The sequence below is a fragment of the Ostrea edulis genome, chromosome 8, assembly GCF_947568905.1.
Source record: "Ostrea edulis chromosome 8, xbOstEdul1.1, whole genome shotgun sequence".
NCBI classification, from domain to species: Eukaryota; Metazoa; Mollusca; class Bivalvia; order Ostreida; family Ostreidae; genus Ostrea; species Ostrea edulis.
In genome coordinates this window covers 26709784-26781872 of record NC_079171.1, presented here as the reverse complement: position 1 = coordinate 26781872, position 72089 = coordinate 26709784, and the positions used below count along the sequence as shown (strand labels likewise).

The window sequence follows — 72089 nt, the reverse complement described above, 5'->3', positions numbered from 1 at the left end:
ACCCCTCTCTTTGAGGGGGGGGGGATAAAAATCGCACACTCACAACGAATTCTTTATTTCCTTCAAGGGTGATATCATTTTATTGGACTTGGATAATATTTTCATATTTTATTGAATTTTATAGGTGTATATTATACAAACGGTTTGAATAGAATTTCTTTCATCTTATGGGGATCTTACCTTAAATACAATTCTCGGTATACTAATTAATGCAAGGTGAAGATAACGAATAGTGATCAATCTCATAACTCCTATAAGCAATACAAAATAGATAGTTGGGCAAACTCGGACACCTGGATACACCAGAGGTGGGATCAGGTGCCTAGGAGGAGTAAGCATCCCCTGTTGACCGGTCACACTCGCCGTGAGCCCTATATCCTGATCAGGTAAACGGAGATATCCGCAGTGAAAATCAGTGTGCCAAGAACGGCTTAACAATCGGAATAAAACACGTCAGAGACAGCATTTGACACAATGCGATGTTGTATTGACGAACTAGATCGTTATAAAGACCATAGAATTTGCGAAATGCTGACTTCAATCGAGATTGTTGAAATCCCTGTACCATCAACTTGTTTGTCAGTAGCTTACCTCGATTTAAAAACTGACTATACCCCGAACAAGCTCTTGCATATCGAATCAGTTGAGATATATAAACACCATATGCATATATACATAATTATGTCTTAGCTACATTAAATAATTGAATAAATATACCTGTAAACAAGATGTGTTTGTGAAACACAAATGCCCCTGATAATGGCCAATTCCGAAGATGGCCAAGGTCACAAGGACAAATATCTTGGTACCAGTAGAAAGATCTTGTCACAAGAAATGCTCATGTAAAATATTAAAGCTCTAATATTTACCATTTAGAAGTTATGACCAATGTAAACACAAATTAAAAATATGTCAAATGTCTAGGTCAACAGGTTTAGTACCAACGGAAAGATATTGTCACAAGGAATACTCATTTGAAATATCAAAGTTCTATCACTATTTAGCAAAGTTAAAGTTTTCAAAAAGTAGGTAAAACTTCAAGGTACAAAATGTTGGTACCCACGGCAAGGTCTTGTCACAAGGAATACTCATGTGAAATATCAAAGCTCTTATCTCTTACTGTTCAAAAGTTATTAGCAGGGTTAAAGTTTCAGACAGAACAAAAACAATATGTCCCCGATCTTCGATGTCGGGGGCATAAAAAAGGTTTGGTGTCTGTCAAGCAGAGGGTTTTCAAGATATTATGCCGACAATATATTTGTATGTCCAGTTTGACCTTTGATCATGTGACATCAAAATCAAGAGGGGTCATATTCTCCTATAGATGTACTAGTGTACCAAGTTTGATGTCTTTCAAGCAAAGGGTTCTCTATACATTGAGTGTTTAGTATATTCATAGTATGTCCAGTTTGACCCTTGACCATGTGACCTCAAAATCAATAGGGATCATCTACTCCTTCAGATGTACCGGAGTACTAAGTTTGATGTCTGTGAAGCAAATGGTTCTCATGATATTGATCGGACAGTTTCTTCCTATGTCCAGAGTAGATTAACCCTTGCTTTTTAACCTTTTGACCTGGAAAACAATAGGGATCGTCTTCTACTCATAACCGTGGCTTAAAATCACACGACTTCTCACCTTTGGTTGGCGCATGTTCGAATCCCACTCGCGCTGGCAAGTGAAACAAGAGGCCCAAGGGCCTAGAATCGCTCTTCTGATAAATTGTACAACCCCACCATTTCTATTCTTAGTATTCTAAATCTTTAGTTAAATCCTAAGAATTCAAAAAAAGTAGGTCAATGTGACCTACTTTTTGGTTTACACATTTTGAGAACCCAAGAAATATCAACTGACAAAGTTTGATGATTTTAAGCCAATTAGTATCTGAATATTGAAATATAGCAGTCAAATTCCAATCGTAGGTCATGGTGACCTACTTTTTGGTCAGCGAACTCCGAACATGCAAGACCCATCAACTGACAAAGTTTAATGACTATAGGTCAAATAGTATCTGAAATATATAAATATAGCCGTCAAATTCCAAAAGTAGGTCAAAGTGACCTACTTTTTCGTCAACACCCTTCAAACATGCAAGACCCAACAACTGACAAAGTTTGATGACTGTAGGTCAAATAGTATCTGAATTATATAAATATAGCCGTCCAATTCCAAAAGTAGGTCAAGGTGACCTACTTTTTGGTCGACACCCTTTGAACATGCAAGACGCATCAACTGACAAAGTTTGATGACTGTAAGTCAACTAGTATCTGAAATATATAAATATAGCCGTCCAATTCCAAAAGTAGGTCAAGTTGACCTACTTTTTGGTCGAAACCCTTCGAACATGCAAGACCCAACAACTGACAAAGTTTGATGACTGTAGGTCAAATAGTATCTGAAATATATAAATATAGCCGTCAAATTCCAAAAGTACGTCAAGGTGACCTACTTTTTGGTCGACACACTCCGTAGACTCAAGATGCATCAACTGTCAAAGTTTGATGATTGTAGGTCAATTAGTGACTGAAATATATAAATATAACTGTCAAATGCCAAAAGTAGGTCATAGTGACCTACTTTTTGGTCGATACATTCCGAAGACTCAAGATGCATCAACTGACAAAGTTTGATGATTGTAGGTCAAATAGTGTCTGAAATATAGTAATTTAGCTGTCAAATACTAAAAGTAGGTCACGGTGACCTACTTTTTGGTCGACACAAACCGAAGACTGAAGACGCATCAACTGACAAAGTTTGATGATCCTAGGTTTTACAGTGCCGAAAATATGTATCTAAAATTGAAAATGTGAAATTTGAATATCTGTAAAATTCAAAAAGTAGGTCACTGTGACCTACTTTTTTATAAATATGTTTCAAGGCCTCAAGATGCATCAACTTACATGATTTCATGATTCTAAACCTCTCGGTATTTGAAATAACAACTTAAAATATATCTATAAATGATAAGCCATAAAATTCAGAAAATAGGTCACGGTGACCTATTTTTCAGTTGACGCATTTCAAGGTCCCATGATCCACCAACTGACAAGTTTTGATGATCATAGGCTTCAAAGTGTCCAAGATATGCATCAAAATTAATTTTAAAACAAGAAATGTTTGTAAAACACATATGCCCCCCATGGTGCAAAATTGAAAAGGGTTATACACACACACATCATTTAATTGAGAGTAGTATCATCAATTCAAAATATTGAGCAGACAATATCTTCCTATATCAAGAGTGGATTGACCATGTGACCTAAAAATCAATAGGGGTCATCAACTCCTGAAGATGTACCAGTGTACCAAGTTTGATGTCTGTCAAGCAAAGGGTTCTCAAGATATTGAACGGACAGTATATTCCTATGTCCAATTTGACCCTTGACTTTTGACCATGTGACCTTAAAATAAATAGTAGTCATCTTCTCCTGAAGATGTACCAGTGTACCAAGTTTGATGTCTGTCAAGGAAAGGGTTCTCAAGATATTGAGCGGACAGTATATTCCTATGTACAGTTTAACTCTTGACCTTTGACCACGCGACCTCAAAATCAATAGGGGTCGTCTTCTCCTGAAGACGTACCAGTGTACCACGTTTGATGTCTGTCAAGCAAAGGGTTCTCAAGATATTGAACGGACAGTATATTCATATGTCCAGTTTGACCCTTGACCTTTAAACATGTGACCTCAAAATAAATAGGAGTAATTTTCTCCTGAAGATGTACCAAGTTTGATGTCTGTCAAGCGAAGGGTTCTCAAAATATTGAACGGACAGTATATTCCTGTCTAGTGTGACCCTTGACCTTTGACCATGTGACCTCAAAATCAATAGTGGCCGTCTTCTCCTGAAGTCGTATCAGTGTACCAAGTTTGATGTCTGTCAAGAAAAGGGTTCTCAAGATACTGAGCAGACAGTATATTCCCATGTCAAGTTTTACCCTTGACCTTTGACCATGTGACCTCAAAATCAATAGGGGTCATCTTCTCTTAAAGATGTACCAGTGTATCAAGTTTGATGTCTGTCAAGCAAAGGGTTCTCGAGATATATAACGGACATTATATTCCTATGTCCAGTTTGACCCTTGACCTTTGACCATGTGACCTCAAAATCAATGGGGGTCATCTTCTGAAGATGTACTGGCGTACCAAGTTTGATGTCTGTCAAGCAAAGGGTTCTCTAGACATTGAATAGTCAGTATATTCCTATGTCCAGTTTGACCTTTGACCATATGACCTCAAAATCAATAGGGGTCATCTACTCCTTAGGATGTACCAGTGTGCCAAGTTTGATGTCTTTCAAGCAAAGGGTTCTCAAGATATTGAGCGAACATTATATTCCTATGTCCAGAGTAGATTGACCCTTGACCTTTGACCTTAAAAACAATAAGGATCCTCTTCTATTCATAACTAACCCACATATGAAATATCATTATCATCAAGTGAATGGTTCTCAAGATATTGAGCGGACAACACATGGTCTACAGACCGACCGACCGACAGGTGCAAAACAATATGCCCCCTCTTTTTCAAAGGGGGGAATAGTAAATACCTGCAAAATTCAAAAAGTAGGTCACCCTGACCTACTTTTGAGACAATTTGACACAAGGTCCTAAGATGCATAAACTGTCAAAATTTGATGATCCTAGTCCTTATAATGACTAAAATATCAAAGATTTAAGGAAATATAAACTTAGGTCAACTTTGAAGTGACCTTGAGACCACGCCCTTTGCCCCAGGGTAATGCCTTGAACAATTTTTAATCTACAACATATCCTCATCCTTATGTGTAAGTTTGGTGATAATCTGCCCAGTGGTTCTTGAGAACAAGATTTTTTTAGCAACCACTACTTTTGTTTGTATTTTCCTGATTATCTCCCCTTGTTAAAGGGTCACATCCCTCTATTTAGTACGTAGGAAAGCCCTTGGGCCAATGATACCCTGTAACAAATTTGAAAAAAATTGGCCTAGGGGTTCTTGAGTTATAGCCGTTTTTCTAAAAAGTTTACGCACACCGCACAAATGGCCATAGCATTAGCTCTTTGAGCCTTCGGCTCAGAAGAGCTAAAAATTCCCCAGCTTACTTTCGGACGTTTGGTGGCTTCCAGCAATAAACACTGGGCGCTACTAGATTGTCACATTTAAAGTCCAAACTGCTTTCCGTTCGTCCATTACCAAATCTGTATTCAGGTAAATAGATAAATTGTATCCCCAACTTTCACCCATACGTTTAAATCAGGTTTGAAATTGCCGACTAAGCAAGGTCTATTTTTAAATTCTAGTATTCGAACTGGTTTGCGGTGTTTGCTTTGGTCAGTTTGGGCGTAGCAGGCACGCGTAACGGACGTCAAAAGTAAATCAAAGTTCTTAACATTGTAAGGTATTCAGTTTGTCATATTGCTTCAGACAGGTTCCACTATAGCACTTCTGAGGTAAGCTTATCTACTTCATTATTGATATTAATTTCATTTCAGTTTATTTATAAAACTTCCAAATTTCTTCACTTGCAGTTTATTGTTGACTTTGTTGTGTAAAGTTGGTTTCAAGTTTGCATATTGTTAATTTTGCAAGTACTGTGTATAGTTTTAAGTATAGAGTATGTGTAAAACTCTCAAGAGTACACACGTAAAGTGACGAGTATTAGTAACAATGTGAAAAAACATTGTCAATTATCATACCAGTATGTGTATTGTGTAGTCAGTAAAGTACATGCACAAGTATATGTATATATTGAGTATTGAGTAATAATATATGAAGCAATTAGTAGAGTAAAAGTACATATATACAATATATCGTGGTTGTAGTACAAAACATATACAGTGTAGTAGTGATGCGTACACATGCGCACTAGATTATGGTACATGTGCAATGTGAGATAACAATATGTATATTTGAAATGTGCAACTTGATTTTATAGATCCTTTAAATTAGCCACAAATTAAAAGAAATCAAGGAGAAGTAGGAAGTAAGAGTTGGAGCCAGAGGAAACGTATTAGAATTCCAAACGAAGCCACCATTCCAACTGGACCCAGTGTAGTTATTGAAACAACCGCAGTGCCATTACAGTGACAATCACAAGACTGAGTTTTTAATTATATTTCATTTATTTTTGTAATAATTAGTAACAAAATTGATGTAAAAATAATAAAGATGTAAAGTGTACCATTATCTGTTATATTTCCTGACAACAAAACGTGACACAGATAACTGAAAAATTGTTGGGTGTGGCGGAAAACAGCAAAACAATCAATCAATCTACTCATAACCAACCCACATATGAAATATCATTATCATCAAGTGGATAGTTCTTAAGATATTGAGTGGACTACCTGTGAACTACCGACGGGTGGCATATATGTAATTACCATCAAGTGAATGTTTCTCAAGATATCAAGCGGACAACATAATTATGCTCTACCGACCGACATCGATCGGCGCAAAGCATGCCTCTCTTCTTTGAAGGGACATAAAAGACAAACTGCTAATGGTAAAACTGTACTTGGCAAAGTGTCAATGGACTATGGAAAGCGTCAGGATGTATTACTTATTGCCAGAAGGTTTAAAGGGAAAGGACTCGAGGAAGCCTGGTTATGTCATGTAATTATGCTGTCACGTGATTCCAAGAGTTGACAGAGGTGTAAGTGAAGCTTGGGTAACGTGCCCTCTGGTGAGAGGAGTAAACTCATGATACCTCCATAAACATCAAAGGTTTTACAAAGTCTAAAACAGTTGAAATCGCAATTCGGGGTGGGGGAGGGGTGCGGCGTTGACCTGCGACTCATGACGTATTTGTAAAAAAAAAAACAAAAAACATTTTTAACCTAGGGTGTGTCATTAGCGTTAATACATAGACAATCCAAATCAAAATTCAAAACACCTGGTCCATCGGACCATCATGCCACTGAGATAAAGAAAAAATAACAATACAAATAATTACTTTGCATTTCCCGTCAAAAGTAATTATAACATTCAAGAATGATTTATTTAGGGGAAATTGACATAGTGTCCATCAACGGAATTAACACATAAGTGTACCCAACACTGTGTATGTGCAATTAACACATGTTTCACATATATTGAATTTTCTTCACTTTGCTAGTGCCCCACTCAGTAACAAAGATATTGTCTCTGGAGTCAACACATAAACCTAATGGACGATGCAAATGACAGTTATCAATGTAACTTAGGAACTGTCCGTCCTGATCTACGATATGAACACGATCATTGTAATAGTCTGCTATCAGGATATGACTTTCGCTGTCTGTAGCGATGCCGACTGGGTTAAATGATTTCTTGGTATTTGAGGGCAGGCCAGTGTATCGAAATCGGAGTGATCCTGACTGATTGACCACCACTACTGCTTCATCTTCACGGTCAGCCACACAGATATCCAAGTTCCTGTTCTCGCTTATGTAACCACCAGATGAATAAAGAGGTCGACCCTGATCATCAAACTGAATGGTTTGTGTTTCTGTTGAGCCAGAGTAGCGGACAACTTTGTATTGCTTTCTACCATCACTGACCATGATAACCAGGAGGTCATCAGCGGAAGTACTGCAAACATTGACAGGTATCCACCCTTTGAGTTTGATCACTTTCGGTAGGTGGTTTTTCTTCATTATGTTTATCGTTCTTGTAACAGTGTCAGTATAAACAATACATCCGTCTCGTGTCACTGCTAACCCTCGTGGCCAGTCCCCTGACTGAGTTTGGATCGATTTCAGTAGATTACCCTGGAGATTGTGGAGCTTCATGATTTTCTTGTCCCCACATGTCCAGATTTCTTTATCACTGAGACAAGTGACGCTGTATAGATCTTTATAACCGGTGTCTATGGTGGCGGCGAGTCGCGGTTCAGTAAGTAGTTGTCTGGCTGTTGTAATGGATAATGGTGACAGAGATCCAAACATTTCATTAAGTTTTTCTGTGTTTATTGTTGGAGGAGAGAAAGTTGGCAGTGTAGCTTTGATTTTCGGTGGAAAGTTTTTGAAGTCACCATTCCTAGATTTGTAAGCATATGTTAGGGCTACATCATTGGAATCCAAAAGCTGTTTCAGATCCAGAATGGCCTGTTTAATATCAGTAATTGTGCGTTTTAATTGATCTGTGCGGTTATCTAAAACAACCAGGTGTTCCGATTTCATCTCTTCAATATCCAATTTCCGTTGGTTGACAATATAGGTGATCTCTCGATGCCAGACTTCGCCTTGCTGGTCGGCAGCAGTGATCAATTTCCCGTAATTCATTTCTACCACGGCCTTCTCAATTTGGCCATCAGAGACCATTAATTCAAACTCGGGATACATTCTGGTCTCAAGCTCTTCTAGATATTTTCGTAAGCTTTCTTGTTTAGAGGTGAATTGTTCCAGAACATCATGGAATGTGTGACCTTTGTGTTTACCGGAGGAAACACAGGCAGTACAGATAGGAAGGTCACATTTATCGCAGTAAAGTTCGCAATGTTTGTCGGCGTGTTTTAGACATGCCGGATAGAGAGAAGTATACCTCCTCTCCGTGAATAATACGACTCGGTGTCGTTTCAAGGAATCGGAGAGGTGTTTGCCAACACAGTTAGCACAGAGATCTATATGACAAAGTTCACAGTGATTCTGTAGCGGGTCAACTTTGCAAAGATCACACCGTAGAACGTCCTGAGCACGCGGGTCCATTTCAGGGTACAGGGGGTCACACGAGTATTTTACTGTCAATAAAAAAGTGAACTTTAATACGTACTATCAATTTGAACTGGTTTAAATATTTTTGTTTTGGATTTTTTTTATTATAATAAATAGGTATTGCCTTTCTCGATAAAAGCACGTACTTTCAATTGCATTTACTACACAATATTAAAGGGACTGATTCACGATTTTCCCCAAAATTTTCTTTTTCATTATTAATGATCAAAATCTATTGTCTAATGTGTTTAAAAGAGTTAACAAAAAAGATTAAGGTTATACTTTATCAAAGAAGCTAATTTTAGAGAGTTTATTATTTGTTTTGTAAACAAAGATTGCAGTATGTTATTGTTTATGAAATTTTCGAAAGGAATGGATATCGATCTAAGTTTATTATATCTTCCACATTTCAAGGATTTTTGGGGTAAATGTGTCGTCTAAAAGTTAAAATTCATGACTATGCAAAATGAAGATGCTTTATAATTACAAAATTAACATTTCACTTGTTTGTTTGTATACATAAAAAGACTCGAGTTTTTGTTTATATAACACAAATTTAAGGCTAAAATATTGCTTTAATTCTTGCATTCAGAAGGTCAAAATTTTGGCTGTCAATATTAAACGAGTTATATTTTTAATTTTTACCATAAAAAATTAAAAATATTCTTATCAAAAATCGTGAACCAGTCCCTTTAATCAATGCCTAGGCGTCTTGTTTGCATCATACAGGAAATTGAATGGCTTCATTTCTACAGAAATTCCCATGGGGATCCTGGTTAGAATTGGTCCTCAGTTTCCCCTTGCTTGTCGTAAGAGGCGACTAAATGGGGGCGGTCCTTCGGATGAGACCACAAAAACCGAGGTCCCGTGTCGCAGTAAGTATGGCACGATAAAGATCCATCCATGCTCAATGGCCGTAAGCGCCGAGCATAGGCTTAAATTTGAAGCCCTTCACCGGTCTTGGTGACGTCTCCATATGAGTGAAAAATTCTCGAGCGAGACGTTAAGCAAGATACAATCAATCAATCTACAGAAATAGTGTTGACTACTTTATATTAAGATCCCCGCAGCACGCTCTATTACATGAGTCTGTATGATTGCATTAAAAACAAGTATCTTGGTTCTAATAACTTGACGCATTCAAACAATTATCTAGTACATTTCTAACAATTTAGAGACAGTTTATGTGTATTATTAAATAATGTTGTCTGACCTGTAAAGATTCATCATGTCCTTTTGACAGCCGCCTCCTCCCGCTATATCAGCCTGGTGATAACGAGTGAATCCCATGTACAGACCCAGCTACTCTATATACACTTCATGTAGCTTCCGTCCAGTCACGTGATTTAAAATTGGGAAGTGCGATGATTAACCCAAATTCAACTACTTATTTCCATATGCAATCACACTTTTCATACACAAATGAATAATATTAAGAATTGGTACGAACTGACAAACTAACGCACTCAGCTGCTATATGGTGATTTGAGGACATTATTGTGTATAGGATATTCAGTCAAACATCCACACCGAGCATTTGTAATTTACATATAGAAAATAATTTGAGTATAGGAAAACTTCCATCCGCCACTGCAGAAATACATTTGAATACGGAGTATTGGATTTTGATATTCGGTGTAACTTGGAGGACAGCAGGGCCGTAAATTACATGGAGGCGGAGGAGGCAGCTGCCTCCTCCAACTTTTGAGCCAAAAAAAAATTTAAATTTAAAGTTAATTAGAATTTATGTTGTTTCCAATAACTAAGAACATGATACCTCCCTTAAAAAGCATTCCAAATCTTTCTTTTAGAATGAGTTAGTCAAGTAACATCTTAGAAGGCCCTAGAATCAAGGATTTTGCACGAAACGTGCTCAGCGTCTGGGGGCCTGGGCGGCCCCCAGACCCCCGCCTAATTTCCTGCCTCCTCCAAATTGAAGGTTAATTTACGGCCCTGGGAGAGTGACAATCCTGTTGACATATGCATTTTTGTATAACTTCCTAAGATTTTATAAGCATTATTTGCCATAATTACGTGTTTAACTATATATAAGATTAACGTGTAATTTTTTCCTTAATAACCATAAGTAGTGATATCACGAAGAATTGTGACAATCCCACTTTACATTTTCAAACACCGACGTACATGTTGTACAATAAGGACATTTGATATGACTTTTGCCGTACTAAATATCCATTTTTAAAAACAATACTAACAATGCATATTATTGGGGTTTATAATAAAATTAGACAAATATAATTGCTTGTCTGAATTCCCCCATCATACATTTTTTTTTGTGGTTTGTACGAGATACTGCGTCGTTCATAAAAAAAAAACTTCCTTGATACCAGTCAACTAATAAAAGTGTTACGGATGTTGTCCTCTAGTTTTCACGAGATACGCCCTTTCACAGAAAACCGATTAGCATCAAGGAAATTTTTCTTTACGATCTCGTACAAAAGAAAGTCCTTGATACGAATCAGCTGATAGAAGACCAAACACATTCCTTGATACGAATCAGCTTATAGAAAACCAATCAGAAAGAAGGATTTTTCTCTCTCTAGATATTACGATTTTGTAGGGAAAAAAAAGATCTCGGTGCAATTTAGCTTTTTACGTATATACATCACTGTGACCTCAGAAACATTTTATTAGTAAATGGCTGGATTTTGGCATTCATGGTAAAACGCCAGGTATTCATCACGTTGTCACGCGTTAGCGGAGGGCGGTAAAGTTGTTTTCAGAAAATCAGTTTTTCTCCTTGTCTCTCACGCTACAGCGCCAGGTGTTCATCACGTCGTCATGTGAAAGAGAGTGCGCGAAAGTTATTTTCAGAAAATCAGTTTCTTACAAGCTACAACGCCAGGTGTTCATCACGTGGTCAATAAATTATGTTCAATTGTTGTTTAGTACATTAACATTGAAGGTATATCCTTACCAGAGATTAATATGGAAGAATACGATGAAAATACTTGGGAAAATTTAGTGGCAAGAAGACATCAGATGCGTAGAAAACGTAGATCTCGAAATTGGTGTTTCGAATATGTTTTAGATCGGTGGTCAGCAGAAAACGTTGCTTCAGATTTAGAGAAATTGTACCAGCGATTTACTAATATACAATTTATGACTTTCCAGTTCTACACGCTGCTTGATGGAACTCGCAAAGTATCGGGTTTAATTCGACTGAAAAAAAAAACACGTATCAGACGAAGTGTATGGTGTATGTTTTGGGTGGAGGCCATCAAATGTGGGAAGTATAACCGGATTACTTGTTTAAGACTTCTACCAACAAAGTCTTAACCTGAAGACTTATACTAACAAAGTCTTATTACCCAGACTTCTACCAACGAAGTCTTAATCATACTCAACTCGCGTTGTTTTCAGAGTTTACTTCTAACACAAACTCAGCAACATTCAAATACAATACCAGGTTCTATTCTCTTCTCCTTTTTGACAAAGGACTAAGACCATGTTTAGCTATATCGGCCCTGTGGTGTGTTAAAAAATACAGCAGAATGAATTGAAATAAAATTGTTTTCATTTGATAATATAATCTTTATACCATCGCGACGTGCCAAGATTTCCCCGCCAAAACGTCAGCTTGTGGAATTCTATACAAGACAAAACCGGTATCGGTCTGGTTTTCTGCAGAAATCTCCACTTTTTTCAAATTTAGTCATATAATTCATATAAAACACGACCTTCGATCCAGAAACTGACTGTAGTCTATCAAAATCTATCAATACAAATAAATTTTGCACGAACGATTTTTTGGATCGAAAGGTGTGCTGTTGATGAATATCAACTTTGAATTAAATCGAGAGCAATCCGGAATTATTTATTTTTGTGAGAGTTGTGGGTATGTTATTAATTATGTTGCTTTGAAAAATTAAAACAACATACTTATGTGGAGTCTACATCATTTCCATGCAGAATACACCCCTATGTGGTGTTTTTATCATAAGTTTGTGCAGGAATTCTAAAAGCTATAGAATTTTGATGCGTAAACAAACGAATCTGCTGTCCGACAAATCGGACCTTCAATGCTGTAGAAAGTTTTTATTTAGACGACACCAACAGAATTACTAAGATCAAAATGAAAAGAATTTATAGAACATGCATTGATATAACTAAAACTATTGCCGATATATCGAAAGTATAACGTTAACTAGGGCAAGTAAACGTATGAAGGATTTTTAAGCGTGTGACATCATAGATGTCGTGGCTTAGTGGTAGAGAGCCCGTCCTTCGATCGGGAGATCCGGGTTCAATTCCTACCCGTGTCAATATTTTTTTTTTTAAATCATACTGTTAACTTCATTTTTCTTGGCGTTATTGAAAAATTAATTTCTTTCAAGACACTGAGGATGAAATTATACCTGAATACAAATAAAAATAGCAATCACAGAACACCAACAAAATATGCAAGGATTACAGATTACATTTTTTAAAATTCATTGAAAAAACCCAAACCAAAATACTTTATTTTCGGACTTGATTTTATTTCAAAGAATAAACCAGCAAAAGATAATGGAAAGGAAAGTTTTTCCAATGCATCTAATGTACAGAAGAAAAGTCAGAAAAAATGTGAATCCATTAGCTATTCGTCATTTCCTGAAGAGCAAGAACTTTCTTGTTGAAACCACCACATGCTATATTGTGTAGCAAGTGTAGACATGTGTGTCAGTAAATTCACATCCAACAAAATTGTCACCACCAATCTCGGCCACTTCCTGAGACAAAGTCTCTACAGAGAATTTCAATACCTCTCAACAGAACCAGGCCTGGGGTAATGGTAATTAAATGACAACCAGTTTCAATGTAATGGGGGTGTAATGGACCATTTTTGCATTACAAGTAATGGTAATGTAATGCATACTGTACTGCACATTTTTCATTACATTTACACTACTTCAAATATTTGATGATATTTCGAAGATTTAGAATAATTCATTTTATTAGTGATTGACTGAAGCATTTGAAACATTGATGACAATCAAATGCAATGAATAACTTAATAGATATGTTTCCTAACATTGCTGAATATTTTGTGTACTTATGTTAATGTATAATTAAAAATCATAATACAGAAATAATTGTTATGCCATTTCTTTAATATCTGACAGTATGCTATGTAAATGTGTAATGTAAATTCACTCTCAAGTAATGTAATACATTATATTTCAAAATAGGAGTAATGGTAATGTGAAATTTTCTAGGTAATGTAAGGCGTTACATTGCTATGTAATTGACCTCAAGCCTGGATAGAACACCTTCTCATGCATATATGCAAGTGCCTTGGACCCCAACTTGTCATTTCCTCTTTTGCAAGATTTTCAGCATTTCTTCATAGAGATCATAATTCCAAATGCAAGGTGTCCAAGATGATGAATTCAGACCTGACCAGTGTTTTTGACAATTTGATAACTTTTGACTCTACACTTTTCATCATTCAAAAAGTACATTATGACATTCATAATTCAACATGCAGATTTTCATTTGAATCATCAAATATGAATTCTTCCAAATAATATCCCCCCCCCAAAAAAAAACCACTTTAAAAACCTCCACAGGTATATTTCAAATGACATAGAAGTGCCATGGGTTAATAAGGGTTAAACTTCAGAGTCGACATGTTTCTTCCAAGCAATATAGTCTTGTTTGGATCCAGTTTTTCCAGTTCTGATATAACTGCCTGATACTGTACAATGTAGGTGTCAATCTGGTCCCCCTATTGTGGGAATCTGTTTCCACATAACTGCTGTATAATCTGGTACCTTGCTATTGGCAGGCACAACAAGGAAGCTATCCCTTCAGTGATGTCCAACACTTATCCGCATGTGTCACTGATGCCACTATCATTGACGAATCTGATGGCAGTGATGATAGCATTATTGAGGAGTAGGAATATGGATTCTTGTCAATCTGATTCATGTCACCCTTGCCATTAATTTTTGCTGTACATATTATATCATCCTGAAATTCAAATTACTCCAGTATTATATCATTATCAAAACTATATCATAAATGAAAGGTGAAGATAACAAACAGTGATCAATCTCATAACTCCTACAAGCAATACAAAATAGATAGTTGGGCAAACACTAATCCGAGATTCCTCTGACTCTTACCCCCGCTTTTATATTTGACATGTGCGGGGGAGAGTCAGAGCGGACTCCATATTGAAAAGTGGGAATTCAGCGACACCAGCTGGTGTCGCTGCTTTACCTACCTCTTACAACTTTATTTCGCGGACCCATCTTCCAAGACGCGAGGATTCAGTTATCGGAAGATTATTCTACAAATACATCATGATTAATACGATGCTATCGCCGTTTAAACGATGGAATTTTGTGTTTACATGTGCTGACGTCATGCGCAAAGAAATCAAATGGCGAGGCGGCGACCTAATTCAAGTGATGCTCCATTTGTCGGTGTTAGGGCCGTTTAAACGGCGATAGCATCGTATTAATCATGATGTATTTGTAGAATAATCTTCCGATAACTGAATCCTCGCGTCTTGGAAGATGGGTCCGCGAAATAAAGTTGTAAGAGGTAGGTAAAGCAGCGACACCAGTTGGTGTCGCTGAATTCCCACTTTTCAATATGGAGTCCGCTCTGACTCTCCCCCGCAGAAGTCACAAAATAAAAGCGGGGTTAAGAGTCAGAGGAATCTCGGATTAGGCAAACACGAACCCCTGTATTATAATATTCATATAAAAGTTGTATTTTCATGCCCTCATGTATTTTCATTGATACAGAATTCAGAAAAATTACATTTATGTATTCGGTGGGAGATTAACATGTCTCCAACTAAACAATAGAGGACAGTTTAGATACATGTACATTTCTGCATAAATAATTATATACACAAACATTTCATTTGAATTTGATTCCCCATCTAATAAGTTTTGTTGTAGCTAATGTTGATATATTACATGTATCTTACTTCACAATTATCAGCAAATTCACAAAATATTTTTATCTTTCATGCTCTTTCTTGTGGTAGATGTATGGAAAAATTTAATATTCAATAATATAAAGGAGATAAGCTAACAAAAAAATATATGCTTAAATCATGGTAGTACCCATGAAATTCAACATTCTCTGAGTGATTCTATATCTAATCCCAATGCAGGCATGTAAGTTGTAAGTGTAATTGTTGAAATTAAGTTTGACATGTTTACAATTTATCTTGAAATAAGGCATATTTAAATTATAAAACCAAACTGTTCTTATGATTTTCCTGGCTTAATGGTGCTTTTAAGTATTTAAAAATTATTGAATGTAAAAATCATTCCGACTTTTCTAATCCATGTTTCCGCATAAGGCCAAAAAATATATATATATGTTAATTGGTTTCCACTTTCCCGACCTACCCTAATTAAAAATTTCTGTTGACCCTAACACATTTTTTTCTATTCTCACAGATTTTGCAAATGTCATCACTACAACAAGAATATATTTATTGACTTATGAAGTTATTTATTATGCACTAATACCAGACAGATTCCAAACCACAGAAACAGTTTTTGTTTACAGTAAATTGAAGAAATGTATCGATTCATCATATAACTTTTATTTGATTACTAAATAATCACTAAGTTAAGTTTAAACATAGTAGAATACTAGAATACCAAATCATTCGAAAATTATTCAACCTATAACCCCCCACAGGCCTACATGTTACCCCAGAGACATATACCATTATGGAAATATACATCTATATACAATTATATGTCTCTTTAACCTATACAAATACTTTTTAGACCATACAATGATACATGGAAAGTTCAAAGTGTGAAGTGAGTCAAACATCATGTAAGAAAATTCAAATAGACCCGAGAAGGTCATGCACTTGGAATTGAAAATGGCATGATCGTAAAACAGCTGATTTTTCTGATCAGTTGATATACATACAATTTTAAATCTTAACAATATACAATTATAATAGATAAACAATAAATATATGTTGACAACAGTTAACAGATTTGTTGTGGGATTTCCAACAGCCCAATGCGTGAATATTACGTGTTTGTCAACACACCACAGGCGCGCCATACTATTCGTTCCATGCGACTTGTTTATTATTTTTAAGAGCAATTGGTACACCTATTTGGTTATACAGTTTAACGAGTAGAGGTGAAGTATATTCATATTTCTAAAACTTACATTGAAATGCGATGAGTACATCCTCTGCAACTTCCACGAACAGCGCAAACAGGCTAACGGCGCGGCGTGTGAAAATGGCCGAATGAAGGATTGAAAAATATGGTGTGCCATTCGGGCTATAAGTAAAATAACCTTATTGCGTATTTTGAAAGAAAATTTCTTTTTCAAGATCTTATTATATATTAAACCGCTCATTGCATAATTATGTTTTACAATACGTTACCACTTCTAATAATATATAGCGACGTTGTATGACGCAATCTTAAAAAGTAGAGCAAATTATAGGATTTATACTAGTAATGTAAACCTAAAAATAGTGTTCTTTCACGAACTCTACATATAAAAACCAGTACATTATAGGAAAAGAACATGTTATAGAATATTTCTAACAAAAAATTATTCACTTTGGACGTTAGGCCGAATTTTGATAAACATGGTCTTAGTCCTTTACAAACGTATATATATATGAAATGGGTACGTGATTAACATTATTGACACTACTGCGCTATAATAAACGCAGTTGCAGTAGTGTACATTTTTGGTAACAAAACTGTCCCAACTGCCAATCATCTATGGGTGATGCAGGTACTGGAATAACAGTATCGCGAGTTTTACTCATAAAGGTCGTACAAAACATTGTGACCTTTATGTATTTGTTTGCAATGCGGCTTACATAATTTCATCAGCTAAAATGACTAAATATGATCAGTGCGATTCCACAGGACTGCATCACTCACATACATTGTAAATTTAATAATATAATCGGTAATTAAGGCTAATATAATCGATAAAGATAATGCAAGACTAATATAAGTGATAATACAATCAATTCTTAAAGGACACAACGCATGTTTCTAAACTTTTTCATTTTTTCAGCAAAATTAACTCTTTTTATGCCTAAAACTACTTTAAATGTGTTTTAAATGAAATATTTTGCGTAGTTTTCGAGTTTGAAAGCGATGAAATTCAAATCTTGCGATATGCATATTTTCTTTCGCTAGTTTACGCGCCATTTTGTGTGATGTCATATGCGCCCTCGGGTTTGAAAACATCTATTAGCCATTTCATAAACAGATTTGATTTAATCGACAAAAAACCAAATGTCACGTTAACGGCTTGTAAATAATAATGCATTAAGATGTTTTGTGCCGTGCTCGGGTGTACTAATTGTCGGTAGAAAGGATTTAGACTGAGTATTTTTCAATTTTTCGAAGGAAGGTACGAGAAAAAAGACGTGGATAATTTTTTTGTTGGAGCAAGAACTTTACCTTAAAAAACACACCCAGTCACCTTTTCAAACATAGCTTGGACAGAGACCCTGATAAACTGCGAGAAAATGGATATATCGAAGCTATAAGCACTGGTAGGTCTATAGCATACATTCTGTTTTGCTCCTCAAATTCAATACACACTCGGATCAACTGACCTTCACCTTGTAACAACATATATCGACGATACAATGCAACTTCTACCAACTGGTAGATTTACAACAACAAAAAATAAAGATACAAATAATTGAACTTTTAATTATACAAATAATAGAATATTGTATTTCCTAACTTTAAATTGAATTATAAAATTATTTCTTTATTGAACTCGTAGCATCTTGAATGCGTCAGTAGGCTACAACGCCGTGCTCCCACTTCGTACTTCCTAAAGACGTGCAGATCACAATTCAAAAATAGTAATAAGATTGCTTTATCAAAATAAAATAATGTGATTACCACTTTAAATTTGAATATTTTTATTGATTTGTGTGTGTTGTCTTTTTCTTTCTTTCCGAAATGCACGCGTGACAATAGCTTGGCATAGGGCCTCGTTGTCAACAATTTAACGTATCATAATTTGTCTAATCCAAAAATAAATAATGATTGCACTGTTTATTTTAGAAAAACAGCGCCAATTACAGATGTATAAAGGAATAATATACCCAAACAGTTTGTAGACAGCGGCCCATATAAACATTATTTACTCACAATTTTGCCGATTTCATACACGCTTTACTCGCTATATTTGGGTATTTACATCGTTATATGTGTGCACTGATGGCGAACACATATAAAACTCGGACAATTTATCAACATCGATTTAAACGTTGCCCATGATAAATTAATTAGGCCCCTAAAAGTTGAGTTTTTAATAATATCTCGCTGTACTTTCACAATTCGAAGGGCGCATGTGACGTCACTGTACCACGTGACTACCTACCTAATTAACTTGACTTTTTGAAATCGGGGCTTAAATTTAAGTCTGTATTGTGGTTAAATATCGCAAAATTTCGGCGAACGAACTACAGTAAAATATCTCTATCTCGAAGTCCGAGGGACCACGAAAAAACTTCGAGATATCCGGGGGTTCGAGATATCCAAAATCGATCTGGGATATTTTTTTGAAGGAGGATATTTGATGCATAGTATGGGATTTGCATTATAAACAAAAACCCCGTTGCCGTTTCTTATAGTTTAATACAAGTTGATAAATTAATATTGTGGAATTTCAAAGACAAACATTTTGGTTTTTTTTAATATATATAAACATCCAATTGAATTCACAATGTGTTTCAAAATTAAGATGATCGTGCCTGTATGCTTACTTTAAGTTTACTGATGCCCAGGCTCGACTGGGATGTATAGTTATTGCGCTGTAATGAAAGAACCTATCACGTAAGAAACAAAAAAGACGGATTTTTAAAAAAAAATCAAACGTTTAAATGTTTATCAAATAAATTTTCGTGTTTTCTCTGTACTAGTTTTAATGATGAAGCGTGTACTATTAAATGCATTATCTTTATTAAGAGCATTACCTTCAAGCGTACTTCGACGGTTTTGTGCGTTTAACTAACCCACATGTTAATGATAGAGCGTGTGTCATTCAAAACACCATCCCTGGAATCGGGTGTGTTAGTTCATAATTGGCGGTGAACTTTAGCCGTAATTTTGGAAGGCTTCACTAATCACCCAGGCTGTTGAACAATTTATTGCGACCTGGGTCTACCCGGAAAAGGCGAGCGTGGATTAGCGGTCATTGATTATAATTGATGTAGCCGCGGGTGTGAATTTGAGACTTAACGACGCCAGGTATGGTAAGCAGAGCATAAAATTGACTGCACTTCGAGATAAACCAGGTGAATTTAGGGTATGGGACCTTGAAAATACTTCGACATAAGCGGAGTATTCGAGATTACCGTGTTCGAAATATCAGAAGTTTTTTTTAATCATTTATATAGGGAAAACGGCCGGGACCGGCGGTCGACTTCGACTCAAGCGGGGTATTCGAGATAAACCATATTCGAGATACAGATATTTTACTGTATTAGAATTAATTACTATAAGCATAAAGAAGACAAAATGCATGTAATATTGTATACTTTGAAAACATGAGATGTGTCCTTTAAGGTCATCTGGTTACAGAAGGCGTCATGGATGTGAGATTTCCGTGGACCAGAGCTCGGAAATTAGAAGATGCCATTACCTATGTAAACAACTATTTTAACTTTTACAATGTCAGTGAACCGTACGAATTTGGTGTGAGGGATTATTGAATTACAATGCCAGATGTTCTGCGCATGTCATTGAGCTTGGTAGTTATAAAAGCGGAGCCTAGTTGTCACACCTCATTCTATCTTCTGATATTCGTTAGATAACATGGCACAGAAACAAGTCGACTTGAAGAAAGCTAAGAAGCCCGTAGATCAGACGCAGCAAGAATACATTGAGAGACAGTTGGAAACGACACAGACCACGGACTTTCTTTCTAGTCAGAATCCTACGGATCAAGGCCTGGGGTTTTCTTCCCCGATTAACAGGATGCTACGGGACTCGAGTTGGGATTATACGATAACCCTCTCATTGGTAATGAAGATTCCCCGTGACCAGGGCTGATTTTGCGATCATTACGACCACACTGGACGGAATCGTCAACCGCATCAACGTACTGGCCGACGAAATCGCCAATCATACCGCGGTGTTGATGAAAAAACTGGAGGAAGTAGTGGCCGCTAAATCCCGTAAGGACCCTACCAACAACGCCGGCTTCACCTGTGGGGAAACGGGACATTGGTCACCAGATTGCCCCCCAGAAAACCACCAAGAAAACTAAAGAGAGGGACCAGTGCTATAAGTGTGGGCAACTGGACCATTGCATTGCGGACTGTCCGAAACAGCAGGACGTGATCCCTACCGTTCCCAGCGCAAACCCTCCACCCAAAGAAGAACCACCCAAAAAGAAGAGGAAAACCGCCGCCAAGAAATCCAAGTCCGCGTGAAAGACTGTGATTTAATGTGCGGACTTTATAAATTGTTTAATTGTGTGTAAATTGTTCATTTGATAAATGTGTTTAATTGTTCATTTAATAAATGTGTTTAATTGTTCATTTAATAAATGTGTAAACTTTCAACCATTGTTCTTTAATTCAATTCTTTATTTGAAATTTAACAAAAAGGAATACACAAGGAATACCAAAACGTTCACACGCTATAGCCACAGATTTTCCCCACCTACCCAGCTTGACCGCGCCAGGTGGCCTGCTGGCCACCTGCTTGACCCCTACACTCATGTCAATACCCCCCACTCCAATCTGCACTCCGCTGAACCGGCCATCGGCCCGCACTCAAAACTGCACTCAGTTGAAACAGCCATCTAGTCGCCTTATACTACTCTTGGACAAAGCAGATGTGGTTGGTAGCAGGTGCCTAGGAAGTGTAAGCATCCCTTGTTGACTGGTTACACTCGCCGTGAGCCATACGTCTTGTAACAGATAAACGGAGTAATCCGTAGTCAAAATCACTGTGAAGCAGTTCAGTCAGTATGTATTTGGTATATCAGCATCCATTGCGAGTCTCCGCTGAGTCAACGCTTCAATCCACATCTTTTTGGATCAGAATAAACCTCTAGGAAATTGTTAACTAGTTTTATGAGAAGGTACAACACTACGTGTCATCAGTTTTAATGATTGGGCGTTTCCGAAACTTTGAATGAAGGCTTTTTGTAAAATTGTACATTTGTGTTTTATAGAAGGGTGAAATAAAGAATTTATCAGATGTGAAGAAATTGGTTCTCTATTTAAAGCTGCCGACTGGAGAAACACCAACGGGGTATCTCAAAAGGTTAAGAAAAGCCACCCAACGAACTGATATTAAGCGAGATACAATAAACGAAGTCCATTAAGAAATGTGTGAAAGCTTTATGAAATGTACGCCGGCTTAAAATGTTCCAGGTAAAACACCGTCATGTATTTTTTATAAGTTATTTTCTATATTTGCATTCTAATTTCATTCTATTAGATTTCCCAGCTGTTAAATAGACGTAATTTATTTACTAACAGCTCACAACTGCAGCACATTCTTGAGAAATGCCAGCTTAATTCCCACACCAATTTTGGGTAAAATTAATCGGAGGTTGTTAAATACTGTCTCTTTTGTAGAACCCCCATCCCATATTCCAAGCAGTGGAACAGAGTAGAACAGAGTCTGGCCTACATCTGGATAAAGTCTCACTTAGAGGAAGACACTAAACCTATATAAACACACGGTGGTGAATCACGTGATTATGGCATACCCGGAAAAATATCGACGAAAGTCAAAACCAGGGAATATTCAAACGAGTATAAAACCTTTATCAATAACGAATTCTAACGTAACTTATTCCAACTTTTGAAAGATTTTCTCGGGAACAAATATGTACTAAAATGGAAGTTTTAAGTGCGATATAAGCAGAGAACATTGATTAGCAACACTCATGCTCGCTAGGTGGCGCGTCATGTTCTATTTTTATTTCTACAGGAAAAGTGGGACGAGATTCCACCCTATTTTTTACGGGCTAGTATGGATAAACCTAGAGCCTACGAATGATGCGAAGTTGATCGTTCGGATCCAAAATAGCTATATTTAGCGTATTTCACGTGATTAGGCACATTCGAGAAAATCCCTTTGAGATCGAAGCGGTTAAGCAGAGCGAGTATATGTAAACATTAACTTAACGTTGAAATACACAATAAAGACTGACATATTAACAAAATTTATGCATGAATAAATTATACTGAGGTATTGATTTAGATATCCAAGGAAAGATAACTCTTATTATTAACGTACACACAACGTACCGGAAGTATACAATAATACAAAGTTTATAGATTTCTGAATGATGAGTGAATCTTTATTTTCATCAGAATCTTTTCCATGACACTCACAGACCAGGTCCCCATACCCCTATTAGTGTCAATCTGTGACTGGTAGTAGTACGGTATTCAATTTGATATAGTCTAGAGGAAATTCGAAATATGGTAGTGACATTTCTTCCCCACTGAATTAGCTGGATTTTTAGCGTTTAAAAGTGGGGTATGACTGGGGGGGGGGTTAAAAATGCTATTTGCCAAATTTTCAACAATATTAATTACAAGGCAAGGCAAATGTAAAAGGGATCATAAGCTACAGATGATACAATTTTCACTTGCAAGTTGCACTGCCACTAGTTACACTTAATTAGTGACTTAACTTACAAATAAATAAAGTAACTTACAGACAAATATTTTATCTATCATTTCATTTTTTTTTTTAATATCATGGTTTGTACTTGAAGAGTCATCGCAATAAAGGGACATTAATTATTAGTGTTACAAAAAGAATCTGATCATGAAGTTTTTAAATTTCTGAATTTTGAAAAAATAAGTAAATAATAAACATTTCAACCATTCATTCTCAGACAGATTCTGATACCACTCAGTCCCCCGACTGGCCAGAAAGTTCTGCTTCTATCAGATCTGATGCAACTCAGCCCCAGACTGGCCTGAGAGTCCAGTGTTTCGATAAATTCTGATAATGATGCAACTCAGTCCCCCCCCCCCCCCCTCCGACAGCTCTACCAGAAGTTCTCGGAAAAGACTTGCTGATGTTTAATAAATCAGTTTTCCTATTACATGTAATTTTACTTTTGCTCCTGTTCATCAGTTCATTAGGCTATGGCCCAATCTGATTAAATTTAAGATATTTCATCCGCTCCGTATACCTCTTCCTTTCCTGTATCTGTGAAATCCAGAGGTGAGATATATTCTTTCCAAAACAACTAAGAATGTTCATGGAACAATTTAGTATCAATTGTTTTCCTTTTATGTTGTATGCCTTATTTCAAGAAATAACTTTGGGTCACTTTTTAATGTGAAATGGAACATTTTCCGTTTTTGACAATCTGACGGTAGAGGTGTTTAAGACACTATGCCTCATTTTCTATAAGGAAGTGGAGTAAAAGGAATTCAGATTTGGATTCAGCATACTCAAAATTGGTAATTACACCTGAATTGTATTGTTTTGGGTAATGATGTTTCAAGAAATAAAGTTGGGCCACTTTTTGATGCGAAATAAAACATTTCCGTTTTTTGGCAACCTGACGGTAGGGGTGTTTTAGACACTATACCTCATTTTCTATAAGAAATTGGAGTAAAAGGAATCCAGATTTGAAATCAGCATACTCAAAATTGGTAATTGCACCTGATTTTTATTGTTTTAGTAATATTTAAACAAGAGGCTCATGGGTCACATCGCTCACCCGAGTCACCTTGGCCCATATCTGAAGACTTTCCATATATATTTGCATGTAAAACCTAATAGTCCCTATTATGGCCCAAACTACCCTTTGCAAACTTGAATCTACACTATGTCAGAAAGCTTTCATGTAAATGTCAACTTCTTTGGCCCAATGGTTCTTGAGAAGAAGATTTTTAAAGCTTTTTTCTATATTTGTATGTAAAACTTTGAACCCCCCCCCCCACTTGTGGCCCCATCCTACCCCCCGGGGGCCATGATTTGAACAAACTTGAATCTGCACTATGTCAGAAAGTTTTCATGTAAAAATCAGCTTTTCTGGCTCAGTGGTTCTTGAGAAGAAGATTTTAAAAGATTTTTCCTATATATTTGTATGTAAAACTTGATCCCCTATTGTGGCCCCATCCAACCCCAGGGGCCCATGAAAAACGGGAAATTCTGAAATTCACGACTTCCTTCAAGGTATCACACCGGTACAGTGGTGTCGCCAATTCCGGGTCGTCGCCAGTTCCGGGTCATTCGAGTGAATATCTTTTCATAAATATTTTTTAAAAGCACAAAAAATTAGAATCACGGTATGGTCATGAAGATTGGGTCTTTGTGTCTATAATAAGCACAAGAAAATGAGAATTTACCCTTAACGTGGCCTCTCACAGACGAGAAAACGAAACAAGCGTTTTCATGATGGAGATTTTCGCACCGCTTTTGACAGCTACTTTCGTTTTGTAACAACCAGCGTGGTCGAAGAAAAGGTATGAGGTAAGCATTGATAGTTGCAAAGTATGATACATACAGTCTGTTATAAACCAGGAATCACTCGAAACGATCCATGTTCAAATGAATCTACACTGAACTCTAAATTAATGGCTAGTAGAGTCTCCAATTCCGGATCACTCGCTAAAAAAATGTGACGTAGGGAAAATGTCAAAATTTGCTATTCAAAACAAATTAACAGTCACGATTTTTGTTCAACTGTTTGGACATTAATCACAAATAAATACAGATATTTTTAATCTGACTTGTGAAAGAAATATCTTGTTTTAAAAAAACGTTATTTCTCTTAATCTTATGTTAACTTTTTAGACTATATTTTCTTCATATATTTAGATATGGGTCCAAAGAAATCGGATACCAAACGTGGATTGAGCAACACACCGACTCAGCAATCAGCCAAAAAAATTTGCAAGAAATATGGGAAACGCATGACTCCACAGAAAAGACAAAGAGTTCGCAGAGCTTTATATGATGTAAGTGCTAACAAATCATCAATACGGCAAGCAGCAGAAGAAAATGAATTGCCGTATTCTTTCTTGCAAAGAAGGGTGTCAGGTAAAGTTTCACAGTTTAGCATTAATGGACCACCTACTGTATTTTCTGAGGCAGAAGAGCTTGCCATGGCCAATTGGTTGTCGGAAATGTCACAAAGAGGAATGGGTCTAAAAATGTGTGAATTTCTGGACTTTGTTCAGTCAGTTGTTAAGAAGGAAAAGAGATAGACTCCATTCAAAAATGGTAGGCCTGGTAAGAAGTGGTACTATTCATTCTTAAAAAGAAATTCAAACATTATCAGCTCAAGAGTGGAAACTTCCTTAGAGTTGAAGAGATCCCAACTAACAAAGGACAAACTAGATCCATGGTATACACGATTTAGGGAATTCCTTCAAAATAAAGACCTTCTGAATCAGCCTGGAAGAATCTACAATGCAGATGAGACTGGATTTAACATGGGAGGCAACAAGTCAAAAGTAATTGGCCCTACTAGGAGAGACTTAAATGTTCCTCATATTTCATGTGGAAAGCAGCGCCTAACTGTTATGTTTTGTGGAAATGCGGCAGGTCAGATGATCCCACCATACTTTGTATATCCCGAACCAAAACCAAAAGGATATAATCCTCTAAATGGGTCTCTTGAAGGTTCCCAGATAGCGTACACACCGAAAGGTTGGATGGACAAGACTACATTTGCACAATTCATGGACCACTTCAACAAATATGCTGGCAATGAACGCCCTGTTGTTCTCCTATTTGATAGTGTTAGCAGCCATGTTGATCATGAGGTGTTCATGAAGGCCAAATCTCAGGGTATAGAACTATACCGAATTGTTCCCAATGCAACTCATCTCATGCAGCCTTTAGACAAAGGTGTTTTTGGCCCACTTAAAACTAAATGGCATATGACAGCAAGGAAATACACACGTGAAAACCCAGGGAAATGTATCGGAAAAGAGAATTTTGCAGAGAAATTGAAGGAGGCTTTTTTACAGTTCTATAAACCATTAACAGTCATAAATGCTTTCAAATCATCAGGCATATATCCTGTAGACAGCACTGTTGTCACAAAAGACATGTTGAAACCATCATTGCCCTACTTAGAGGATCCATCAAACCCTGAAATTGAGAAAGAAAATGAAACCATACCTCAGGAGAAACTTGGCACAGAAAAGCAAGAAATGGCCAAAGGTGCACTTGAAGTATTTGAAAGTAGTCTAAGCACTCCTACTCGCCAACGCTATTCTCAAAGAATACAAGAAGGATATGATGTTGAAGGAGTATCTCCCTGTTTTGATGTGTACAAGAAACTTCACGGAAAAGCATACCCGTTGTCATCACATACAGATACAGGAGGCACCAGAGCTGCATCGGGATTAGATATCCTGGCACAAGTAGCTGCTCAACAGACCACCAATATGGAATCTGAAGATGTCGCATCTCAAGACTTCTGCATGCCTCCACTAACTGAGAAGACAGTTGGTGCTGAATTTTCCCCAATATTAGAGCAAAGTTTGGTGTTTCCAAGGGCAACAGGAAGCTCAAAACCAAAGCGTAAAATACTCATTGACTCTTTGCCGGATAATTTAACATCACCAGAAAGCATTAGGCAATTCTCCTTAAGAGAATTAGAGAAAATAAAAGCCTTTTCTGACAAGGAAAAAAAAGCCAAACAGAAGTATCTGAAGAAAAAGTCTTCCAGTCAGGAAAAGAAAAAGGTACGTGTGCCTAGAGGAAAAAAGAGAAATCCTTTGAAAGGGAAATCTAAAGCAACAGAAAAATCAAAACGTGATAGCAGTGAGGAAGATGTCGATTTCGACCAAGAAAGGACAATGGAATTATCACGATGCCAGGCTTGTCACAGCACAGAACAGGATGATGAAGCTATTGGGATTGAACGATTGTGGATTCAGTGTGACTCATGTGATAGTTGGATGCATACTGACTGTTTAGCTGCAGAGATTGACTTTGAAAATACTTTTGTTTGCCCAAGATGTTCAAAGTGAATCAGTGATAGGCATGCTTATACATATGTACATATTGCAATAAGGTAAAACAAATTGCTAGCTCCTGACCTTGTTACTAAGTTATTATTGAATAAGATTTTAACTTTTTCTGTGATTTTAAAAGTTATTTAAATTTCTGTTTTGATGATTTTTCCACCCGTTTTTTGATATTTGTTTTGATATTCTCCATTTTTTTTTTCAGGCCACTGAGGAATCTCCACAGGGAAGTGTTCAGGATCTAAAACATGCAGTTGTTGAAATGGAGAGCTCAGGCAAAATAGTGATAGACAAATGTGTGATAAAAGGATATCATGCTTTCAAAATACGCCCCCCATATGTTACGCCTATGCCCTTATTACCTGTTGACAGAGAATATTCAAATACAAAGGATGAAAATGCGTGTTTAGTGTGGCTTCCGCCATTAAGTAGTTTTTCGAGTGATATTCATGACCTGGTAACAGATGAGAAACGTCAATTGAAGTTAAGTGATGTTGCAGGATTACCCATAGGACATGTCCCAAAATGCTTGTCCAAGTTCTTTTGTACCATACTAGATGACGGGGGAGAGATAACAGCTGAGCCCACTGGACCACCAGTGCCAAGCTTCCCACCTTGGCCTGCACCCAGTGAGGAGGGGGGTGGGATAGTGATTCCATGCAAATTCAATTTAACACATATGAAAGATTTCAATTCTTGTTTTGAAGACTTAAAAAAATGTTTGCTGAAATGTCCAGAGGGAAGAGACCTAAAACTGTATTGTCAGTAATTTTGTTTTTCAGTTGGGCAATTGTAGTGTACTGTACAAGATTTCCAGGTAGATCTCTAGTCAGTTTATTTTCTTTATTCATATACACAATTTATTTTGTTTAGAGTATACAGGATACATTACATAGTCAAGGTATACATAAAAGCTGTTTTTCTTTTTAATTTATGTATGTTTATTATTTACTTTTTATTTCTAAGTGCAACTGGTTGTTATATACAATAAAACTGTTGATTTCCGAATTTGTCCGTTATTTCCACAATTCTGCGTTATTTACTCTATGGTTCTTAACAACGGAAATCGTGCTTCGAGACTTTCCCTCGCTTAGGGAAGTCTTAGAAGTCACATGACCCGGAAATGGTGAAAATGATTCGTAAATGGAGAAGCAAGGCCGTGTTGAAATATCTCCACAAATATTGGTTCACAAAATCTATTTTGAAAAACATGATAACGGTTGGACACCTTACAAGATGTATTTTTGAATGATATCTTTCACAAAACGTAATTCAAGCGGTCTTGCATATAATCAACGAAACAACGTTGCGTGACCCGGAATGGGCGACTTCACTGTAATTATTTTCACTATATATTACTATAGAGGGGAAAAAATCATTAAAAATCAGTTTACAAAATTGATGCCGAATAACGCAGTCAGACACATTCTATGTTACCTATCTCGTCTGCCGACACCAGAAAAACAACACCCTACGCGGCATTTTCGGGAAAAAAAATTACCCACAAACAAGACTACCCTCTAATCCACGTGTTTTTCACATGTGTGTAAACAGCCGGAGTGCACCTCAGGAAGTAGCCTCAGCTACCAACAGCAAATAGTTCCTTTGTATACACTTGATTATTTCTACAAATTACACAAAATTTCCTAATCAGGGGTACTAAAATTAAGAGAAAAGAAGAAGAGGAAATGAGAAAAATTGCGCAAGGAAAAAAAATATTTCTTTAAATATATGGAACTACAATTGACTAAGTTCATTTTGATTGGACAATTACCGGTGTGATACCTTGAAGATTTGCCCGGAGCTAAATTGACCAGTGATTATAATGTTAGCGAGGCCATCAGTGGGTTATATGTCCGCAGTCAGTATCCATAACAGCAAATCTGTTGCTTGTTTTTTTTAATTCAAAATAATCAGATTAAAAGGAGGAGCTTGAGATTTTAAAAAAAAACTATGATTATATTTTTCAAGTCAAACGATTTTACAGAATTCAAAATAAATTATTTCGGAAGTTTTGTAATTCGACGGACGGTTTTGATTTTATGTTGAAATTTGTTATTAACACACATCGTACGTAAAATGCTTCGTATCCACTCCTTCACTTCCTACCAGATGTACTCGAATACCATGAGACTATATTGCATCAAAAACCTTTTCCCGGAAAAGAAGTTAACATCTATTCTGTTATAGCGGTGATTTCGTAAATGTCAAAATATTTTTGGTCTGAATGTCTTTCAGAATAAAAAACGAATTGCATTTCAACAATAGATTTATAAATGGTTAATGTATATAATAATGAAATCTGAATTAAATTTTAACGCACCAAATGAATTACTTTTTGAGGCATGTTTACAATTTTATCCATATACTGTGTAGCTATGTCAATGATGAACGAATTATTTACAATATTACTTTTGATCAATTGGTAAGTCGTACATCGTTAGTTCATGTTAACTTGGGGCTTATGGCCATTGAGCACCCTTTTTATCGTGCAACATCTGCTGTGTTATGGGACCTCGGGTATTTGCGGTCTCATCCGTAGGACTGCCCCCATTTACCCGCCTCTCACGACAGGCAAGGGATACCGAGAACCTATTCTAGCCCAGATCCCAACGAGACAATATGGATGAAAGTTTTACAAACAAAGATATATAGAAACTATTTAATAATCTTCTCAAGAGCAACTGGGCTATGAAAAGTTTACAATGAAAGATTGCAAAGGTCGTAAGCGCCGAGCATAGACCTAAATTTTGCAGCCGTTCATCTGCAATGGTGACGTTTCCATATCAGTGAAAAATTCTCGAGTGGGACGTTAAACAATATAGAATAGAATCTTATTATCTTCATTCTCCCTGGTCTCCTCTAAATTTTTATCATCGCTGTTTTTCGGAAGGTCGGTGATCTCTTCCCAGATACATTGTATCTGGGTTCTGTGATGTCGATGGTACCGGATTTAACCGCAGTAACGAGATACAAGACACCATTAAAGGTTTAGGTGGCAGGGGACAGTTTCTTTGGTATTGAAACATGTGGATAGGGGGTATACACCAAAGTCAGATTATGACAGACTAATGAAAAATCATATTTCCATTTTATGTCAATACTTGTATTTCTTATTAGTGTAGTTAATAAATTATGACCCTAAATTACATGTAATCTATAAATACTGGTGCTGGTGCACAAAACATGCACTGAGCAGGTTCCCCTTTTTTGCTTTGATTTTCCCTCATTTGGGCTAATCCGCACCACCCCCACACCATCACAGTACCAAACATGGGGATTTAGACACTGTGCACAATCAAGAACCCTATCTGCCCTTCTCAAAAATCTACCTCTCATATGGGGCCATCCACCTTCCCTCACAGCTACAGACCTTTTGCTAGACCCTGCATGTTTTCACCGCAATTTCTTCAGCAACTGACCACGTGTCTTAGTTTCGTATTTGCACCCATCTATATGCTAGGAATCATGGTGACACCTACATGTTGTATATCAACATTTTTACTAAGCACTCAGCTACATTTGACATGCATCCTAAAATTATTGTATACATTTTTACACATGTAATATCACTTCAAATACGGGGTAATTCCATTTTTTGAAAAAGTTGAACGGGCCTATAGTGCGAAACTGTCCCCTGCTACCTTACCATTTTAATAACAACACAGACACACAACAAATCGTACATAAACACATTCGTACTTATTATAAATACTACAATCCTCCCCTAACTGAATATAAGCTATCAGCAGCATTTATACAACAAAAACTCATAATTGAACTATCTGTTAATTATCAAACAAAATCCTTTTAAATTGTTCAAGCAATTTGAATAACAATTTATGCATACAGCATACACTTTAAACCCAAATATTGAAAACAGTTAAAGTTCATGTCACAGTCCCTAAGATCACATTCACAGTTCATAGTCTTTGAATCGCGTAGGCGTACGTCGCGGTCTACTGGTCGGCAATTCAACTGGAATAGACTCGGTTTCACACAATTCTGGACTGTCAATAGTTTTTACCGGCGAATCAACATGTAATTCAGGCAATGAATTCATAGATGGCATCGCAACAGGTAACTGAACAGTATTCTCTTGACACAACGGCTGTTCAATATACTTTTTCACATGGGTCACATTCCGTTTGTATTCCACTCCATTGGAATCTAGAATAACACTGTTTCCATGCTTAGCCTTCACAATCATAGGTTCTGGCTTGAATGTTGTATCCAACTTGTTTTCGCGATGTTGTTTAACAAGTACTTTATCTCCTGGAATAACATTACTCTGTGTACATCCACGCTTCTTGTTACCATAGTCTTTGCCTTTCTCTTTTATCTCCGCATCTTGATCACGTATTTCAAAATCATCCATATGGAAATCATATACCTGAGGAATTTTCGTACGCATCTTCCTTCCAAACATAAGTTCTGAAGGACTTTTCCCTGTAACACAGTGTGGCGATGAACGGTACATCATGAAATAAGTGTCAAGTTCATCCTTCCAATTTTTCTTTTCTGACTGCGCAATTCTAATCCTCTTCATAAGGAATCGATTTTGTCTTTCGACCTCACCATTAGCCTGAGGCCACAATGGGGTTATTTTATGATGATGTATCTGGTTCTCGTGCTCATATGTGGCAAACATTTCACTCACGAATTGTGGTCCATTATCAGTAGTTATAGACAACGGTAGTCCAAACAAACTAACGATCTTTTTCAAACACTGTACAGTTTTCTCTGCTGTAGTGGATCTCATAATTTCCACAACCTTGTACCTCGAATAGTAATCAACTAAAACGAACAGGTAATCACCAGAAGGTAGAGGTCCCATGAAATCTGCAGCTAATTGTTCCCATGGAGCATCTGGCAGCTGAGTTCTTATCATGGGTTCTGGTTTAGACGGTGCACTAACTAATTGACATCCATGACAACAACGACAGGTTTTTTCTACGCTTCTGTCCATTCCTGGCCACCATAGTTTTGAACACAAGTTTCTCTTCATCACAACAATTCCGGGATGTCCCTCATGTCCTAATTCAAGAATTCTGGCACGCAGATTTTTCGGTATCACTATTCTGGTGCCTCGCAGAATAATTTGACCAATAGCACAAAGTTCATTCCTGACAGGTAGATATTCCTTGAATTGACAACGCTCCCATTGTCCTGATAAGATACATTTACGTACATCACTCAGTTCATCATCATTTTCTGACGCGCGTTCGATTTCCTTCGTTGTGATTGCTACAGGAGTTGCAGCTACTGTAATACTGCGAATATACTCCTCAGTGGCATCATTATCCGATTGTTTTTTAACCAGTTTTGGTACAAGTCTTAATAATGTACCTAGAACATTTATTTGTTTCCCTCCATATGCAAACAGGGTTTTTTTTTCCATTGATTAATGACTTGTACATTTCACCTTGTTTGCCTTAAGGATTCCCATAACTTTTTCCCATCACATTAACTGTTGCTCCAGAGTCAACTAATAATTTGGTCTCAACTCCTCCTACAGTTAAATTGACAAACACATTTTTGGACTCACGGCTGTTCACAGTGAATACGTATTCAGCGTCATCAACAGTTTTAACACTCTGTCGTTGTACTTTCTTTTTTTTTGTTTTGATGTATGACTCTGCTTTTCACTTTTACACATTTTTTCAAAATGTCCTTGTTTACACACTTGTGACATGACAGTTTTTTGGCGGGACAGTTTGTATCACGTTTCATATGGCCTCTTCTTCAACATGCGAAACAAATTGTATCTGACGTTTTCTTTGCTGGCTTGTTTCTATACCTTGATTCCTGAATTCTATTCACCGATTCTGTTGATACCACGTGACTTTCCTTCCCTTCCATTGCGAGTGCTTGTTTTTCCGAAAACTCGATGGTCTGAGCCGTTTGTCTGACAAGGGATACAATTTATCTATTTACCTGAATACAGATTTGGTAATGGACGAACGGAAAGCAGTTTGGACTTTAAATGTGACAATCTAGTAGCGCCCAGTGTTTATTGCTGGAAGCCACCAAACGTCCGAAAGTAAGCTGGGGAATTTTTAGCTCTTCTGAGCCGAAGGCTCAAAGAGCTAATGCTATGGCCATTTGTGCGGTGTGCGTAAACTTTTTAGAAAAAGGGCTATAACTCAAGAACCCCTTGGCCAATTTTTTTCAAATTTGTTACAGAATATCATTGGCCCAAGGGCTTTCATACATACTAAATAGAGGGATATGACCCTTTAACAAGGGGAGATAATCAGGAAAATACAAACAGAAGTAGTGGTTGCTAATAAATCTTCTTCTCAAGAACCACTGGGCAGATTATCACCAAACTTACACATAAGGATGAGGATATGTTGTAGATTAAAAATTGTTCAAGGCATTACCCTTGGGCAAAGGACGTGGTCTCAAGGTCACTTCAAAGTTGACTTAAATTTATATTTCCTTAAATCTTTGATATTTTAGTCATTATAAGGACTAGGATCATCAAATTTTGACAGTTGATGCATCTTCGGACCTCGTGTCAAGTTGTCTCAAATGTAGGTCACGGTGACCTACTTTTTGAATTTTGCAGGTATTTATTTTAAAATTAATTTTGATGCATATCTTGGACACTTTGAAGCCTATGATCATCAAAACTTGTCAGTTGGTGGATCATGGGACCTTGAAATGCGTCAACTGAAAAATAGGTCACCGTGACCTACTTTCTGAATTTTATGGCTTATCATTTATAGATATATTTTAAGTTGTTATTTCAAATACCGAGAGGTTTAGAATCATCAAATCTTGTAAGTTGATGCATCTTGAGGCCTTGAAACATATTTATATAAAAAAAAGTAGGTCACAGTGACCTACTTTTTGAATTTTGCAGATATTCAAATTTCACATTTTCAATTTTAGATGCATATTTTGGGCACTGTAAAACCTAGGATCATCAAACTTTGTCAGTTGATGCGTCTTCAGTCTTCGGTTTGTGTCGACCAAAAAGTAGGTCACCGTGACCTACTTTTGGTGTTTGACAGCTAAATTACTATATTCCAGACACTATTTGACCTACAATCATTAAACTTTGTCAGTTGATGCATCTTGAGTCTTCGGAGTTGAAACGTATTATAAAAAAGTAGGTCACAGTGACCTACTTTTGGCATTTGACAGTTATATTCATATATTTCAGTCACTAATTGACCTACAATCATCAAACTTTGACAGTTGATGCATCTTGAGTCTACGGAGTGTGTCGACCAAAAAGTAGGTCACCTTGACCTACTTTTGGAATTGGACGGCAATATTTATATATTTCAGATACTATTTGACCTACAGTCATCAAACTTTGTCAGTTATTGGGTCTTGTATGTTCGAAGGGTTTCAACCAAAAAGTAGGTCAACTTGACCTACTTTTGGAATTGGACGGCTATATTTATATATTTCAGATACTATTTGACCTACAGTCATCAAACTTTGTCAGTTGTTGGGTCTTGCATGTTTCAAGGGTGTTGACGAAAAAGTAGGTCAGCTTGACCTACTTTTGGAATTTGACGGCTACATTTATATATTTCAGATACTATTTGACCTACAGTCATCAAACTTTGACAGTTGATTGGTCTTGCATGTTCGGAGTTCGATGACCAAAAAGTAGATCACCATGACCTACGATTGGAATTTGACAGCTATATTTCAATATTCAGATACTAATTGGCTTAAAATCATCAAACTTTGTCAGTTGATATTTCTTGGGTTCTCAAAATGTGTAAACCAAAAAATAGGTCACATTGACCTACTTTTTTTTTTAATTCTTAGGATTTAACTAAGATTTAGAATACTAAGAGGCTAAGAATAGAAATGGTGGGGTTGTACAATTTATCAGAAGAGCGATTCTAGGCCCTTGGGCCTCTTGTTTCATTTCTAAGAGTTTCCTTCTTAATCTATGAGACAAACATTTTTCAATGACTTGGTCTCATCATTTCATCTTGGGCTACACCGAATTCACAATACACAACTCTTTCACGTAAACGAGTTATGAATTGTTCAACAGTTTCATTCACTTGCTGAGATGTAGCTCTGAATAAAGAACGTTCGTAAGGCACATTTTTCAACGGTGAAAAATGGTCTGTGAGCAACTTGCACGTGACATCATAAACAGTTTCATCTTCTACCGGGGCACGTTCCTCTAACGTATAAAAAATATCTTGAACTTCATTACCTGCAGAATGTAGCAGCAATTCTTTCAATTGTCCTGGTTCCTGGACCCCTTTTCCAAGACTGTATAAACCGAAACTACGAAGCCATTTTTTCCAACGAAATCCCACGATGTGTACATCTCCATTCGGATCGAATTTCGCCATTCCCCCAATTTCCACAGCCTTCATCTTGTATGTGGGCTAACTATGGCCTTTGTTCGATTTATCCTCGTCGCCACTTTATGTGATGTCGACCCTGATAGGTCGATGGTACCGGATTTAACCGCAGTATCGAGATATAAGACACCATTAAAGGTTTACCATTTTAATAACAACACAGACACACAACAACTCGTACATCAAAACATTCATACTTATTATAACACTACAGGTTCAATGTATCTAGGTTCTATCCAACACCAAAAACTGGGCACCACCAGATAACTGAAAAATTGTTGAGTGTGGCGAAAAACATCAAAACAATTAATCAATCTCCACATCATGAACTTCACTGGTCCCTGATTTAGGAGCGTCTTCATCTTCAGAAACTTTGCTGCTATATTATCAAACTTCATTTCCTCACCGCTTTCTTCAGACTGGGACTGTTCATTGATTTCAAGCTCTGTTTCAGATTCCTGAACTTCATCATAACTTGAAGCTTCCGTGATACCTTCAACTGTCTGGTTATTTGAAGTTTTAATACAACAAGGAAAGTGAGCAATCAATCATAGATCATACCTCAAACGTATGAACATTAATATAAACAATGAGGCAGTTTGTCTAGCGTGTATAAACGTGTGAACATTAATATAAACAATGAGGCAGTTTGTCTAGCGTGTATAAACGTGTGAACATTAATATAAACAATGAGGCATTTTGTCTAGCGTGTATACAAGTTTTAACCAGTGGTACAGCATAAATTTCTTTAGAAGTGGGTTTAGTCTACCCCCAACAAAATACTATGATCTGAACAAACTCGAATCTACACTATATCAGGTACCGTTCATAGAAAAATCAACTATACTGGAACAGTGGTTCTTGTAAAGATTTTCAAATAACCCTAACTTATTTTTGCCTTTTCTTGAGTGAGCAGGGCTGCTGCATGTATACTTGTATAGAACTATTTTGTGAGGTTAAATATAGATGTGCATGGTATAGAAGCGAGTTAAATATAGATGCATGACGAAAAATGGCGGAAGAGCATTATATAGATGTGACATATATGGTGCAATACCAATGACCTGACTGTGAGAGTACAGATATAGATGTATGACGTAGTACACATTGCAGGGAAATCATTTATGGATGTGGCGTATGATGCAATGCGAATGAGCATGCATAAGAAATTAGATACAGTTTTTAATAGATCTTTGCACACAAGACACTGCTAAACATTTTTCATTTATAAATGTCCCTAGTTGAATATGGATCATTTCATAATGGAACGTCAAGGAATACAGTACAAGTGGAAATATTAGCATGGAGTGCATAAGAAAACCTGAAATAAATAGAGAAAAGTTGATTTAATTGGAGAGTCATTGGTTTGACAGTAAGAAAGCGTGTATAAAGGATTTTAAGGAGAAGACCCGACACGATTACGATATCGTTGACAGTTGGGGGACTGGAGAATATCTGTGGAAGCGTAAAGTTATGCTCAAATGAACATTTGATATTTACAAAAGAGATGAATGAAACACAAACATTAAAGAAATAAGTTCAGTTTGACGAAAATGTTCACACTCTACTGTTCCCCAGTCTCGAGAAGGGCTGTGTGCCATTCTCAGACGAAACTGCTCGTCGTAGGTAGCCCACCCCATGGATTTCATAAAACCTAAGCGAATATCGTGCACGTATTTAAACAACTGTTGTGTTCTATGTGGGTGTGCTGCCGTGTAGATGTTAGAATAAATAAGGAATGCATTAGTCAATCTCTCGATATTTTGGCTGCGTAACGAGATTACCCTTCGAGTCAGTGGTTAGAGTGGCAGCTGACTGGGTATTGTCTGGATACCTAACGAGCAGCACCGCTAAGTTGACAAATTCCCCAGCAATAATTTTTGCTTAGTAGAATGTTCTACATGGTACCCAATGGAAAATCAATAGAATCTTGCAAGGGGGAGAGAGAAGTTGGGCATTTTGCACATTGCTAACATCAGGTGCTATAGGCCTAGGTAAGCTAGATGGACAGGCACTTGTCCCAGTATCAATTGTGTGAAATTGACTAGTTAAATGTGGAGGATGTACAACCGGGGGAACAAATAAACCATACCCGGATTCTGTTCCGTGATTGCCGAGTCCGAGTTGTCCACCTGTGGGGTCTGTGAGGATGCCTGGGAGCCTTGACTTGCTGTCGTGGACTCCGTGCGTTGGTCCTGCTGTCCGCGATGTCGAGTGTCGTTGCCCGATGCTGAAGTCTGTGGAGCGGACTGCATGTTCCGTAGCTCAGATGTGGTCACCGCGGATTGATCTTGCCGCCTGTGGTGACCACGTGTGACATGAGGTTCCGGCTGGGGCAGAGTTTTAGCTATCTGGCTGGATTGCTTGGGTTTTGTCTTGGGCATGATAACCAGTAACAATATAGAAAAGAAAAAAATAAATAAAATAAGAAATACAAAATTATCGGAATAGATATACTGATATTGTAGTAGGGAACGAACTAAATGTGCAGCGAGGGATGGCACGTGGGTATAACGAATTTCCCAATCCGTTCTAATCTGAATATAATTAAGCCATCCGTACACAACTAGCAGTGAAACGTTGAAATAAATGTCTAAATAGACAAAATCAAACACATTAGCAGCATATATGTTGATTTCAGAGAGCGAATTTTGGTACGTCTTACCGATCTACATATAGGTTTGAAAGCGAAAGTGGCGGGAATTCTAACATTCGAGGTTGGTTTGCTCAGCCGTAAAATTTTCGGAATTGCAAACTGATACCCTTGTATAAAATTCGCATATATAAGACGAGCTACCATATGCGATATTATTTTTAGCTCTTCTGAGCCGAAGACTCAAAGAGCTAATCATATGTCTGATGTGTGGTGACAGATTGGATGGTTGTGAATGAGCAGGTGACCTTAGTTCCTAGTTGAGCATACGTTTTATCTTTCTGCCGCTAAAACAATCTCTACCCAGAGTTGTCGTTCCTTGCTCTCACTTACACCTCTGTTAACGTCTCAAAATAAGCAATGTTATTCCACATGCAAATTCACTTTTATACGGCTAAGAAAACTAAGAACTATGTTATAAAATATTGGGAAAATGTAGGACAAACAACTATTTGTAGATTTTTTTCCATTACTATATATTCTTCATGTACCTATGTATAGGCCTGGTGCAATATAGAACTATCCAATATCCACGTTTCAACCCAAATCAATGCTTCTTGCGTCACAAAAACACTTGACATCTGCTCAATATTTATTTATTTACTTATATTTTTGTAACTGAAGTCAAAACCATACTTTATTTGAGCATACGTGCCATTTTACAAAAATCTTGTAAAACATTTGAGACGTTCACAGAGGTGCAAGTCAGTGTAAAGAACGATAACTCTGGGTAGATATTGCCGCTAAAACTCCACATGTCAGGCACACATTAACTTATACATAAGGATACCCCGGAACTACACAGTTCATACATTAACTCATTCGATTCACTAAACATACATGTACCTCCTTTCCTATCGGTGATGCTGATAACAGCAAACGTTGTCAGTTGATGCAATCATATCATGTTGTCTCAAAAGTAGGTCTTGATGTGACCTACTTTTTGAATTTCGCAGGTAATTATTATTAAATGGATTTTGATGCATATCTTGGACACTTTTGAGCCTATGATCATCAAAAAAGTTGTCAGTTGATGGAACCTTGAACTGCATCATGTGAAAAATATGTCACCGTGACTTACTTTCTGAATTTTATGGGTAATCATTTATGAATACATTTTAGGTTGTTATTTCAGATACCGAGAGGTTTAGAATCATCAAACCTTGTAAGCTGATGCGTCTAGAGGCCTCGAAACATATTTATTACAAAATGTTGTGGAATATCGTTCTGATCTTTGACAGGTGCGGTGCGGGAAATGATTGCCATTTTCTCTTCTGAATGGGAATGATGTTGGCGGATGATCTTCTCAGTGTAGAATAGGAATAATAATTCCAATATCAGATTTATTTATATAATATTATTAATTTATGCTGGTGTATTTTTTTTTTCTGAACTGCGCACGTTAACTTTTTGATGGAATTTCGGATCTGCGCATGTTTAAATTTTTCTCTGCATTCAGATGTTAATTTTTTCTGAACTGCGTCTGCTCAGATAATAGTTGTATTTCTATGTAAATTTACCACTTGTCCTGCACACACTCGCTGGCTTACATTTATTCATAAATCAAAGATCCGCCTCCATATTCTATACATTCCTTGATCATGGGTAATACATAATACGCTACATCTATAAATGATTTCTCCTCCATTTTGTACTACGTCATACATCTATATCTGTACTCTCACAGTCAGGTCATAGGTATTGCACCATATGGTACATCTATATAATGCTCTTTCGCCATTTTTCGTCATACATCTATATTTAACTCACATCTATATCATGCATATCTATATTTAACCTCTAAAAATAGTTATATACAAGTATACATGCAGCCCAGGGCCCTTCATCTAATAACGTTTAATCCCCTTTAACCGAGGATGATTTGTGCCAATGGTGATTGGAAAATAGGAGCAGTGGTGTTTGAAAAGATTTATTAAATAAAAAAACATGTCATACATTGTTACTACTTCTTGTGCTTCTGTACTCTATTAAAACACTACTGGAGAAAGAAAAAAAGAAGATTACGTGATGGAGTTGCTCAACAAGTACGCAAAAGGCCGAGTTAAATTACTAGGACCAAATCAAACACCGGAAGTTGTAGACAGAATAAGCAAAACCATGATGTTTTGTCATAATGTGAATGAAAAGCTGGAAAGAGAAATTGGTGTCCATCCAGGAGGAACTCCTCATGCACAAAGAGATAAAACACAAGATATCAGAGCTGTTGTGAACCAGTTAAAAAATGCGGACGTATTTTCTGTCATTAGTGGTAGGCGACATGACTCTTTCAATGAACAGTTTGACATGTTCCACAATGTAGATTCACAAGTCCTTCATAAGTGGTTAAATGACAAGAAACTGGAGTATTCAAATGGAAAGTATGCATTTTAACTGACTTGATAAATGTGCTAAACACCAGTGAAAAATTGTGTAGAATTATTTTTTCATTTTAGAGTAAAATTAGCTCTAAACATGTTAACTCTGAGAATTTTACTTTGCTGTAAAAATGTGCTCTTATGAAAAAGAATGGCTGTATATCCATAATACATTTTCTTCTTTTGTATGGGTATATCAAGTTTGCATATTTTAAAAATGCCTTGCTGATGTTTGTTCTAAAATTATGTCCGGGTCTGGAGATAATATAAAACTTGTACCATACTCATACTCAGCCATGTTAGTTTTGAGTACACTCCCTGCATACATGAACAAATTTGAGCATGACTCCATTTGAGTATGAGAATGATTTTATAATTTTTGTTTTTATAATTTTCACTTTTGAGTACGACTTAGAGCACGGAGTTTGAGCTTGAGTATGAAAATGTGCTCCAAAAAGTTTTATAACCTCCAGGCCAGATCAAACTATGTACGAACCCAATATATTTGTCTGTCAGTTCGTTCATCTCATATCTACATTAGGATTTACATCAGAAAAACAACTGTGGAATGTAAGCCTCTCAAACAATACACATACATTTTTTGATAAGAATGTTTATTGAGACAGTGCTTTGTGTCACTTGTATGAAAATGAGGTGTACAATTAGGAATAATACCAGAAGTTATGAAAATCATCAATGTTACTTCTCTGTTTACTGTATACATATTTATCAGAGACAAAGACCTTCAAAAGCACTTTGAATCAACATCTACTTGGACCCTTTACATATTAACCTGGAATAAATGTACACCAGTTATTTCATCATCGTGTATTAAATGTTGGGGCCAGTTGAAAATGAAACTATGGTAAATAAATCAATCATCAAGTATTTCATCAATAATATCTATCACTGATCTTGCAAGATGTCTGTCAAATATGTACTCTGACAATAAATCGCCTACACTACCTATATAGTGAACATCATTAACAATGGAATCAATTAATGAATTGCTCAGTCCAGTTAGAATGCCAACATTCAGTAAAGATGGAACATTATCCTCTAGACAGGTTTCTCTATACTCCTTATGTTGTGCATGTATTTGGATGCGCTGGGATTCAGCCACAGTGCGACAAATCACTAAGTCACATTTTGAGGCTACGGAACACAAAGCATCATCATCTTCCAAGTCAGAAAGAAGGGCATCATGCAGTGTTGGACAATTTAAACAATCACATGTATGAAAACAAATATCACAGCACAAATGTTTTAGAAGTACTGGTAAAGTTTTGGCAACAACTGGTGTGAAGTATTCTTCCAATAGAGCTCTCCTACATGTGTCAGCAGTTGCATATGACCTCATTTTATCATCTGTTGCAGTTTTGCTGATTTCCATTCCATGGTAATATAAAATGGACATGGCTTCCCTACCATCTCGACCACCTCTCCCAAATTCTTGCATAAACTCCTCAATAGACCTTGGTGCTCCCCAGTTTATTACTATATCTATATCAGGAACATTGACTCCCAAGCCAAAAGCAGATGTACAAACAACTACCCTAACCTTACTCTCAGGTTTTGGGAATTCACTCATGACTATTTTCTTGCACTTGTTTGACGTTGAATGGTGATACATAGCAAATAGTCTGTTTTTAGCACATTTAACACCACAATATGCATTGTCTTTCAGAAGATCATCGAAAAGTTTGAACAACACGGAACACGACTTAATACTGCGACAATAAATCACAGTCTTTGGGCATTGTTGTTTTTGAATCTTCAGGCATTCAATTATCCACGAAAAAGCAGTTTTCCCTTCGCGAGGTGCTTTAACACAATTCAGAAGTATGTTTTTCCTGTCACAATTTCCAACGATGACATTTGCTTTCTCCATGCAAAGTTTTTTCATTATTGACAACCTGGAACTTGGTGAAGCTGTTGCTGCCAATGTTAGCAGATGGCAAAATGCTCCTTAGCTCTGCTAACCTCCCATAATCTGTGCGAAACTCATCTCCCCTGTAATAAAAGAGGGAAGCATTGAATGATCAAGATGAATTGTGGAAAGTTGACAAAACACTATTCCAAAATCTACATAGATATAAAGTAAAACGGCTAGTTGTATGAAATTACCTAACATATCCTCATTCTATATGTTTATAACATTACCAACGTAACAAATTTATCAAAGTAAATGCATGAATTCCACACTTAAGAATAATTATTTTCAGTTACCATTGTTCCACACAATGTGCTTCATCCACAACAATGGCTGCTACGCTGGATTGGTATATGTCAGTGGAAAATAGCTGTCTCCATTCCCCATGAAAAAGAGACTCCGGGCTCATCATGATGATAGGAACTGTTCCACTTTCCAGATCTTTCATAGTTTCTGAAATATCAATGCAAGTATTCTAAACTGATAAAAGTCTAGTGTGATTTTAAAAAAAAAATTAGGCAAAGCATATTTAATCGATAGCTCAGTCTGGGTGATTTTACATATACCATAACTTGTGTCATGATGTTGTGTGTGTTTCAAAAATGTAAGAGATATCAATATAAAAAACCACCATAATTTGGTGTCCTAAAATGTTGATAAAATTGTCAGGAGTGAAACACAATTTGTGGATTGGCAATCAGGTTACACATAGTAAAGTCATCATACTTTGCTATGCTTCAACACACACAGGGTAGTAGACAGTGAACAACGAAAACGAATTCTCTTTTCATGAGAAATCTTAAAATGTGGTATTGTAACGTGTAGCGGTCACCCAGCCAAGTGCTGATCACGAGACATTCTACCACATTACTAGAAAAGCTAGCTTACTAACGAGGTAGTACAAGTTCCCTCTTACACTGTCCGCTACAGTATTGTTATGAACTCTAATTAAAAAATGTGTTGTGGTTACTTCAAGTAAAAAATTTAAACGCATTCAAAAGTAATGCAACTTTTTGGCTTTACTACTGCACTTCAAATTCAATCTAGAGTTGCAATCAAGCTATTTTAAATAGCTTAATAAAGCTATATAGCCAAATCAAGAGATTGTGCTGGACCTGTGAGATGTTCACAATGATTCAATGTACATCATAAATTGTTCAACACAGAATTGAACTCATTGAGGAGAAATTTATTCAGTTATGGAAAAATTTATTCAAAATAATATCAAAAAGTTCTCATAATGAGGAGGAAAGAAGTGTTTTATATGAATTGGTGAATAACTGCTGTAAGAAATTTTGTAACATTAATAATGATAAAAAGTTGATAAGGCTCAAGACAAATGAAAATGCACAAATACTCAAACAAATCGGTAAAATGATTTTAAAAACAGGAATATAGAATACTAAGGATTGTATAACTATACTTCTGTGTGTAATTTACTCCGTGTCGCTTTCAAATAAACACATCTAGAAATAAGCTGTCTCGAATACTTAGGGTACAAGACTGCCAATCTGATTGACTTGGCAAAGGCACCGTGCGTCCCTTGGTACTCCCTGTATTCGTGACAACATTTTATAATATTGTTTTACAGCGCATTTTCAATCAGTATTATAAGCCAACTCCAAGACCAACATCAATGTAGAAACCCTTAACATGTATATATAGTATACATCTGTATATTGTATTGTGTAGTTCTATTTAACTGTATACAATACTGTAAGTAAGCTGTTTTGAATATTTAACATGTGTATATGGTATGCATGTGTACATATTGTGGTATCATGTATTTATTTTTGTGTATGTACTATAAATAAACTGTCATAAACACTTAGGGTACAAGACTGCCAGTCTGATCGACTTGGCTCAGGCACTGTCCCTAGGTATGTAAACTCTCTGTGTTTGTGACAACATATCTTTTATAATAATGTTTTACTTTACTTCCCATATAGCAAACTTGTTGTACAGCACATTTTCAATCAGTATTGTGATGAGAACTCAAGGCCTACGTCAATGTAGAAACCCTTACCATGTGTATATGGTACACATGTGTAAACTGTATCATGAAGTTATAATGTTTAATTGTTAAAATTGCATATGCCCCCTAAGGGCTCTTGATTGATGAATAAATAAATATAACCTATCTATCTATCTGTATGTGTGTGTGTGTAGATGATATGTTTAGTTTTTAAATACATGATTAAATTTATGAATACCCATAATAATACGGCGTTAGCCACTAACAGGTGAAATAAAGTGTTCTGATTTCTTACCATAGTCCATGCATATGATTCTACTCTGACAACACACACTGCACTCTAGTCATAATAATAAAGGCCTATTTGTGTAACACTCACCTTGCGTTTGTGCATTGCCAGCGTACACACAGCGGATCCCACTCTCTTCAATGTTGACAACCTGATCCTCCATCAGCGCTACCAGTGGCGAAATAACAATGACCACTGTGCATGAAACGTCTTTGAACTGGTCGACAAGAGTTGGTATGAGAGAAGAAACAAGTGTCTTTCCTTATCGTGTTGGTAATACGGCTAGTACGTCTTTGTTGTATACAACGATGTCTTTTAGTATCGATAACTGAAGAGTTTTCAGTTGAAAATTCAAGTTTCGCCTTTGTAAACATACTTTCACTGCTTCTCCAAACTTCTGTTCCTCCATTTTTCTCAATCAGCCAATCAGAAACGATACCGAATTTTCGGTAGGCCATTATTTGAAATCACAAAAATTAAATAGCAATCGTACCAGACTCTCGCTCGTGCAAAGTCTCGAGGGCGAGAGTCTTGGGAAAGCGAGACTAAAATGAAATGTGTGAACCTTCAATGGCGGCTTTCTTAAATGAGATGGTTAAATCCAGTAATTCATGAGGCAAATACAGTACATCTGGCGATGGTGATAAAGCAGAATGGCAAATGCAGTTCCTGTCCACTCAGATATAGGTGGTTTAAGTAAGTTTGACCCACATGGTGATAAAAACTCGGTCGAAATAATATGGACTAGATCATCTAGTAGCAATAACAGGCATGCGCGACTTAAGGCTCTTTCCCATTCTGCCCCATGTTAAATAGGTCATGTTTAACAGTCAATAAATATATATTTTCCGTGTTTATGCAACAAAAGGTTTGTTACATTTAGAAAGTTTGAACTTTATCGTACCTGTTCCATTCATTATTCCTGGAAACACCTTTCGTAAATAACTCCTAAAGACGGAAATCCCCTACCTCTATTTGACGTAATGGCGGCCATAATGAGGGAAATACCACAGTTATAAATAAACAAATTACACACATAAGCTTGTGATTTTTAAGAGGTTATCTGAATGTTTGAGTTTGTATGAGATATAGACAATTCTCAAAACAGCTCATGAACGTAGATGGTGCCCAAATATGGAAAGTAAAAGCCAAAGTACATGGCGGCCGGTTTGTGTCTATCTGCTTTTCTTTCTTTCCCTGTTCTTTTTGACAGTACTTTGACAGGTATAATTATACGCAGAAATGTCTAATCTTCAATTAGGTACATAGTTTTCTACAGTAAAACATACCGCATAGATGCGCAACGAACATAAACCAGTGATGTTTGGCAGAAAAAGCAGGCCATTTTTTAATCAGGGACAGATAACTCCATTCCCGCGTTTATGTCTGAACCAAGAAGAAACTGAAGATACGCACTTGACAGGACATCTCTCAGCCTCAGGTTTACGTGTTTATTTCTTCACATTGAATTCTTTTACATATTTTCAGTGTTTTAAAGGGCAGTAAGAGATCTTCATTCACGTTTTTATCAGTTTGAAATATATCTAATTACAATATAGTCAATTTTTTGTTTGTACAGCATCATGAGCATGTCAATTGACTTTACTCTAGTCAGGTACTTTGTAATATTTTCAATTTTGACTTGTCTTCAGGCCACACTAATAAATTGAAGACCCATGTCTAGACACAGGAGTTATTGTGGGGAAGATATATCATCTTGGTACGATAAAGATGTAGACTCAGACAGGTAAGACAGCAACTTGACATTGGTATGAAATGGCTCATATCAACACTGAATAAAAATGAATGCAAAATGTGAAGTTATAAATGTGCAGTGATAAAATCAAAAATAAATATTTATGTTGTATATAATTTGTTTCAGTCCGAGAGAGATTTCCAGTGGATCAGAAACATATGTGACTGATGTGGTTCCCCCAACACCAGACAAAATCAAGATTTGCAAGAAAAGACGAACAAAGAAGAGGGTTAGAACCATTTCATTTTTAAAGATATATCATACACATACAAAGTATGGGGCAATCAAGGAAATCACATTTATGTTTATTCATCTGTACAGGAATGTTATTAGCACAATATAATGATACTTTACTAAAAGAGCACTATGCAAGGTGAAGATAACGAACAGTGATCAATCTCATAACTCCTATAAGCAATACAAAATAGATAGTTGGGCAAACACGGACCCCTGGACACACCATATATTCATATGCAATAATCAGGGTTTACTTAAATCAAAGTTAAATCAATTGGCTTGAAAAATATTTCTGTATCTTGGACCTGAAACGCAACACATACAGTGTTGATTTTCCGCCTATTTAAAAAAAAAATTTTACTTCTCTTTGTAATTTTTTCTTTAAATAGGAATTTTATTGTTGCAAGCGTAGCTGACTGGGGATGACAAATTTCCAAATAAAATGCTGGTACTTCCATACAGATGCAAATGACATTTTGTTCAATAAAGAATTGTATAAGTCTGTGATGCAACATTTAAGGCATCAACATTGATACCGATACACTATAAGATTTAAAATTGGACATAGTTGATAATGTTGCCACCTAGCTCAAGCCTATGGAAGAAGCGACCTAGAAAGAAATTTATGCAGAGAGTTCAGAACATGGCTTCTCAATTTCAGTGGAATTATCACACGAATACCCCATAGAAGACATCCGTTGTGCACAGTTAATTCATCTCTGCGGCTGAAGTACGGATACAGGTCCTTGTCCTTTGATTTAATGTATGTGATCCACCCATTCATGACAGACTCGTAGACATGCGATAAAACTGTCGCGTCCAGTTTCCTGTTTTATTTTGGCACTCGTAATTGGTAACTGTTCAATTTGCGACATGTTCATTATGTCAACACTAGTGTCTTCGGAAGTTTCACATTCGGATAATGGCAGTTGCGATAAACTGTCTGCATTTCCACGAGTTTTAGTATTTTTAGCTCTTCTGAGCCGAAGGCTCAAAGAGCTAATGCTATGGCCATTTGTGCGGTGTGTGGTGTGCGTAAACTTTTTAGAAAAAGGGCTATAACTCAAGAACCCCTTGGCCAATTTTTTTCAAATTTGTTACAGGGTATCATTGGCCCAAGGCCTTTCATACATACTAAATAGAGGGATGTGACCCTTTAACAAGGGGAGATAATCAGGAAAATACAAACAAAAGTAGTGGTTGCTAAAAACTCTTCTCAAGAACCACTGGGCAGATTATCACCAAACTTACACATAAGAATGAGGATATGTTGTAGATTAAAAATTGTTCAAGGCATTACCCTGGGGCAAAGGGCGTGGTCTCAAGGTCACTTCAAAGTTGACCTAAATTTATATTTCCTTAAATCTTTGATATTTTAGTCATTATAAGGACTAGGATCATCAAATTTTGACAGTTGATGCATCTTAGGACCTTATGTCAAGTTGTCTCAAAAGTAGGTCACGGTGACCTACTTTTTGAATTTTGCAGGTATTTATTTTAAAATTAATTTTGATGCATATCTTGGACACTATGAAGCCTATGATCATCAAAACTTGTCAGTTGGTGGATCATGGGACCTTGAAATGCGTCAACTGAAAAATTGGTCACCGTGACCTACTTTCTGAATTTTATGGCTTATCATTTATAGATATATTTTAAGTTGTTAATTCAAATACCGAGAGGTTTAGAATCATCAAATCTTGTAAGTTGATGCATCTTGAGGCCTTGAATCATATTTATAAAAAAAAAGTAGGTCACAGTGACCTACTTTTTGAATTTTGCAGATATTCAAATTTCACATTTTCAATTTTAGATGCATATTTTGGGCACTGTAAAACCTAGGATCATCAAACTTTGTCAGTTGATGCGTCTTCAGTTTGTGTCGACCAAAAAGTAGGTCACCGTGACCTACTTTTGGTATTTGACAGCTAAATTACTATATTTCAGACACTATTTGACCTACAATCATCAAACTTTGTCAGTTGATGCATCTTGAATCTTCGGAGTGTATCGGCCAAAAAGTAGGTCACTGTGACCTACTTTTTGCATTTGACAGTTATATTGATATATTTCAGTCACTAATTGACCTACAATCATCAAACTTTGACAGTTGATGCATCTTGAGTCTACGGAGTGTGTCGACCAAAAAGTAGGTCACCTTGACCTACTTTTGGAATTTGACGGCTATATTTATATATTTCAGATACTATTTGACCTACAGTCATCAAACTTTGTCAGTTGATGGGTCTTGCATGTTCGGAGTTCGCTGACCAAAAAGTAGGTCACCATGACCTACCATTGGAATTTGACAGCTATATTTCAATATTCAGATACTAATTGGCTTAAAATCATCAAACTTTGTCAGTTGATATTTCTTGGGTTCTCAAAATGTGTAAACCAAAAAGTAGGTCACATTGACCTACTTTTTTTGAATTCTTAGGACTTAACTAAAGATTTAGAATACTAAGAGGCTAAGAATAGAAATTGTGGGGTTGTACAATTTATCAGAAGAGCAATTCTAGGCCCTTGGGCCTCTTGTTGTACATGATTTCATAATCATATCCTGATAGAAATAAAGCGTATCTTTGCATGAGTGCAGCTGAAGTTGTCGAAATTCCCTTTTCTGGATGAATAGACACTAACGGCTTGTGATCTGTGAGTAACGTAAAATGTCTCCCGTATAAATAGGTATTGAAACGCTTTACACCCCACACTATACCCAAGGCTTCGCGGTCAATCTGTGAATAGTTTTTCTCTGCAGCCGATAGTGATCGTGAGGCATACGCAATAGGCCTTTCTGACCCATCATCCATCACATGTGATAAGACGCATCCTATGTCGTATGGTGAAACATAACAAGCTAATCGTACTGGCTGATCGGGATTGTAGTTGGTCAGAACTTCTACGGATGTTATCATTCGTTTAATACCCAAGACGGCTCTATCACATTTAGGGGTCCACTCCCATTTCTTCTCCTTTGACAACAGCTGATGTAACGGATATAATGTGCTAGACAGATTTGGCAGAAATCTGGCATAATAGTTCACAATTCCCAGGAATTAACGTAACTCCGATACATTTGTCGGCTTTGGAGCATTGATAACTACATCGATTTTTGCCTGTGTTTTGTGTAATCCTTCACTGTCGATTGCATGTCCACAATATGAAACACGCTCCCTGGAAAACTCACAGTTACCTAAGTTTACTCGCAAATTGTAGTCATCCAGTCTCTGAAGTACTGCTTCCAAATTTTGTAAGTGTTCTGCTTCACTCGTTCCTGTGATGATCATGTCGTCCATTATACATTTTACCCCGGCCAGCCCTTGTAACACAGTATCAATTGTGCGCTGCCAAATGGCTGGCGCTGAGGCCACACCAAATACTAATCTGTTGTATCTGTACAATCCCTTTTCGGTATTGGTAGTCAAAAAATTTCTGGATTCGTCATCTACAGTCATTTGTAAGTACGCATGGCGTAAATCTAACTTGGTAAATCGTTGACCTCTGGACAATGCCGCAAAAATGTCCTCAATCCTTGGGAGCGGATATTGGTCAATTTCAAGGAGAGGGTACACAGTCACTTAAAAGTCACCACAAATCCGAACACTACCGTCCGATTTTATGACTGGTACGATAGGTGTAGCCCATTCACTAATCTATCTTTGTAATGACGCCACTGTCGACTAACTTGTTCAGTTTCTTTTCAACTTTTTGTTTCAACGAATACGCCACGGGACGTGCTTTGCAAAACTTGGGTTGTGCACTTTCCTTCAGTTTCAATGACGCTTTGATTCCTTTAACGGTTCCCATGTCATCCTTGAAAATCTGTCCATGTTTTCCCAAGATCTCATAACTTTTGTTTTGTCCCTTTTGAACATGTGCCTGAAACTTTACTTGTTGCAACTGACTAAGATTTGATAGAAGGCCAATCCAAGGTAATGTGAGCTAACCATTCTCGGCCAAATAGCGATGGCCCATCTTTTTGAACAACATATAGGTTAAGTTCCTTCCTTTGATTTCCGTACGTAACTGGTACACGTGCTACACCTTTGGCTTTTAACACCTCCTCTGTGTATGTACGTAAACGCAAATGTGTCTTTTTTAGACTGTCAACTTTGTCAGGAAAATATTCACGAAATTTCCTTTCTGACATAACGGATACTGCAGCTCCAGTGTCCAACTTCATACGGATTTTCCTGTTATGAATGATACGCTCCAAAATAATGGCATTCAGGTGTGTATTGTCCAAGGAATTCACATGCAAAGTGGCTACGAGACTCTCGTTAAAGTCATCGATGTAATCACTATTCTCGGGTTCTAGACTGTTGACAGCTCTATTTCTGCACACTTTCTTGCAATGGCCAATTTTTTTGCATATGTAGCATTGTTCATCTTTAAAGTAACAGTCCTTAGGGTGATGACGCGTACTATGACACCGAAAACATTTCTGCCCCTTCGACTTTTCTTGTGTCACACCACGTCCTTGACCTTTCGGATGAGATGTGCCCTGCTTAGGTCCTCCGGATCCCTTACGTTTCACATTAATCTTGTTAACACCTAGGCCTACATGCTCAGCTCGCAATTCGGTGGCATCACGTGACGCTGTCTCCATAGCTTGTGATATCTGTACCGCCATTTCCAACGTGAGATCTTTCTTCGCTAATAATTTGTTTTGTATGGCCTCACTGCGAAGTCCACAGACTAGGCGATCACGAATCGAGTCACTCAAGTTTTGTTTAAAGTCACAATGTTCTGATAAGAGCAAGGTACATTAAGGCCCAAATTTCGCCACAAAATTAGGATAAATTTAAAATGTGGTTTCACTTGGTTTAATCATTATGATTATGCACTAGGGCATTGGCCCTGATGATACAAGTGGAAATTAGTGACGTAATATGTTCTGTGACGTCATTTTCCTTCTCACCGATGGACATGATTTACCGAAATTAACCGTTTTTATGCCTTTGAAACCATTTTAAGATAGAGCACATGCAACAACCACAAAGATATTTTGTGTACAAATTAATCATGTTGAAAGTCAGTAATGAGCAAAATGTCGACTTGGTTGATGAATGTGCAGACTATTAAATTTAACGTTTAACCATTTCCCGCGTTCATCTGTTATTATATATACACGAGTTTAATAAATAAATGATATCCATATGTACGACACATTCAATTTTATAAGACGTCACGTAGTTTGAAGAAGATATTACGTACATGGAGATCCGGAATCTTCGATACGGTTATTTCCGATTCCAATTTTACTCGTTGTTTATGTTTGATATGGATACGCAATGAGGTATCAACACAATTACTGTCACACATAAAAAAGGTGAGTTCTATCAACTATTATCAAAGATAGTTTCTGATATGAGTTATTCTTGAGATCTAGCCCTCTAAATTGGTATGCATACTGAGCCCGCTATAATGCATAATTTATCTAGATACATGTACAGTGTACTGTCTACTGATGTAGGCTGTAGATGTGTAGGTCGTGTCATGATGGGCCTAGTGTTGCATATACAATTTCAAATGATTGTATTAAGCAATATGTCAGACACATCTAGCCTAATGATTGCCCATCTATTGAAAAAAACCAAAAAACAACAACAACCCGACATCCGCGATATAGGCTATTCATTTAATGCTGTATAGATCTAAGGGGGGGGGAGAGAGAGAGAGAGAAAAGAAACAACTTGTATATTACAAATGCACGTAGATATAGTTATGCCAAGCATTTATGAATGTGTATTTACTGTTTATTAAACTAAATTATAGAATTCATAATGATTTTGGCGTAATGCACGTCTGCTACGGAATGAATCTTTAATTGTAAAATACTGTTAAATATTACATTCCTAAGATTTTGGTGCGTAATAGCTCAGTCGGTAACGAGGAGGTCTCAACTCTTCGTAACGTTTAGAAGAGCGCGAGTTCAAATCCTGTAATAGGACATTTTTTTTACCGTAAAAATTCAATGAATAGCAAGTCCAACATAAAGGAAATTCTATAAACTTCAAAATAAATTACATTTAAGATATATTATTTCCATTATAAGATATATTATTTTCATTATTTACATGCGGCGGTACATTTATTTTTATGACATGCATGTTTCCCATAAAACGATTCTTATTTCACCAAATTGGCATTTATATTATAAAGTTGAACAATTCATTCATGAGAGGTCTTCATAATGTATGCAAATGAAATATTCATATCTACATGTACCCTGCCGTAAAATTGAAAATATTGGTAGTTGATAGATGGATGATGTTGTATCTATTTAAGTATTACTCATTTGTAGGCTAAAAGATGTCCACATCCAAAAAAAAAACCGATTGTATTGTGTGTTCGAAGAGAACGAAACCCGGTGAACGCCGATCATTGACAGGGATTGCCAATAAAAAACTTCGAAAATTTCTGAAGAAAACATTTTTGGTAGAACCAAACGACTCTGATTGCATTTGTAATCGATGTCGACAGCTCCATTATTCTAATGAAAAATCCAAACACAAAATGGTGTCTGAAGGAGCGAAACAAAAAGAGAAAAATCAGAATTCGGCAGAGGACACAGATTTTTGTTCAATGTCCGCCAAAAAGTCATTCAACGAGATTAGGAGTCCACAAAGCATTCCAATGCAGTTTCATTCAAGTGGATACAGCCATAAAATCTGCTTTTTATGTAATAAAAAACATGGACGGTATGTCGTTGTTCCTGAAAAAGCTGTATATCAACTCTTTCTTCGACACTCAATAATTCTCAAAAATGGCACTCGCTGCTGTCCTGAACATCTGAGAGATGATCTGTTTAGAGTTGAGTGTATTGAAAATATGCAGAATGTGAACACTTGTGAAATTACGCATTTCAACAAATCTGGAATAAAGGAACTTGTGGAGAATGTGCGGAAAATTGCCGTACAGGCCAAGCAAAAACGAATTGATTTTGATGATCGTTTGTCTTTGACTTCCGAAGATTACTATAATCTTACTGGTAATATCCTTACTTGCAATTTTTCATCTTTGACAATATGTCCATCCGCAACTCGTCTGTGTTTTGTTAACTTTGATAGTCTGTATTTCTATAATGTCAATATCATACTCTCTAGGTCTGCACAGGGATGAATTCGAGGAACTGCTTAATTACACTTCGGACATCAGAGACACAAAGACTAGAACATCAAGGACTTGTCTTGGATTATTTTTGATGAAACTTAAGTTGGGCCTAGACAATAAAATTCTTGGGACACTTTTCAATATGACAAAATTCCAGGTATTTTCTTTCAACAAATTTTTCTATGTAAATGTACATTGTATATTTCAAAAGTGTGTCCAGAAAAATGTATAATTTTAAAATGGAAAATAAGTATTGGCTTTGAATATTTCATAGGTAAGGCGAGCCATTAAGTCATCAAGGAAAGTACTGGCCTCTTCATTTGTGCCACATTATCTTGGATTCAGCCACATCTCTAGAGATGATGTTATACAAAGGCACACCAGTTTACTTGCCAAGAACTCCTCAGTGACTTAACGGACAATTCCGCCATTCTGGTGTTAGATGGGACCTACATTTATATACAAAAAAGTGGAAATTTTTCGTTTTCGCGTAGGTCATTTAGCATGCATAAGCATCGGCCATTGGTCAAACCAATGATGATTGTAAGTACCACCGGATACATCATTTCCGCTTTAGGGCCCTATCTTGCAGACAGTAGAAACAACGACGCAAATATATTAAACCATATAATTGCGACAAATGCTCAAGAAATGAAACAGTGGGTCCAGGCAAACGATATCCTCGTTGTTGACAGAGGCTTTCGGGATTCCGAGGCAGTTTTGGCAGATCTTGGAATCAAAATGGAAATGCCATCATTTCTTCAAAAGGGTTGCAAACAACACAGTACTGAGGAGGCAAATTCCTCTAGACTAGTCACTAAGGTTTAATAATTAATTAGTGTGTTGAATTATGTATCGACGTTTAGAAGAGTGTTAAACTTAATTCATGCAAATCTGAATCTCTTAAAGTTTTGTGTTCAGTAATTACATGCGTTTAATTTAGAATTACAATGAATTATAACAATCCAGTGTGTTTACGATACATATTACATGTAACTAATCACATCATTTTTCATACATGTAGGCGAGATGGGTGGTCGAGTCTGCTAATGCAAGGCTGAAAAGCTGGCGGTACCTTGACAAAGTTTTGCCTAATAGCCAGATTCCAAATATAGGCGACTTTGTCCGAATTGTATGTGCGCTGATAAACAAGTTCAGACCGCCTTTGCGCAAGGACTCGATTGAGGATCAAGCCACTGCTGCTAAGATGATTTACTTAGCTAAACAATCTAATACCGTTCAACAGCGAATTGAAACAGAAGGCCTTGATTCACGCGCGTGCAAGTGGGTTAAAATGAACGAGTCTAACGCAAACTTCCCTACATTAAGCGAAGAGCAATTGCGAAATATCACTGTTGGTGTTTATCAAATTAAATTGGCAAAATCGTATGTTCAGGAGCACATTGATGAAAGCGGTGGCTATGACATTCTAGTAAACTCCGATATAGAAGGTATGCTTTGTGTCAAAATTCAAAGCCGTCACATTTCATCCAAAAAATACGCCTGCTGGATAGAATATGACGAAGGAGTGGTGAAAGGTTACTACTGCAAATGTAAAGCTGGTTCCAGGGTAGTAGGAACATGTGCTCATGTAGCGAGTGTGTTATGGTATATGGGGTATGCTCGTCAACTAGAAAACCCACCAAAAGGTGTTTGCAACTGGGTATCTTTCCTTTATGATGCCAGTAACATACCAGAAGCAGTGGATTCATCTGACGAGGAGCCAGAAGAGTGATATATGAAAACATCTGATCATCATTTTGATTAAGAAAATGAAACCCATTAATGTTATTGGTATTTCGATTTCATTGATAAAATATATAGATAATATATTCCATTCTAATGTTAATGATAGTATAATGATAGTGATGGTATCAACATGCATATATATATATATATATATATATATATATATATATTCAAATAAAGAACAAAACACAAAAAACGTAATGTACAGTTTGGTTTTCATGTTTGTGTCCTTAGTAATTTTAATCTCTCTCTCTCTCTCTCTCGCCGACGTTATAGAAATAAAGTAAAAATATTGAACAATTGTTCAATGTGTTGTAATCGTACACTACCATTATTTGGAGACGGTAGTGAAATTAAGAATTCAAACATAACTCTCCGAAATTTCGCTGCATTTAGATAGATCAAGTACGTCAGTCGCGTTCATTTACTACAAAAGAAAATCGCATATTCCCAGATCTATGGAAATCGTGCAGCATGCAGAAAGTACCCTGAATAAGTGTCAGACAAAATCAAGTGACGAAGTCCTTGTACACAACGATGGCTTCGAAAAACATGTGCCGGTCATGGTCACGGTCTGATGATATCGTGGCACTTTTGCACGATGATGAATATTTACATGTAATATGAATGTAAGATCGAATGAAACTTAATTGGCTGTTTTATAATCATTTAATTATTTACATATTGCTAAGTATAACATTTTCTACAATTTTACGTTCTGTAGTAATTTCCTTGAGATCGATTAGGTGAACAAAGTGAACAAGCATACGATATGTCTCCGAGTAAAACATTACTTAACCGCCGATTTTCACCTGAAAAAAAAACACTATTTGGTAAACAATGCGCACCCTTTTCTCACACCAAAAATCCTTGAAAAAAAAAGTGCATATCATATTCGACAAAATACGGTACTATGTTACACATCGACCTATTCTTCATGCATAAATATGATGGTTTGATGAGAGAATCAGGAAAAAGAGGTTAGATTTGGTCATAAAATTTTCATTTATTTGTCTCAAATGAACAATTTGCATCTAGATTTTTCCCCCGGACTCCCACCCTCTTTAAGAGGGGACAAGCCCCTCTCGCACTCTTCCCCTCGTCGCATCGCGACTCGGCCGTCTACTTTCAGCAGCCGGACTAGTCACAAATCAGCAGGACTAGTAAATTATAGATTCTAGTAGTCCTTTTCACTAGTATAGTGAAAAAACTTAGTGTCAAAAACTGATTAGATCTTACACCTTTCATTATTTTGACAATTGCTGGAAAATATAAATATCTTTGACTGACGGCATTATATATGCTGATGCACTGTCATAGTGATTGGCTTTGGTACTGTTAATAGACAGTTTCTGCTTCATTCATCATTAGAAACTGGCCGAAAAGGAATTGTTGAATGATTTATTAGATAGGGAAACCAAAGTTGTTTTCATATCTCTGACTAAATCGGCACGTATCAAAAGGTAGAAGGGGAGGGGGGGGGGGGGTAAAAATATACGATCCTCTCCCATGCGGACTTCGGACGTGGTTTGAGACAATGATATGATTTATGATTCAAACTTTTTTCCTTTACGTAAATACTAATGCATTGAAAGATTTGTTATTTAAAGATAATTGTCAGGAGCCTGTACATTTTTTTTTCAAATAAAGAGTGTAATTAATAGATGCAAGTGTATATGCTAAAACATTGAATATAATACCGACAAGATTATTTTTTGTTAGGTTAATAATAACTTAAGGTAACCACACGCTACGTACATATATGATATTCATTTAATTTAGAATAAAAACAATGCAAATTGGATACAAATGTAAATACAATGTTAAAATTGAATGAATATATATGGGTTGCTCTACAATTCTTAGATACAATTACACTAATCGTCCTTCAAATCACAGCATCTGCCGCATCGAATTATCTACAATTGATTAAAACTTTCGAAAATAGTCAATTAAACTTTTCAAATAAAAATCATAGTGCACATTTGTTTAATAAAACTTTGAGCATACGGCGACATAAATTGGATTATTTTCATATTGAGTTCATGACATAGCTTTCTTGTTCATGACGTCGCATAAAGTAACGTCAAAATGGCACAACGTTATCGTAAACTATACTGTATTTACATATGTATTATACACAAGTAAAGCTTTTTACGAAGATATCATAACCATTTTATGGAAGTATACACCCTATGAAAGAATTTTGAGGAATATCATTTAATTTGGACGCGGGGCCAAATTTGGCCCCAAACGTACCTTGTCCTTTGCGCAACTGTGCGAGGTAATCACGTATACTCTCTCCCTCACGTTGATCCCTCTTGTAAAATCTTAATCTGTCAGATATAACTACGGGTTTAGGGTTCAAGGGGTCACTGAGTGTTTTAATGAGTTCTGCATACTCACATTCACTGGGCTTTTTAGGCGCAGTCAAGCCTCTCAAGAGCTAATAGGTTGGGCCTCCCACCAAACTCAATAGCGCGGGAACTTTCATCTCGACTTTGACCTCTTAGCACAGAAAATACTGTTTCAGTCTTTCAATATATGAATCCCACGTTTCCACATGGCTATCATATACCTCGATTCGTCCGATAACTGATTTGGCCATCCTCGTCGCCAATATGTTGTGTCTGCTCGGCAGAACAGGGTTGACTCGGTCAACAACAGCAGAAATTAAACAACGTGGTATCTGCCATTTTAGGAACTACTTTATTATTGTGTATCCATGCGCATGTCAATACTAATATCAGAACCAACGAAATATTCCGGAATTACATATTCAAATTATAGTTCATAACAAACAAGAATGAGAGAAACATACTACAGAGACAAAATGTCAAAGTTGGAACAAAAAGTCACTAAAAATAAAGAGGATGAAAGGTGCAAACTCTTGGAAGAAAACAATCACATTTAGATCTCGCAGAAATGGAATATCAAAAAGTAGACCAGGAAATGTTCGATGAACATTCTTTGAAATACATGCCAGAACTCCAAACTTGTGTGCACACTCTATTGAGTAACCATATTAGTACAACACGGATTGGTCCTGTAATAGAGGCTTGCTTAAAAATGGTTGGTAAAATACCAGACAGAGTACCCTCGGCCACAACTATCAACAATATGAATGTACAGAGGTTGGTATTGTCACAGAAACAGCTCTCTGAAGAGATATCCAAGAAAGAAAATTCAACATTGGAGACTGATGAAACCTCGAAATTCGGTACCGAGTTCGGTGCATATGCTGTGAGAGAATCTGCTGGAAATCCATATGTTTTAGGATTGAGGGAACTAGTAACTAAATCAGGTCAAGACACAACAGAAACCTTCAAACAGATTCTGTTTGATTTAGATCAGAGGTACTATGATACACGGAATTTAGCCTCTCAGAATATTTTGTTTCATATTCGCAATACAATGTCAGATCGAGCTGCGACGGAGATGAAATTTAACTAGCTATTGGAGGCACACAAGTGAAGTTCTTTCAGAAATGATGAACAATTGGAGTGACCTTGATGAAGAGGACAAATCAGTATTGTCATATTTGAACAACTTTTTTGTGGTCTTCATTCCCTTGTTCATATTGCAGAAGTTGCTAATCAATTCATTCTAGAGGTAGAAAAGACAAACTTTAATGGAGATGTTCCAATTTTTAACAAAAAATTCTGAATCAGGGACGTTGAGGTTAGTACGAACTTGTTGCAAAGCCTTTTCTTATAGAGGTGATGCCAAATGTGGATGTCACGGTTCTTTTATGACATTTATCAAAGACTTCCTAAAGGAAAACGGAATGCAGAGTCTGTCTCTTACGCCGTCTAGAGGCAATCGGTTCAACATCTTGTTTCACAATGCAGGGGTGGTGTATTTTTTTTACACGAAAACATGGTGACATTTCTAAAAGACCATGGATCAAATCAGTGGGTTCTACATGACCTGAATATTTCCTTCTTTGTTGCTGGATGTAAAACGCTTGGATTGATTTGTAAACTTGTTGCCTCACCACTATGGAATTTAACAGAGAAAAAAAAAAGAAATTCACATAATGGAAATGAATAGGTACAGCACCCGCAACGTTATTCTTGACATTCGTATCGTGCGTATATCCTATCATATCGTGTAGGATGTTTTCCATCTTGTTTTGCGTTTATCAGGTCTATCGTGTATCGTATTTTGCGCGTATCAGGTTTTCCGTTTATCGTGAAAATCGTTTATCGTGCAGCTTCGGAAACTATCGGGATCGTATATTAAATCTAATGAAAAAGTAAGATACTTTCCGAAAGCTTTATTCGTTTTGTTAAAGAAGCTATTTTTATGAATCGAGGAAAGGCAGTATATTTGAAAGAGATCATAAAGCTGTCGTTTTAAGGCAGAAAAAGAGCTATATGTCTGTCCAGAGAGGGTGAAAATTTATAACAATTTCATTACAAGTAGTCTGGAAAGTAGACAGTGGTTTGCCGAGTAAACCGAGGACAGTAAAACTGAAAGCCCCGTCATCTGGAGTTCATACACATTTCCTGTCAAAAAACAATTATTTGTAATTAACACTACTAGAGAAAAAGGAAGTTCCAATCTGAAAGGAAAAATCAGTAAATTGCATTGTTTATTACATATATTTTAATAATGGTTCATTTTCTTCCGATTTTGTTCACCTGTATATTCAACTTATATACCAACTACTGAACTTCTGCGCGTTCTTATCTATCTGATTTTGTGTATCACCCGTGTTTTGACAGTAAACATTCTCAGGGACATTGTATTTCACACATTTTGAAGATAGGTTTTATAAGAGTGCAAGGATATATTGCATATCCCAAAATTATGCTCAATTGGGCACGATTCAGCTGTCATCGTTGTTTCTTTTTGATTTGTACATGTTCACATATACCAATAGTCGTACGTGTAGATACTGGAAATTTATGCTGGTTTTGATTATAATTTGAATTTTTTTACATGCTAAACACAAACATTTTAAAGCGTTTCTAAATTGCGACTTTAAATCAAGCCGGGTTTCGTATATGTTTTTAATAGTTTATTTATTTTTTGTTAACAAAATATCAATTCATATAAATATGTTTCAATTACTTTTGACTATCAATTATCACGCATAGTGTAGAAATATCTAACATATGAGCATATGGTGTAGTGTAGTGGATTGTATTTAAAGCGGTCATTATGAAAATAATTGTAGTTGTTGAATGAGCGGTGAAGTCAGAGCTTGATGCAAAATAACCCCCTCCTCGCTACACACAAAGTATTACTTGGTTTTATTTGATATCCAAGATAATAGACATTAGAATAAGAGAGCTATTGAAGTATGATATCACTACATTATATTACATTTTGTTAATTCTAAACGCTCGGCATCAAGTGTGAATGCCACGGGTCCTCGGAGTTGACCTTAAAACTAGACGCCCCGTGTCGCGGTATGTGTGGCACGCTAAAAAAAACCCATCATTGCTCAATGACCGTAATTGTCGAGCATAAGCTCTTCACCGGTCATGGTTACGTCTCCATACGAGTGAAATATTCTCCGGCGTCTCGCAAGATCAATATCAATCACTCCCTGTATGATTCATATATTAAACATTTAAGGTGACAATATACGTTTTAGAATCATTGGCTGAGAAAATGCATATAGATATCAAATAATGAATTCAATACCGTATATAGTTTAGCTTCCAGATTTTAGCTGTAATGATGTTAAAAAAACATAAATAGAATTTAAAAAAATAAACGTACAACCGTGGATAAATAAATTATATGCTTTAGGTATATATTGAGTATTGAAATCCTTCAATATTATTATCAACATAATGTAATTATTTTGTACGTATCAAACTTTCGTTCTGTCTAAATTGTTTCTAAATTTACAATATTTCTATCAGGTTTTCCGTTTATTGTATTTTTAAAAAAAATACAAGAATCTCCCCCATCTGCACAGTACTTGTAAGAAATTCAAGAATTAAAACACCTGTCGAAGAAACCGAGGGAAAGAACTAAGCTATTTCAAGCCAGGACATGCCTATTTCCCCTCAGCATTCCGACTCCCAAGCTGGTGCCCTCCGAGACGCTGATACACCTGCTGGTTCCAGTACAAGTGACAAATACACAGCGTGGGACCGTTCAAGTCTTGATGAATACTAGGATGCTGTGTGCATGTCCACTGAAGATCTCATCCTCCCAACCAAACAGCGACCTGCCAAGCCTGTAAAATCATGCATATGGAATGACGAAGAGGAAATCAACAGCGAGGAAAATACATTCCTTAGGCCTACTTCTTAAAAATTCTACAGCCCACCAGTGTGCCAGACCTTCAATGACTATCTATTATAAGAGGCTAAGAATATGTGTGACTGGCGAAGACATTTACTTAAACTGCCATTTCCACTCACCAACTGTCAAGTAGACACGAGGACCGGAATCGGGTGCCCTCAATGATGGACTGGTACTGGCCCTCATCAAGTCTAAGATGGAAGTGTCTGATGCACGATTCTTGATGTGCTGTCTCAACTTAAATCCACCTGACAGCCGTGGTCTGCAGCGGAAACTCAAACAGATAGATGTGTGACAGAGTGGAGAAAATCACTGTAGCCTTGATGATCGACAATCAGCGGTATGTCCAACGTGTCAACAAACATCTTGGTCGAGCAAACGAAGTCCACATCAAGACTGACACCTCTTATAACAACAGGCTGCAGGCAGGATTCGAAGCAGCAACCCAGAGCTTCTGTCCAGTGGTGGAAAACATCTCCCGAAGACTGGTTTTGGTCCTCCAAACTGTCAATAAGTTATGCTTCAAGAGGAATTCTGAAAATCATCAACAATGCAAAAAGAACTACAACTCCGAAGACACCATTGCTAATTGTTAGGAAAAAATGGGGATTTTATTCCAAATCATAACATACGCGGGTACGTTAAGGCAGGTTATGAAAATGTTTACTGGGATAAAATCCGCGAAACAATGTGACGTCATAATTGAAATAAGTATATCACTAAGTATATATTAAATTCCGATTTTATTTTTTATTTCAGTTTTATTTATGCATAAAATAAACCATGCAGCTACTAAGATCCAACGAAATTCGAAATGCTATACTGTTGTGTAATTTCTGTCTGATCGATATGAAAGTAAACTGATGACGTCATGACTATACATCGAGTGACGTTGACACATGCAAGGAATTTGTTTATGTGTGTCATGCAAATATCGACAAAATGTAGAGTATTTGAAATATATGACATGGGATATATGGAATATATATGTGAAACGCTGAGAATTTATTGATATTAAGAAGGTATGTTGATATCATTCATTGACAACTTTGTTTAACGGAGAAAACATTCCATTTAGCATGTCGATCCGATTTTCCTCTGTCACAGACTGAAATAAAACTGCAAAAGTAGCACATTAGCCCGTATACTTTTAGATACTTTTTATACACCGTTTGAAAGTTCATAAACTAATGTACACGGCAATTACTAATAGAATCCTCTGTTAAGAAAACTTTTAAAGAAAACTACATAGCATCATGCAAAATGTAAAACATGACCTAGATGGTTTCGTGTTTCAATGTTCAATAATTATTTCTTATTGAAAGTGGTAGGATTCTATCAGTAATTCTGATATACTATGGATATTTTACCGTCATTATCGCCAGTTAGACCAATATTTGAATCTTGGGATAATGTGTTACTTTTACATTTTCTATTAAGGTACCTCCATGATCTATTTATAACAGTCATGCAATGACGTCATACGGAAGCGCATGTTTGTCATGTTGTTATGATACAAAATGTTCTCATGTAAACAACCCAAATAGTTTTTAAGAGTTAGTAGCTCCCTCTCTCTATGTAAGACAGATTTTAAAAAGTATGCAGTTTACGTGCATAAATGAAGCATGACCTGCCTTAACATACCCGCGTATTTCAACCTCGTTCCATTACCAGTGATGCCAGTGCTCAGATGTAAAAGACCATAAGAGACTATTCCAGAGAGAATGGAGTACCAATTCAGCACTACCACTGCTTCATCCACAAGCTAAGAACCCTGCTAAAAATGTACGACACATCCGACTAAGAACCATGTTACCCACTGGACAGGACATAGATGCCTATATGCAGAGAATGGTCACCTGTATCGGAGCCCGGATCCGGTGCGAGCTCGTCAAGATTAGAAAACTGTGCCGGACCAACGAGTGTGTACTGTGCCATGCCGAAAAGACAGTCTTTAATGTTCTGTCATGTTTCTCGGGCCTATACGACAACTGTAAGAAAATGCCGTTTACCTACACAGCCAATCTCCCGGGCTACAGCACCAAGTTCCTTCCGCACGGAAAACATCTGGACCTTGACTATGCAGACATGGACAGTATTCAGTTTGACATCTGTAAATAATTCCGGAAAGAAGGTCTACCAACTGGCCACAACCAACAAGTGCGATAATCGTCACCAGCTGGTCTTCACTTGTGCCCCCAAGAACACACCTTGGGCCAGGAATTTAACGCCATGTGTCACTCAGCATGCCATAGGTCCGGCAGAGGTGTCGTTCTGTTGGCTAAGGCGGTGCGCCTGAAATGGAAATCCAGTAGACCATTTACAAGAACATGTTCAAGAGAGACCAACAGAACAGGTATCAACGTGAGCGCAAACAAACCAACCGAAACCGAGTGTGCCAACTCCCGTCGGAAATTATACGGCTCCGCAGTCATTGATTTTAATTTATTATGTTTCATTATGTCATGTACGTGTGTAATCAATCCATTTCTGCTTGTTGTGTTAAAGATTTTTTTTGTGAAATTATGGAATTTCCTTTATTTGTGGTGCTAGATAACGTAGAGTAAGTTCTTATTATTATTACTAGTATTATAGAAGATCGCCGGATAAACGATCGCTTTGTAATTGTTGCATTTTTGGTGTAAATTCGTGAATTTCAACGTTGATACCGATCAGCGATTTTCTTCCTCGTCATACCCGTGAATCTGTTTATTTTTTTAGTAATTATGCATTTCTGTGATCAAATATGGAGATAATTGACAATCCCTGTCCTATTCGTCTAATTAAATTTGGGTTTTTAGAATTTGTCCTACTCAGTTTGTTCAAGAAATTTGTGTACGGAACGCAAATGCTGTCATAATCAAAATATGTACCTTGTTTTCCTCAATTTTGACTTGCATGTTTTGAAATGCTTTAGATCGTAATTGTTTGAATGTTTTAAGTGTATTTTGTGATTTTACTGTGTTATTTTTCGCATATTTTGAACACGGTAACTGTCAGATCAATCGCATGAATATTCTATGGTTTACAATGTATGGTAACCACTTAGTGACATAATTGTAATTTTTGGTAACATTTTGCTATTGTATGCACACGTGGTAATTTGGTTGTTCATTGATCTTTCAGTTTTGTACCCCAATTATGAGGTTCTGTGCTGAATAAAATCATAAACTTAGACTTGTCTTCCTTAAGACTGCACAGTACAAAATCTTGCTAATCTGCTTGACGATCAGCCATTAATTCATTTCGAGGATCTTCAAGGGCTCCTTCTCGGGAAAGGAAATTTATACCAGAAGGCCAGGAACTTTATGAACAAGAAGTTAAGAAACATATTGATAAGATACGGAAACTGAAATGTGCCACTGAATCATATCTTGTGAGAGTTGATATTACTACTCTGCCTGATCAGGAACAAATCAAACAAGTTCGCAGCGATGTAACCGACATGTATATTACCTTGGAACAGGAATATTCACGTTTCATATCGTTTCTTCAAGGGACACGCATAAGAGAAAGCAGCCAGAAATAGTCTGGTCACCGCCTTATTATGGAATCATTGAAAAGCACATAAACATCGTGCTTTCCTCTTTTTGTTCACGTGTGCGAAATGTAGTTGTGATATGGCACTGTGTGTACGTTTGTCTTATGCTATTTTTTCTTCTTTCCTTTTATGTCATGTATTCATATGTAGGTAATAATTTTTATCACCATTTGGGTGTGTCTTATGCTATATTTTCCCCCTTTTCCTGTCATATCGTAGATACTAATTTTATGTTTGTGTATATGTTTCAAAGGAGGACCACAATGGAAACTAACTATATGCTAATTTGTGTTATCCTGGATAAATAAAGGCTATTATTATAACCTGGGGCTACCGTCAGAATAAAAACAATCGGATAGGGCTACATTATTGCAGCTAGGGTCCATTGTATGTATAGCTATATGGATCATTGCTTCACTTATTTTTCTGAAGGAGTATTCAAAGCAGACTAGCAGATATGTGTGCTTCTGCAGATAGTGACACTGTATTGAGAGGTATACTATCAAATTGCTCCCACAGTGACATTGGTTGATTAGAATAAGTTTAGTTATTTATTTTAATTACAGGCCTAAAGATATTACTGGAATTAAAGACTGTCCTGGTGTGGAGTCTGTGTTTCCAACTGTGGAGGAGGAAGCTGGTTCCTCTATATGTAGAGTCCTAACAGAAGAAAAATCTGACCACCTGATAGAGAACAAGACTGCCCCTGTGTACTTGATGCAATTGAAAACATTGGCCAACAAAATGATGGACTCTGTTTGTGAAGTCAAAGGATATGGTGAAGGCATATAAATGGCCATAAAACATGTCGGGTCAGCAATATATCTGAATTGGGTATGAATGTTGCCATATCAAACTCTTGTTATATGAACATTAATAAATTGTACGGAAAAATATTTCAAGAAGCAATACATGAACATACATTAAAAACAAACAATATTTTTAGATTTGTCGAAAATCTCATGTCGTGGACAGATGGTGCAGTCAGCCTGTCTTGAATAAGAGTGTTCGTGGTGGAGACCTCATGATTGCGTCATTAATTTTATTTTCGGGAAATAATTTCAATAAAATTGAATTATTTGCCAAGTTCTTGCAAATGGTATTTCCCAGCCATTCATCGTTCACTAGACTGTAGAGAGCATAGCTCGTTCCCTCTGTTGATCAACTCTGGAGTCAAAAGCAAGAACTAGCTAACAAACAACTTGCCCTTGGTAAGATGCAGAACTGTTTGCAAAGCATTACTATGTAATGTAGATTTCAGAAAGGAAACAAAAATTTATTTTCATTTGTTGTTTTTTCTTTGTTTTCTTTTTTTTTTCTTGTCCAGGTGATGGCAGAATGGATATTCCGGGCTATTGTGCGCAATTCTGTACCTATACTTTAATGGAGAACAGTAGTTCGAAAATCCTATCTGTGAATACTCTTGACAAGCGTGAGACAGAGAGAAAAGTGGAAACCTGGAAAAGGCTGGATTCATAAGGGGGATACAAGAGGTACAGGACAGTGGATTACAAATAGCAGAGATAGTGGCAGATGCCCAAATCCAAATTGGTGCCCTGATTAGTAAGTACAAATATTTATAGATTTCCCATGCTGGTGCAACTTTGGTCTGCATTTATATCCATGGTTATTAAGATGTGTTCTTATATAGAGGTAAGGATTATCCTGAAGTCAAACATAGCATCAGTATGTACACGATATTTAAAACATCAGTTTTCGATGTAAGTTGCATTATGGTAAATTACAAAAGAAAACTAACTGAGCATTGTTTTTGTTCAATAATTGAAGTGGTGTTTCATTGTATATTGTCATGAAGCATTTACATGTGCTTACAATTGTATCATGTTTATAATTAACTCACTTGAGCGGAAAACGCAAGTGAGTTATTCTGTTAACCTTTTGTCTGTCATCTGTCTGTGTAAACTTTTCTCATTTTCATCTTCTTCTCCAAAACCACTACACGAAATTCAACCACACTTAGTACAAATTATCCGTGGATGAAGGGTTTTCAAGTCTGTTCAAATGAAGGACAATGCCCCTTTCATAGGGGAGATAATCACAAAAATGCAAAAGTAGGGTGGGGTAATTTTAATATCTTCTCAAGAACCACTTAGCCAGAAAAGCTGAAATTAATATAAAAGCTTTATGACATATTGGACATTCAAGTTTGTAAAAATCATGAACCCGGATTTAGGGTGGGGCCACTGTTGTGGGGATTAAAATTTATAGGGAATTTTAAAAATTCTTCTCAAGAACCACTGGGCTATATATATAAGAGTAGAGATTGATCATATTTCCCATTTATGTCAATGCTTGTATTTCATATTGGTGTAGTTAATAAATTATGAACCTAAATTACATGTAATCTATAAATACTGGTGCACAAAACATGCTCTGAGCAGGTACCCCTTTGTTGCTTTGATTTACTCTCATTTCGGATTGTGAACTCCACAAAAAGGTGCCAAAAGGAGCTGCAACATTCCCCTACAAGAAGCCTCCAATGTTTCGTCCACTGCCCCTAGCCCAGTGGTTCCAGTCTGCACACACTAATGAGATCCTGGGACATGCAGAAGAGATGATGGCGACCATAACCAGCACCTATGGTAGAAATTTGAAGCTGGATTCCACCAAAAAGGTACATCTGTGTCGATTGTATAGAATATATTGCAAAGTAAGGATCATTAGATCATCACTGATGTGGCAAGAGTATTGAATTAAACACAATTTTGTTGTTACAGGACATTGCCATTTTGTTATGGATGTATAATGATTTTCTACACTGGGGTAATAAATCTTGTTACGTTACAGAGAGGCAAAAGAACCAGTTCCAGAAGTCATATATGTTGATCGAGACTGTTGTAATCAGTCAGGTATAGAATATATGAATACAAATTATCGTAAACAGTTCAAAGTAACATTGAACAAAAACAAGATACAATGAAGTAAGCTGCAAGCAAAGTAATACTTATTTGCTAGATGACAAGAAACTAAATTCTATCAAAATTTAAGTGAAATAAATAAATCGCGTAAAAGCTGAATCACCTCCTAAAGTGTTATATGATACTTTTATTCATTTTGATTTTTTTTTTGCAGGTAAGCCAGCAGTGCTTGAGTGGTTTTAGCCCTGGACATGTGAAGTGAAATTGGACATATTTCACTTCATGCGACGATTTACGCGTGGCCTAACAACAGAGCATCATCCTTTGCTCCAAACTGAGCATCTGCTTGCTAAGGGAGGCAAAACAAGGAGTTTCAGGGTATGCCCCCACGGAGAAACAGGTCACCGCTGCCATTTCTCCTTTAGAACTTGAAAGGCATTGACGCAGGCGTACAAGGAATGTACAAGACATACAAAACTCAGATCACCAAGCTTCTAGATGAGTTGTGGGATTGTACTGACTCTGCTGGTCTTAGACTAATCAATGCAGAGAGCATGGACCATGTCTGGGGCGTACAGCAAAAGCACTTGCCATGCATTCAAGACCCTCCAGGCATTGACCTTTACACTACTATAGGCTCACTTGAAAAGGGTGGCAAAGTCTTGAATGTCTTCAAGTGTGTAAGGAATCCTCGTCGCTGGAATCATTCCACCGACATCAATGTACTTTTGTACCAGGTAATTGCATAGTACCTTGTGTTAATATGTTTAGAACTTATGATAATTCATAAACTTATCTTTTAAGTCTATTCTTAAATATCTGTAAATTATAATATTGGTATCTTTTCTATTAAGCTGTATGCTATGCATATATTTATATCTTCAGACAGTTGATTTGAAAAGTATACCATGAGTACAGTTTTATATGCATAAAGAGTAGTTTACTTCAAATATATGAAAGACATCGATGACTGATTTTTCAGGATGGAGTGCATATGCAGATGTATATGCTTGAAGGAGGAAGCAGGTGGAACATAAACCGAGTAAGGGAGGCAGTGGACATTGCTCCAGATTCACAGACAAGGATGTATGACATCAGATTAATGTCTAAAGTGAACAGTTTGAGCCAGAAATTTCTGTCCATTGACCTGCTGCCAGAGTTCCAATCTCCTGGAAAACCTACTTTTAATTTAGGCCCTTTTTCAAAAACAAAATTGATTACTATAAGCCAGAAAGTTCTGTCCATTGACCTGCTGCCAGAGTTCCAATCTCCTGGAAAACCTACTTTTAATTTAGGCCCTTTTTCAAAAACAAAACTGATTACTATAACTGTAATTATGAATTTTCACAAACACGGTTCATTTATTCATTCGTTCTTATTTAAACATTTTTAATATATCATGTTCGAGCAATATGCACAAAGATGTTATAAAAGACGCGACATTTTTACTATAGTTACCTGATACTTGATTTTTCACTTACAGATGAACTGATCGCTGTGGATTACCTTCTGGCCCAGTCTGGGAAAGGTGACCTTCATCCCTCTGAAAAATCCATAATAAGTGACACAGATGATGGCCAAGTACTACCAGAACTTGATTTGGAAGAGGCTGCAGAGGAGGATCTTTCAGAAGATCAGACTTTCAGCAACATAGAAGACATAGAAAAACAGATGTCAGGTACACATAGTAAAAGAATATCCACTTTTAGGGCGACCTATTGCAATTGGTAAGCATGCAAGGTGAAGATAACGAACAGTGATCAATCTCATAACTCTATAAGCAATACAAAATAGATAGTTGGGCAAACTCGGACCCCTGCACACATTAGAGGTGGGATCAGGTGCCTAGGAGGAGTAAGCATCCATCGTCCTTTGTGCATTCAGAAATATCACCTTTAATGGTATTGATGCTAAATTGAATTCTTAAAGATGGGCTGATTTCCAATTTTGCAAACGAGTTCCTAAATGTAGATCGTGAGTTGATATCATTTAGTGGAATTACATACATCGCTGTTAAGGTGTGACATTACCGGTACACAGAAAAACACTGGCGAGAGCTATCAGCAAAGACATTGAAATACTATTTCTCAAAATCAAAAGTTCAGTTTGATGGTTGATTTTTGGAATTAAATATGATGTGACAACATGGAAATGTATTTCCTTTACACTGAAGTAATTAATGTGAATATCACTTGCAGTGGTTAATATGTATTATTAGCCTTCAGAATAATACAATAAATTTCATTTGTTGAGGGATGGTCAACTAAAAGGTAACAATTTGTGATGTTTCCCTTACTTGCTGGGTGACAACTGTGTTGTCGCCCTTTAGAAAATTCTAACGGCACAAGCGAGAAAGCGCTATTAAAAATAATTGAAAATATGCAGGATCTTTAATCATTAACTTCAGCATTGACATTAATGGTCACAAATAACAATTGAGAAGAACATCATTCCCAATCTAATGCAATTTTGCATTTCACTTGATGTTTTTGTTTTGAAATACATCACGAAATGTTAAGGTTTGACTTTATGTTTTTGTATCATTCTACTGTGAAGTCACAAATGAGAGCTTCCTCTCGTTTGACTTTCTCAAACCTCATGTGTTGCTTTCATTAACATTTGTATGTAATAATGTATGACATTGAGTGCTAAAGAAAATAGTGCATGTAGTTGAGGGTAACATGGATTTCAATCCTCGAAAACTATTGAAAATCAATCAGAATTTTCTGCAGAGAAAGTTGTTATGAACTTATATATAGTACAAGTCAATAAATGTGTGATAGTGTGTTTTTCATGTTCAGATTCATCAGGATAATAAAACTATTATTGTATATTATATAATACAAGAGATGGATTTTATTTGCAGGCTGAACAAGAGGCAAGACCGTGATGGTCTTCTTCAGGGGACAGAACTTATGGAATCAAGTTCAACTGCAGGGGAGCCTTTGCCCCAAGCACAGTCATTGCCCAAACAACACCAGCAACGTAAACATGATGCACTTTCATTTGTGGAGCCAGAAAATAGAGAGGGAGGGTGTGTCAAACTTCCTCGACGCAGAAATACACCATGGACAACAACACCTGTCTCAAACATAGACGAGCCTATAGGATCTGCAGATCCTCCTGCTATGCCAACTGTTAGTTCCTGGCCAAGACTCCCTCCATATCCGGATTGGTATGAGTGGCCACTATTTCCCATGCCACAAACAGCTACTCAACCTTCTGTAAACCAACAGCCTTATCCTTTTATCTGGCCACCCCTACCTGGCAATCATCCGATACCTGTACACCTCCAAGTACTGCTTCCA

General features: G+C 36.8%; 2 protein-coding genes, 1 long non-coding RNA gene and 1 pseudogene across 3 annotated transcripts; all 4 read right to left on the bottom strand.

The window, feature by feature from the left end:
• Window positions 1-6082: 6082 nt before the first annotated feature.
• LOC125661286 (probable E3 ubiquitin-protein ligase MID2) lies at window positions 6083-8666 on the bottom strand. Its single transcript, XM_048893262.2, has one exon. It carries the CDS (start codon window positions 8664-8666, stop codon window positions 7065-7067), a length of 1602 nt encoding a protein of 533 aa, XP_048749219.2. The 3' UTR covers window positions 6083-7064.
• Window positions 8667-14234: 5568 nt separating this feature from the next.
• On the bottom strand, window positions 14235-17205 carry LOC125667462 (uncharacterized). The gene is made up of 2 exons (XR_008798038.1): window positions 16845-17205; window positions 14235-14648 (listed from the first exon to the last, which is right to left on the bottom strand). It is a non-coding gene; the product is annotated as an uncharacterized LOC125667462 (long non-coding RNA).
• A 19906-nt stretch (window positions 17206-37111) lies between these two features.
• LOC130049509 (putative ATP-dependent DNA helicase Q1) lies at window positions 37112-43237 on the bottom strand. The gene has a single exon (XM_056147277.1). It carries the CDS (start codon window positions 42937-42939, stop codon window positions 41908-41910), a length of 1032 nt encoding a protein of 343 aa, XP_056003252.1. The 5' UTR covers window positions 42940-43237; the 3' UTR covers window positions 37112-41907.
• A 21-nt stretch (window positions 43238-43258) lies between these two features.
• LOC125661289 (ATP-dependent DNA helicase RecQ-like) lies at window positions 43259-45767 on the bottom strand (annotated as a pseudogene).
• Between the last annotated feature and the right edge of the window lie 26322 nt (window positions 45768-72089).

Coding starts and splice junctions, on each gene's coding strand:
- LOC125661286 (XM_048893262.2), bottom strand. CDS start 8,666: ATGGACCCGCGTGCTCAGGACGTTCTACGGTGTGATCTTTGCAAAGTT.
- LOC130049509 (XM_056147277.1), bottom strand. CDS start 42,939: ATGAAAAAACTTTGCATGGAGAAAGCAAATGTCATCGTTGGAAATTGT.